General features: G+C 45.5%; 3 protein-coding genes and 1 pseudogene across 4 annotated transcripts; 1 reads left to right on the top strand and 3 right to left on the bottom strand.

Annotated features, from left to right (window-relative positions):
• Positions 1-11,390: 11,390 nt before the first annotated feature.
• LOC124666703 (hydroxyphenylpyruvate reductase-like) lies at positions 11,391-21,229 on the bottom strand. Its single transcript, XM_047204035.1, has 2 exons — positions 20,783-21,229; positions 11,391-12,047 (listed from the first exon to the last, which is right to left on the bottom strand). Exons 1-2 carry the CDS (start codon positions 21,212-21,214, stop codon positions 11,529-11,531), a joined length of 951 nt encoding a protein of 316 aa, XP_047059991.1. The 5' UTR covers positions 21,215-21,229; the 3' UTR covers positions 11,391-11,528.
• Positions 21,230-31,484: 10,255 nt separating this feature from the next.
• On the top strand, positions 31,485-32,235 carry LOC124663905 (annotated as a pseudogene).
• A 163-nt stretch (positions 32,236-32,398) lies between these two features.
• Positions 32,399-35,225, bottom strand: LOC124666705 (glyoxylate/hydroxypyruvate/pyruvate reductase 2KGR-like). Its single transcript, XM_047204037.1, has 2 exons — positions 34,717-35,225; positions 32,399-33,086 (listed from the first exon to the last, which is right to left on the bottom strand). The coding sequence occupies exons 1-2, from the start codon at positions 35,152-35,154 to the stop codon at positions 32,568-32,570; spliced, it is 957 nt and encodes a 318-aa protein (XP_047059993.1). The 5' UTR covers positions 35,155-35,225; the 3' UTR covers positions 32,399-32,567.
• A 4,718-nt stretch (positions 35,226-39,943) lies between these two features.
• Positions 39,944-44,540, bottom strand: LOC124662809. Of its 2 annotated transcripts, XM_047200602.1 has the most exons (5): positions 44,371-44,540; positions 43,454-43,545; positions 41,921-43,335; positions 41,380-41,494; positions 39,944-40,851 (listed from the first exon to the last, which is right to left on the bottom strand). In XM_047200602.1, exons 3-5 carry the CDS (start codon positions 43,322-43,324, stop codon positions 40,199-40,201), a joined length of 2,172 nt encoding a protein of 723 aa, XP_047056558.1. In that variant the 5' UTR covers positions 43,325-43,335; positions 43,454-43,545; positions 44,371-44,540; the 3' UTR covers positions 39,944-40,198. The 2 variants fall into 2 exon arrangements, with proteins under 2 accessions (XP_047056558.1, XP_047056559.1); XM_047200603.1 differs by lacking the exon at positions 43,454-43,545.
• Between the last annotated feature and the right edge of the window lie 27,396 nt (positions 44,541-71,936).

Raw genomic sequence — 71,936 nt, forward strand, 5'->3', positions numbered from 1 at the left:
GGAGCACTGACGCGAGCGGGAGGGTGACGCGAGCTCACAGTACCGTGGCGGAAGTCGCCGATGGTGACGACGGCGACGGTCCTCTCCGGCGCGAATGGTCGTGTCTCGGAGGTTGCTGGGGTACGGGTGTGTGCGTGTGCGACAGGAGAGGTCAAGGGAAGGACGAGGCTGACGAGGCGCGTGCGTGCTCTGGCGCGCTCTGGCATGCACACATCGGCGTCTAGCGCGTTCTGGACATCACGGGCACGTCGTGTTCCCGTCGTTGCAGCGTTCCTCTTGGCCAACGGTTGGCACGAGCGTGACCAGGGAGGTGTCGTGCGTCTCCAGGACAAGGTGGTGCACGACAGAAGTGAGAGGAGAGGGGAGTTGGCATGGTGGTGACATGGCCACCACGGCCTGGCAATGTTTACTGGTTGCAAGAGTGAGCTTGTGATGACATAGGGGTGGACGGTTTAGGTCAAAATCTGCTGGATATAAGCATGTCTAGGGTTGGCAGGTTGGTGCACACCATGTGCTCGATGAAATGGTCACATGAAGATAATTTTTGAATTTTGCCAAACTTTTTGGTGGATGTGATTCAAATAATGTTTCGCACATTTGGATGGTCTTAGTTTGCAAAGTGGAGTTGATTTGGAAAAATCCAAATGTGACATATCTTGAATCTGTTTAATGTTGCCACTTGGCATCCTTATATTAAGCAATAGAAAAGGAACCAGTCAAAGTGGTCAACATCAAAAGTGTTCAACTTGATGAAGTCTTGGATGAGGTGCAAAGAGTTGAGAGAGTTTAGTTTAAAATTTTCTTAATACAGGGGCTCAAAGTGGGTACCCTGATATAAAAGTCAGATTTGACCATTATCTTATGTGAGTGAGTTTTGTCTTTTCTTTTGATTTGCTTGATACTTCTTTGATCCAAAAGTGATTAATAAGTGTTTAGTTATGTTTCCAAACCATTGGCACAAAGCATAATGGCCTAGGTTAGAGTTTTGCAAAAATAGCCATAGGCTCATATGTGGTGTTATTTTTATCTTTATTTTCTTTTTCTTTCTCTCTCTTTTGATCCAATGATCATGGTTTAGGTTTTAGCAACATTATCAAGCACTTCAAACACACCTCATGGTAATGTCACACAAACATGCATTAATACTATGCATTGTTGGTTCCAAAATTTGAAGAATGGAATTTGTCTCTTTATTGATTTGAAATTTTTGGGATGTTACATTACGCCAATACCTAGTTCTTTCTTGCACCGTACCAAGGTGGTTGGTACCACATAAAGGAATTTTGACATGGTTTTGTCGTCCACAAAACTACAAGGAATTCTCAAAAAGTGTTTCCCTATTCTCAAAGTTAGCACCTTCCACAAAATATAATGAACTTGATGTACACTTTATACTCTTGATGATGTATTTTTTATTCAGTTTGTGTGTTAATTACTTTACCTAAACTAGATATGCATTCGAAAGGGTCTTTCAGTTAGGCACAATGGGTAAGAAAGGTCGTCTCCTAGGCACACCAAAAATCATTCTCCGGAGATTCATAAATGGAGTTCTCTGAAAGGTATTCAAAATGTTTTGTAAGCACAATTCAAACATTTTCATTCATGACTTGCTGATGAATCATTTTGTGTATGCTTGTGCAAGTGCAAAACAAAGAGCACAATGAAACCCTATGCTTGGAAAGTCTCTTTTCAAGATCCTTCATGAGCATGAAAATCCTTATCACAAATGGCAGAATGGTTGGACTAGAGAGACATGGACTGCAATGGTGGAGATTTTCCATGAGAGAGCTTACATGTGAAGTTTGAAAGTTACAAGTACATGACAAGGAAATGATCTGGAAAGGGATTACGAAATGTTGAAATATGCTCGCTAGCAAAGACGAGATGGTGGATTGAAGTGAGTTCGAGTTGGAGGCTGAACCTCCTTTGTGAGACAAATTGGCAATTTTAAGTTATTTTCTTATCTACTTGTCTAGCCTAACAAATTCTATCTTGTTGAAAATCACATAGTACACTCTTGCAGTATTTTGGTACAAGAATCCTGAAACTCAAGAAGAAATTGTTTCCATTATATTAGACACTTGGATATCTATACCACAATATGATTGTTGGACAATACTCCCTCTAGTTCATCTATGCAAATACTCCCTCTAGTTCATCTATGCAACTATAGTGTTTGTTTGGCTACTAACATGCTTTATACAAGGCACACTGCTGAGGGAAACTTTGACTTCACCTCTATTTCTAAACAGAAACCCGATGTTATAGATATAAAAAGTGATGATGATGATGACGCAGGAGAGAAGGATGATGACTTGCAACTGATGGAGTAACCCGAGGTGGAGCAAGGAGTTGAAGAAGAAATCAATGAAAGGCTAAGGTGGAGCATGTAGAGGCCAATCAAAGAAATGTTGTTGGTCCTTCAACAGACAAGTCTAAAAAGCCTAAGAGAAGCCCTGATGTCTACGTTCCCCCTCCTTTCCTGTAGACAGTGTTGGGCCTCCAAGAGCAGAGGTTTGTAGAACAGCAGCAAGTTTCCCTTAAGTGGATACCCAAGGTTTATCGAACTCAGGGAGGAAGAGGTCAAAGATATCCCTCTCATGCAACCACTGCAACCACAAAGCAAGAAGTCTCTTGTGTCCCCAACACACCAAATAGGTGCACTAGTTCGGCGAAGAGATAGTGAAATACGGGTGGTATAAATAAGTATGAGCAGTAGCAACGGTGCCGAGAAAAGTGCTTGGCGTGTAGTTGATGGTGGTGGTATTGTAGCGATAGTAACGCAATGAAAACGAGTAAACAAGCAGTAGTAACTCAGCAGTATTTAGGAACAAGGCCTAGGGATTACACTTTCACTAGTGGACACTCTCAACATTGATCACATAACGAGAATAGATAAATGCATACTCTACACTTTTGTTGGATGATGAACACATTGCGTAGGATTACACGAACCCTCAATGCCGGAGTTAACAAGCTCCACAATAATGCTCATGTTTAAGTAACCTTTAGTGTAAGATAGATCAACGAGACTAAACCAAGTACTAGCATAGCATGCACACTTGTCACCTTCATGCATATGTAGGAGGAATAGATCACATCAATATTATCATAGCAATAGTTAACTCCATAATCTACAAGAGATCATGATCATAGCATAAACCAAGTACTAACACGGTGCACGCATCTGTCACCTTTGCACACATGCGGGAGGAATAAAACTACTTTAATAACACATCACTAGAGTAGCACATAGATAAATTGTGATACAACATGCTGCAATCATAAAGAGATATAAATAAGCACCTCACTATGCCATTCAACGAGTGAATAAGTATTACGTGAAATCTAGCCTAAGAGACCCACACGGTGCACACACCTGTCACCTTTACACACGTGGGACGAGGAGTCTCCGGAGATCACATAAGTAAAACTCACTTGACTAGCATAATGACATCTAGATTACAAGCATCATCATATGAATCTCAATCATGTAAGGCAGCTCATGAGATTATTGTATTGACACACATAGGAGAGAGATGAACCACATAGCTACCGGTACAGCCCCGAGCCTCGATGGAGAACTACTCCCTCCTCATGGGAGCAGCAGCGGTGATGAAGATGGCGGTGGAGATGGCAGCGGTGTCGATGGAGAAGCCTTCAGGGGCACTTCCCGCTCCGGCGGGGTGCCGGAACAGAGATCCTGTCCCCCGGATCTTGGCTTCGCGATGGCGGCGGCTCCGGAAGGTTTACGTGGGTTTCGTCAATTGTTATCGGGTTTTCTCGATCCGGGGGCTTTATATAGGCGAAGAGGCGGTGCCGGGGGGTCGAAGGGGGCCCACACCCTAGGGGCGCGCCCCCCTTGGCCGCGCGGGGGTAGGGTTTGGTGGCCCTGCCTCCCTTCTCCGAGTGGTTCTCGTGTGTTCGGATGCTTCGGGGATTCTAAGATCTTTGGCGTTGATTTCGTCCGATTCGAGAATATTTCGTTACTAGGATTTACGAAACCAAAAACAGCGAGAAAACGGGAGCTGGCACTTCGGCATCTTGTTAATAGGTTAGTTCCGAGAAAATGCACGAATATGACATAAAGTGTGCATAAAACATGTAGATAACATCAATAATGTGGCATGGAACACAAGAAATTATCGATACGTTGGAGACGTATCAGCATCCCCAAGCTTAGTTCTGCTCGTCCCGAGCAGGTAAAACGATAACAAAGATAACTTCTGGAGTGACATGCCATCATAAACTTGATCATACTATTTGTAAAGCATATGTAGTGAATGCAGCGATCAAAACAACGTGTATGACATGAGTAAACAAGTGAATCATAAAGCAAAGACTTTTCATGAATAGCACTTCAAGACAAGCATCAATAAGTCTTGCATAAGAGTTAACTCATAAAGCAATAATTCAAAGTAGAGGCATTGAAGCAACACAAAAGAAGATTAAGTTTCAGCGGTTGCTTTCAACTTATAACATGTATATCTCATGGATAATTGTCAATGCAAAGCAATATAACAAATGCAATATGCAAATATGTAAGAATCAATGCACAGTTCACACAAGTGTTTGCTTCTTGAGATGGAGAGAAATAGGTGAACTGACTCAACAATGAAAGTAAAAGAATGGTCCTTCAAAGAGGAAAGCATCGATTGCTATATTTGTGCTAGAGCTTTGATTTTGAAAACATAAAGAGAGCATAAAAGTAAAGTTTTGAGAGGTGTTTGTTGTTGTCAACGAATGGTAGCGGGTACTCTAACCCCCTTGCCGGACAAACCTTCAAAGAGCGGCTCCCATTTTATTTTATTTTTGGATGGCACTCCTTCCAACCTTTCTTTCACAAACCATGGCTAACCGAATCCTCGGGTGTACGCCAACAATCTCATACCATGAAGGAGTGCCTTTTTATTTTAGTTTTATTATGATGACACTCCTCCCAACCTTTGCTTACACAAGCCATGGCTAACCGAATCCTTCGGGTGCCGTCCAACAATCACATACCATGGAGGAGTGTCTATTTTTAGTTTGTTAATTTGGGACTCGGGAATCCCATTGCCAGCTCTTTTTGCAAAATTATTGGATAAGCGGATGAAGCCACTAGTCCATTGGTGAAAGTTGCCCAACAAGATTGAAAGATAAACACCACATACTTCCTCATGAGCTATAAAACATTGACACAAATAAGAGGTAATAAATTTTGAATTGTTTAAAGGTAGCACTCAAGCAATTTACTTTGGAATGGCAGAAAATACCATGTAGTAGGTAGGTATGGTGGACACAAATGGCATAGTGGTTGGCTCAAGTATTTTGGATGCATGAGAAGTATTCCCTCTCGATACAAGGCTTAGGCTAGCAAGGTTGTTTGAAGCAAACAAAAGTATGAACTAGTACAGCAAAACTCACATAAAAGACATATTACAAGCATTATAAAACTATACATTGTCTTCGTCGTTGTTCAAACACCTTACTAGAAATTATCTAGACCTTAGAGAAACCAATTATGCAAACCAAATTTTAGCATGCTCTATGTATTTCTTCATTAATGGGTGCAAAGCATATGATGCAAGAGCTTAAACATGAGCACAACAATTGCCAAGTATCACATTACCCAAGACATTATAGCAATTACTACATGTATCATTTTCCAATTCCAACCATATAACAATTTAACGAAGGAGAAACTTCGCCATGAATACTATGAGTAGAAACCAAGGACATACTTGTCCATATGCTACAGCGGAGCGTGTATCTCTCCCACAAAGTGAATGCTAGGATCCATTTTATTCAAACAAAACAAAAACAAAAACAAACCGACGCTCCAAGAAAAAGCACATAAGATGTGATGGAATAAAAATATAGTTTCAGGGGAGGAACCTGATAATTTGTTGATGAAGAAGGGGATGCCTTGGGCATCCCCAAGCTTAGACAGCTTGAGTCTTCTTGATATATGCAGGGGTGAACCACCGGGTGCATCCCCAAGCTTAGAGCTTTCACTCTCCTTGATCATGTTGCATCATACTCCTCTCTTGATCCTTGAAAACTTCCTCCACACCAAACTCGAAACAACTCATTAGAGGGTTAGTGCACAATATAAATTTACATATTCAGAGGTGACACAATCATTCTTAACACTTCTGGACATTGCATAATGCTACTGGACATTAGTGGATCAAAGAAATTCATCCAACATAGCGAAAGAGGCAATGCGAAATAAAAGGCAGAATCTGTCAAAACAGAACAGTTCGTATTGACGAATTTTAAAATGGCACCAGACTTGCTCAAATGAAAATGCTCAAATTGAATGAAAGTTGCGTACATATCTGAGGATCATGCACGTAAATTGGCATAATTTTCTGAGCTTCCTGCAGGGCAGTGGGCTCAGATTCGTGACAGCAAAGAAATCTGGAACTGCGCAGTAATCCAAATCTAGTACTTACTTTTCTATCAACGGCTTAACTTGGCACAACAAAACTCAAAACTAAGATAAGGAGAGGTTGCTACAGTAGTAAACAACTTCCAAGACACAAATATAAAACAAAGTACTGTAGCAAAATAGCACATGGGTTATCTCCCAAGAAGTTCTTTCTTTATAGCCATTAAGATGGGCTCAGCAGTTTTAATGATGCACTCGCAAGAAATAGTAGTTGAAGCAAAAGAGAGCATCAAGAGGCAAATTCAAAACACATTTAAGTCTAACATGCTTCCTATGCATAGGAATCTTGTAAATAAACAAGTTCATGAAGAGTAAAGTAACAAGCATAGGAAGATAAAACAAGTGTAGCTTGAAAAATTTCAGCACATAGAGAGGTGTTTTAGTAACATGAAAATTTCTACAACCATATTTTCCTCTCTCATAATAACTTTCAGTAGCAACATGAGCAAACTCAACAATATAACTATCACATAAAGCATTCTTATCATGAGTCTCATGCATAAAATTATTACTCTCCACATAAGCATAATCAATTTTATTAGTTGTGGTGGGAGCAAATTCAACAAAGTAGCTATCATTATTATTCTCATCAAGTGTAGGAGGCATAGTATAATCACAACAAAATTTACTCTCCATAGTAGGTTGTACCAAAAGACCACTATTATTATCATCACAAATAGGAGGCAAAGTATCATCAAAGAAAATTTTCTCCTCAATGCTTGGGGGACTAAAAATATCATGCAAACCAGCTTCCCCAAGCTTAGAACTTTTTATATCATTATCAACAATGGTGTTCAAAGCGTTCATACTAATATTACTACCAGCATGCAAAGAAGATTTCATAGGTTTTTTAATTTTCGCATCAAACAATCCATGTTTTAAATCAGGAAATAGAATAAGAAGCTCACTCTTGTACATTATGCCAAACTAGTGTAAACAAGAAACAAAAAGATGCAATTGCAGGATCTAAAGGAAATAGCTTCGAGCACACACACAACGGCGCCGGAAAAATACTTTACCTGAGACCGTAGTATGAGAGCCTTTTACCTTTCCTCCCCGGCAACGGCGCCGGAAAAGTGCTTGATGTCTACGTTCCCCCTCCTTTCACTGTAGACGAGTGTTGGGCCTCCAAGAGCGAGAGGTTTGTAGAACAGCGGCAAGTTTCCCTTAAGTGGATACCCAAGGTTTATCGAACTCGGGGAGGAAGAGGTCAAAGATATCCCTCTCATGCAACCCTGCAACCACAAAGCAAGAAGTCTCTTGTGTCCCCAACACACCAAATAGGTGCACTAGTTCGGCGAAGAGATAGTGAAATACAGGTGGTATAAATAAGTATGAGCGAGTAGCAACGGTGCCGAGAAAAGTGCTTGGCGTGTAGTTGATGGTGGTGGTATTGTAGCGATAGTAACGCGATAAAACGATAAACAAGCGAGTAGTAACTCAGCAGTATTTAGGAACAAGGCCTAGGGATTACACTTTCACTAGTGGACACTCTCAACATTGATCACATAACAGAATAGATAAATGCATACTCTACACTTTTGTTGGATGATGAACACATTGCGTAGGATTACACGAACCCTCAATGCCGGAGTTAACAAGCTCCACAATAATGCTCATGTTTAAGTAACCTTTAGTGTAAGATAGATCAACGAGACTAAACCAAGTACTAGCATAGCATGCACACTTGTCACCTTCATGCATATGTAGGAGGAATAGATCACATCAATATTATCATAGCAATAGTTAACTCCATAATCTACAAGAGATCATGATCATAGCATAAACCAAGTACTAACACGGTGCACGCACTTGTCACCTTTGCACACATGCAGGAGGAATAAAACTACTTTAATAACACATCACTAGAGTAGCACATAGATAAATTGTGATACAACATGCTGCAATCATAAAGAGATATAAATAAGCACCTCACTATGCCATTCAACGGTGAATAAGTATTCTGTGAAATCTAGCCTAAGAGACCCACACGGTGCACACACTTGTCACCTTTACACACGTGGGACGAGGAGTCTCCGGAGATCACATAAGTAAAACTCACTTGACTAGCATAATGACATCTAGATTACAAGCATCATCATATGAATCTCAATCATGTAAGGCAGCTCATGAGATTATTGTATTGACACACATAGGAGAGAGATGAACCACATAGCTACCGGTACAGCCCCGAGCCTCGATGGAGAACTACTCCCTCCTCATGGGAGCAGCAGCGGTGATGAAGATGGCGGTGGAGATGGCAGCGGTGTCGATGGAGAAGCCTTCCGGGGGCACTTCCCCGCTCCGGCAGGGTGCCGGAACAGAGATCCTGTCCCCCAGATCTTGGCTTCGCGATGGCGGCGGCTCTGGAAGGTTTCTGTGGGTTTCGTCAATTGTTATCGGGTTTTCTGATCCAGGGGCTTTATATAGGCGAAGAGGCGGTGCCAGGGGGTCGAAGGGGGGCCCACACCCTAGGGGGGCGCCCCCCCCCCTTGGCCGCGCCGGGGTAGGGTTTGGTGGCCCTGCCTCCCTTCTCTGGCGGTTCTCGTGTGTTCTGGATGCTTCCGGGGATTCTAAGATCTTTGGCGTTGATTTCGTCCGATTCCGAGAATATTTCGTTACTAGGATTTCTGAAACCAAAAACAGCGAGAAAACGAGAGCTGGCACTTCGGCATCTTGTTAATAGGTTAGTTCCAGAAAATGCACGAATATGACATAAAGTGTGCATAAAACATGTAGATAACATCAATAATGTGGCATGGAACACAAGAAATTATCGATACGTTGGAGACGTATCAAGCCCCAAGATCAACCTAAGGGTGGTGGATAGGCATTAGTTGGAGTGATGGACATGTTCATTAATATCAATGAAAAAGAAGCAAACAATGAAGCTGCACAACAATTCTCAATAACCAAATGCATTGCTTCACTCAGAACATTGGAAGGGTTTGATCCTAACAAAAAATCAAGAGCACTTGTGGTCTTTAGAAGTGTCGACAACCGTGAGATTTTCTTCAACACTATCGATGACAAAGATGGTAGTGAGCTTAATTGGTTTCGTAGTGAGATAGACAAGTTAGCATAAGGTAGGCTCCAACTTCTTGTATAGTCTATTTGTTTTGTATTCACATATTGCATTGGTATGTGGTCTGCCTGATACCTTTAACTAAATTAATTAGTTAGGTATGCATGGTAGCATTGCTTACTTGTTACTAGTACAATTTTGGTGTCGCTATGTTCTTGCTGAAAATGATAGTGGCATTTCCGTGTTGCTATGTCCTTGCTAAAAATGATATCCATGCAAAATCATTTTGGGCTTGTTCCTGTGCTTTTTTGTTGTTTGATTACTAATAAAAATAACAACTCCTCTCACCTCATTATTCTACATTTATTCCTAGATATAATGTCGATTTCTTGGTTCTGAATGTTATTCCTATTCTGCATTTAGCTCAAGTGTTTTGCACAATATTTGTCTAGAGCTAAAGAAAACTCTGGAGGGTACAATTGTTTTCTTCTTTAGGAGATTGTAACATGAGCCTTTACATTATTTTTGACGAGCTGGCGCGTCCCTAGATGTGTGGAGTGCATCTAATCAATTATGTGTGGTTTTCTTGGCGTGGGATGATTTGTATGAAGCACACACGTTGTTTAATTTTAATGCTGATTTGATGAAGATAATGGTGTCCTTTGGCATGGTTCAGAATTTGCGAATCTTTTTCTTTCCTTCAAATGAGATATTATCTTGAGTCATGTTTCTGGCACAATACGAAAGAACAGTTACGAGTAAATTTGGCCGATACCATTTTGAAAAATAAACAAAATTTTCTCGAGTTTAATGATAGTTCATCTACATCAAGTTGACGACATTCTAGATGTCCAAACCAAACTTGTTCCATTGCCATGTGGTGTGCATGTTTCAGTTTTCGGAAGGCATCCACCACTCTTGTCTATTGTGTCACCTGAGATGTGTGCTCGCTTGTGACGTTAGTCTAAGGACTTCTTGTGTTTGTTCAAGAAAGTCTTGGTGGTGTCCAGTTGGCTTTTTTTTTACCATGTTTCTAGTTGCATGTATGTTGGTAATGTGGTGCAAATCTGAGTTTGTTGGTTGATTGGTGCAACCTGTTCAAGTTTGTAATGTCGTGGTTGCTCGTAAGTCACAACGTTGGAATGTTCAGTGATGGGAACTATGACATCATGAGTTCCGAAATCATGATTTCCTTTTACAGGAGTCTCACTTTATTAGTCTTAGCAAAAACGCATGAGTTCCTTTTACAGGAGTCTTGCTGAACCTCGGTTATGTTCTACGGAGTAGTTAAGACTTCGATGTGACTGCCGTGTGGCCTGTGACATAAAACAAATGAATCTTTGCATGTTTGTTTGCCCTGTTGATTGCCATTGCCCTTGTACACCAATCCATGCCAATTGCCAACCAAAACAAATGACAGTTTTTGAAGTGGGGTTTAGATATTATAGGGGATGTGGTCATGTGGGGATTAGAGGGGATAGAGTGAAGGTAGGGGTCATACCCAATCTCTATGGAGATTATCCCACTAATTCTCGCAAAAACTCCACTACCAAACGAGACCTAAAGAGTGTAATGCTTTCAAGATCCCATTTTTGATTATGATTAGTCTAAACTAAAGAAGCGAGCCTAATGAACAATTCCATTCAAAGGAATGTTCTAGAAGGCCCCTTTTCTACTTTCACCATACTTAACAAAAAAAAAATGGAGAACAGTCACCTCCATGTTCGATGATATGCTGCAGATCTTGGTGCCGTTGTTGCCATCTCAAGGGTCAAGCACTTCTTTTTCTTTGGAGAAGGCCGTCTGAAGTAGGACTGGGAAAGTCCTGAGCTAGGCCTAATGCTGAGCAACCGTGTGCATAGCAACAATTCTTCAGATCACAAGATACCCAGTGGCCCGTTGACGATGCCCGAACTTGAGACAGTCCCAAAAATGAGAAACTTTATTAATTAACAGGTCTCACAAACTGTTTTCTGACAACAACATATCTCAAACACACGAGAACACGATACGGAGTCTTGTAAACATACACTGATATACAACGAATTGAGCCTACGACGCTCACAATCAGACAACGGGAGTCAGCAGCGGCTTCTTCAGGACATGCGCCTCCAGGTTACCGAGTACCAGGTCTGCCATCGCTTGACGAGTCTCATGTGTCCCGCTCCCCACGTGCGGCACCAGAACGACGTTGTCGAGCGTAAAGAGCGCTTCCGGGACGTTGGGCTCATCCTCAAACACGTCAAGGCCTGCCCCGCCGAGGCGCCCCTCGACGAGCGCAGAGACGAGCTCAGGCTCGTCGACATGAGGGCCACGCCCGATGTTTATGAGCACGCCCTTGGGACCCAGCGCATCGATCACCTCACGGTTGACAATGTGGCGGGTCTGTTCATTCAGTGGGCAAGCCACCACGAGGACGTCGCTGTTTGCTGCCAATTCAACCACACTAGGGTAATAGGTATAGTTGGGGTATTCTTTCTTTGTTCTCTGGTAGTAGTTCACTGGGCAATCAAAGGCCTCCACTCTTGTGGCAACAGTAAGCCCTATCCTGCCCAGCCCAATGATGCCCACTCTTTTCCCACTGAACTGCAAAAGTACATACAAATAACTATAAGAAATTAAGCAGAAGATGTTATTTTTATGTCAGAACATGGAAACCGTGTTAAAAGAAGACAAAAAAAAAAGCGTCCAAAACGAAATGGCAACACCGCAGACTTCAACCACATGAAAAAGTAGGAGCGGCAATAACAAAACTTAGAAAGATGCAAATATCTCTGCAAACATATGACTGCAAACTTTTGGAACTGACACGCTTATTTATTATGGTTGATTGCATAACAACTGTTACATGGTGTCTTATAGAAATAATAACATCCCGAGATGGTGCATCGTTGATAAACTAGACTAGCAAACTCAGAGCTTCGAGTACAGAATGTGGAGCATCAATCAGATGACTGGAGTGAGTAAAGGCTTGTTCAAAGCATGTGCCTCTAAATTCTGTAGAACTAGATCAGCCATTGCCTTGCATGTTTCTTCGGTATCACTTCCTGCATGAGGGACCAACACAACATTATCTAAACCAAGAAGTTGCTCTGGAGGAACGGGCTCATGTTCAAACACATCAAGGCTAGCTGCTTCCAAGCGTTTCTCAAGAAGAGCAGACACAAGCTCAGGTTCATCCAGGTTGCTCCATGGCCAATGTTTATTAGCACACCCTCTGGTCGTAATGCATCGATGACTTCACGACTAACAATGTGATGGGTTTCCGCATTAAGCAGTGGCGGGCACACATGTATTCATGGGTATTCACTTGAATACCCATTACTTTTTAGGCAGAAAAGAATCGTGTAGTATTTGGCATCTCCGCTTAATGTTCTAGCTAGCAGTAGTTTGGCTCCCGTATTAATTCCGTGAGGCGTCCACGAGTCCAGCTGCAGGCTCGATCAATTGCTCCAGCGACACATGACACATGACACAACAAGGGTGATGTGGTGAGTGATTGATTCAGTATCCGTCTTGTCGAGGCGAAACGGCCGGCACAGCAAAGCCATCAGCGGGGTCTAGCGAGAGGTGGGAGCACTAGACGCTAGAGCCAGCAGGAACCGGCAGGGATCCCGAATCCGGCAACCAGCGTTGAGCTGCAACAGACTGTTGACAACGTTTTATCTTCAATGAACTACATAAAAAATAAGGTTGGGAACAAAATGAAGAGGCCAATATTTGAACAATTGCATGGTTACATATCTTGACATTTAAAAAGGAATAAGGATTATGCAATCATATTACGCTTCAAAACCTTGGAGTTCAGTTGTTGTTATGGATTTTTTTGAACCTTCAGGTTTTGCATTGAAATTATATTTGACTTTGAATACCCATTGTTAATATCATGTGCCCACCAATGGCATTAAGCGAACATGCTACAATAAGCACGTCACAACTGGCTGCCAGGTCAACAACATTTGTAAAGAACCTGTAGTTTTGAAATGGCTTCTGTGATCTTGAATGATAACTGATTGAGCAATCAAATGCCTCAGCCCTTTTTGCTACAGCTAAACATATACTGTGAAGCCCAAGAATAGCAACTCTTTTACCACTGAAGTGCAGAAAAAAATTATATGAGTCGATTATTTTTTGTCTTTGGAAAAACCAAATCTAATATTAGGATCGCATGCACGATGCACCCCAGCCTTTATTCCACCATGGAATGCCAAACCATTACCCTCATCTACTTCATGCTTTTACGTGAGTCATTAAGCTGATACCTCACCATTATAATCAGTAGCAGATCAATCTTGCTAAATGCATTCTGTCCTTGAGATGGGTGCACCTGAACATTATTTTTCATTTTCAAAATGCATGTGCTACGAACAGGTCTCTGCATCAACTGATGCACGCAGCCAAAAGTGCAACTTAATATTTTGCATTATCAAGGGGACTGCACTCATATGGAAAATGTCCTCAATTGTTTTAATTTTTAAGGGAGCAGGAAAAGACTCAGTGACAGAAGCATAGTGCATCAAACAATTCACAAAAAAAACAGCAGTCTTTGGTTGCTGAGAAGCACAATCAGTTGCTTAGCCATAAAGATGGACATCATGACGAAATGTGCTGCAATCAGAATCCTATTTATACTACTACGAAGCAATGGTTAGGGAGGAACACATCGTAATTTCCATGGTTTGCTGATCATCCATCAGTCTTAGTATTAGCAAGGTGGATGGACCATCGGTCCAGTGGCTGGAGCGCAGTGGCACTTTCCTTCCAGCGCGCGTTCGAGAACAGGTGGACGCGATTTATTTCATGGGTTTCGACGCACAGCCTCACACTCTTCTCCTTAATCAAGAGCTGCAGAGTTTTTTTTTAGTATTAGCAAGTTTCCAAGTTACAGAGCAATGCGGAGCTAAGCAACAACAAACAACCTCCAGTGGCCTGTATATATCCAAAAAAGAACCGATGAATCCCTAACCTAGTAAGAGGTTGATATGGTAGGAGAGAAAGTAGGAAGACCCCTACAAATATCCCTGCGCCTACAGCACTATAATTATGTGATCCTCTAGATCTTATATTTCAGTTTTCGCACGCAAGCATGTAGCTCAAATCAGCCATGAAGAAGGTCAATATTTTCCGGGTAGTTAGTCTAAATTTTAGTCAAACAGGTTGCATTGCACTGTCGAAACAAATCCACGAGGACTGGGTTGTTTCAAGACACTGCTATAAATCACAAGTTCACAACCAAAGCTTGTGGAGATGACTTCCAGCAACCAGTGCTACATCAGTTATATGGTTCACATGGTATACAATAAAGACTTACAGTACTGGTTTTGCAGTATCTACAAGGATCTGTACAAGGCTCTCAAGATTAATCGGGTTGAGTGTCCTTTTGAAAAAGCTTTGGCTTATTAAAGTCCCGTTAAATTTTAAGGTTATTATGTGACTTTTTTTAAGAACACTATTTTGGCTAGAGATGTTAGCAGAGGTTGAGAAGATAAATTTCTGTGTAGTGAGAAGGAAAGTATAGATCTTTTATTTGTGCTTTGTTCGATGGCCAAGTTTTAATGGAGTGTGGTGAAAATGTGCTTTAGGCATTAGAACAGTGGCGCTTGGAGTCTTCAGCTCACGCTATGGTTGGATGGCCTCCATCTCGGAAGAGAATTGATGTGGGTTAAGATGTCAAAAAATGATGGTTGTGAGCTCCTGAAGAAAGATGACTTATGAAGTGATGATCGGACAGCTTCCAGGTTGAAGAGTAGATGTAGTTCTGCCCTTTGGCTCAAAGCTCTTTCCTGTGTTATGTGTTGAAAAATGGGTCTGTAATAATGAAGATAGATTTGGGGTGGCTGTCTTAGTTTGCTGCTGAGCTACGTAGTGTTTCGCTCGGAGCTGATGGTGTGAGTGTTTGGTTGTAACGAATTTCAGGTTTCTGTTTTATCGGTTTCATTTTTAATGAAATCAGGAGCTCTGGCTCCTCAATTTAAAAAAAAACAACCAAATTTCAGGAAGATAGCCAAATGATGCGAAAAAAGAGCTGTCTCGGGTCCGATAAAGTTCAACTATTTCTCCTTTGCACCTCTCCTAGATTTTGCTCTCCAATTTATCTTCTATATTTCATATTGTCCTTTCATGTTATCATTTCTCTGAAATGCCCACTGTTCTATTGTCTAACTAATCATCAATCAAAGTACTGTGGTAGAGTATTTCGTGTTGGCTGAACCGAAGTAGACACCCAAGTGTGCAAAAATTGCAATTGGCCTAGGTCAAGGATACCAAAGTGGTAGAGTATTTCGTGAGTTGTGGTAGTCAATTAATTAAGGACGAGCGGAAAAAAAAAATTCCCAGTTGCTAAAAAGTGCTCGGATGCTGGTTGTCCAACCGAGCATCCTTTTTCTGGCCGTCCGATGCGAACGAAACGTTCCAGATCGCGGCGTCCCGCGATGCTTAGAGAAGCCCTGTCCAGACCGACCAACACCTGGAACCCGACCGTTCACACCTAAGACCCAACCGTTCACACCTAGGCCCGCGTGACGTGTCGCCAAACTAGCTCTCCCTTCTTCTCTTCCCATTCCGTCCGCGATGTGCGGTGATATCTAGGGTCCCCGACAAGTTTCCGGCGATTCTCCGGTGATTTGCCTAGCGAATCTCTCGGCGGCGAGGTTGGTGTTTCTCGGGAGCTTCGCGGGCTAGTTGGCGTGGGCGTGGGGGAGGTCGTCGTCCTCCAGGATGGAGATCGAGACGCGCGGGAGGTCGTCCTCCTCCAGGTCGGAGATCGAGACGCGCGGGAGGTCATCGTCCTCTAGGCCGGAGATCGAGACGCGCGGGAGGACGTCTTCCTCCAGGCCTGAGAGCGAGCCGTGCGTCAGGGTTGCGTGATCGGCGGCGAGAGTTAGCGCGCGCTGGTGAACGGGATTTTGTCTCCAGAGAGCGTCGCACGCGAGAGAGCGGTGGAAGCTCGTCTGTGTTCATAGATTCCTGGGTGGAGGGTTTCCTGCGGGCAAGGGCTTCACAGATGGGCCGCACGTAGGCTGCTGGGCATCACAGATCTGAAATTCAGGTACGGCACACCCTGTTTTGTGTTCTTATAGATGCCATGTTTTTGGTGCTCTCAGTTGAAATTTATGCCATGGAATGGTCCGATTTGCTATGTATTTGAGCATTGCATGCAATTTCCTGTGTAGTGGATTTTTTGCTCTGCACAAGTGCTTCAGGGATTGACTGTGTGTGTGGAGGTTCGTGGGCGTCCGATATCTGCAGTTCAGGTATGAATATGCATGCCCTGTTCTGTGTTTCTCGTTGATGCCATGTTTGCTCGTGTAACATATCTGCTCTAGAGATATCTGCAATTCAGGGATTGACTGTTGACTTTCATCGCTTTTCAAGTTCATCAAACCTGTTTGTTTCTCGTTGATACCTGTAGCCATTATGCTTTTTGTTTCATCGACATGCATAAGTGGGGCTAATGGTTTAATTAAGTTGCTTTACTAATATGCTTAAGTTGGATAGTGGAATTAGTTAAGGTGCTTTTTGTGTAAATTTAATTCTAAGTTGCATACTGGTAGTTGTTTAAGTTATTTTAATAATTCGGACACAAATCAATCACACCCTAATTAGTAATTACACCACAGCGATTTACTCCTTTCTCTAGCAACATTGTCTCCATGGAGGAGCAACATCCTTCATTAGCTCATCGCGGCACCCGGGCTGTCCGTGCACGGGCGGTTAGAGAATTGGAAGGATGCACGGCGGCGGGTTCAGGAGTGCCAGGGATAAGAATGGCTACGGCTGACTGCTAAGTGCATCTCGCTGCCTTCTCTTCTGTTAAATCGCTTGAACTCTCTTTAGTAGAGTTGCTAGCCACTTCAGTTTAGTAGATTATCCTTGGTAATTAAATTGTCCATATCCTTAAGTAAGTTGTTTAGTACTCATTTTTATCAAGTTTTGTTTTGATGCAATATCCATGCTATGTTTCACTTTAGTAGAGTTTCTAGTCGCTTAATTAAGTTGCCCATACTAAGTTTTTTGCTGCTCATTTTTATCAAGCATCAATGCTACGTCTCGCCAAGTAGAGAGCAATTTTTCAGGTAAAATGTTGATGTCTATTACCTCTAGTAGTAACTGATTCTTGGCAAAAATGTTGGGTGAATTGTTGATGTCCACTACCTTTATTAGTACTGATTTTGGGGTACTCCCACCGATCCATAATAAGTGTCGTGGTTGTAGTTCAAGTTTAACTAAAAATGAACTAGAACCACGACAACTATTATGGATTGAAGGAAGTAAATGTTTTCTGCCTTATTAATGCCTTTCTTAAAGAATGGTTTGTTTGCATAATGCATACTGATTATGACCAAGTTGTTTTGCTAATATGATGATGTTTGTTATTAGTTTGTAACAAGTTACCTTTTCTCTGTATGCATCATCTTATAGTTTTTAGCTTAATGCTTAGCAACGTCATTTTTAAGTTGCATATTGATTTCGATTGAGTTGTTTACTCAACATGTGTAAGTTGGTTTTTGTTTTTAACTAAGTTAATTTTTGTCATCATGTTTCACTAAGTTACGTTTTCTCTGTATGTATCATGTTAATTTTTGAGTTACAAGCAAATTTCCTGAAGTAGTATGGTGAATTCAGCCAAGTTACCTTCTTGTTAGCTAGCTGTTCTTTGAACTAGGGGAGCTCCAGCCTCTGCATCAAAGCGATGTATACGGTTTTTATTTCCACAATATGCTAAGTTGTTTTTCGACAATATGCAATAACAGCTTACTTGGCATCATTATTAAGTTGCATCTGGAATACTTCTGTTTACTACAACTATATTCATGAAGGTGGGCATAAGGTCAAGTTACGTTGAATTGCCCTCATGATTTAAGTTGTTTTTTTCTAAATACCTAACTTGCCTATGGGCTACCTGTTTTTAGTAAAGCTAATTCATAAAGGTGGGCACAACGTTCATTTTAAGTTGATTGCCATCATAATTATGTTGCTTTTTGCTAAATACCTAAGTTGCATATGGGCCAGACTATGGGGATTTTAGCTTGCGGTGCATATTCCCTGCTCGTTTTTATGTGTGCTCAGCCCCGTTCCCGCTGATTTGGCTATGTAGGATGTAGATGTCCTGTAAAAATCATCATAATTCCCACGATTTAGCTAGATATTTGATCTTATACTGCTGCGGTCAAACAAAATCCTAGTGATAGTGAGCATTCATGTGCACGATGTTGCCATGTATGACAAAATTCACTTGTGAGTAAGGGATGCCCGCCACATTAATCGCATTCCCATCCAGCTAGCACTCTGTATCATTGAATCTCTAGACACGAAGTGCTTCAACTTATTCTGCATTGTTGCAAACACGTCTAGCTGCAAGTACCACTTTACATCCATGATAATTCATATATAGTATTGACCTGACTGCAGAGTGGGCATCCTGTATTTTTTAGCTGTCACATGTTTGTACTTTGTAGGAAAAGTAAGTATTTTCACTATATTTATAGATGATTTTTTTCTCAAGGGTATCTCTGTAGGAGAAGTGAGATGATTCTGCATAAAATACAAAAGATATGTAAACGGTGCCCATGCTACTACATGTTTAGACTCCTATAAAATTGTCAACCGCTGAATTGACCCATTCCGCAATGTCGAGTCTTCTTGTTCTTCGCTGGTGGTCACCTGCTCGAGCTGCTGTTTGACTAAATGGTTAAGTTGCTACTGCTTTCAGTAAATTTGATTGTTCATCATGCTTAAGTTGGTTACAAAAAGTAACTAAGTTCCTTTTTTGCATTTTATGGTTCAACATGCTTCAGTTGCATACTGTTTTTCATTGAGTTGTTTGTACAACATGGCTAAGTTATGTACTACATATAGCTAAGTTTGATTTTCATATCATGGGTTTAAGTTGCCACGTGTTTTTTTGCCTAGGAGGTATAAACCCACCTGTAGCTTTTCGAGCCTTTTCCTTTTAATCAACATGCATAAGTTGGTTCATGGTTTTAATTAAGTTGTTTTAATTGTTATGGTTAAGTTGGTACTGAATTTGGTTAAATTGATTCTTACAAATAAATGTTGTGCTTTACATTATATCTAGGTTTTTATTTCCCTCAGCTAACCTATACAAGTTGGCTCTTGTTTTTAAGTTAGTTTCCTTTGTTAGAATGCTCAAGTTCAAAGCTGAAAGTTATTAAGTTGGTTTTCCCGTTAGACACGTTTTTCCTTTTTTAGTTTGTGCTTCAACATTGTAGGTAGTTGGATACTATAGTTTACTGAGTTGCCTTGCCAACATGCTTAAGTTGAGTAGTGAAATTAATTAACTTGATTCCTCCAGCATGCTTAAGCTGTTGGGTATTAGTACAATCTATCTGGTTTTCGTTTTTGAGCGACATGCATAAGTTGGTTAGTAGTCTAATTAAGTTGCCTTGTCAAGATGTTTAAAGTTCTTATCTAGGGTCACACAACCAGTACCATCTCGAGCATGGTGGTGGAAGAGGCCATGGCGCCTAGCTACTTCGAGTAGGGGATGGCACCCACGAAGCCTAGCATGAGCGCAAGCCTGCCATGGCCCCTGACCAACGTAAGTATCTTATCCATTTAGTTAACTTACTCACTGATGATTTGTTAATTTGATTTCTGGTATTTTTAACTTGGGTAAGCATTGATGAAAGTTGCTTTCTAGGTAGCTGCTAAGTTGCTCACTTTTTCTGTTAAGTTGCTGTACCATGTAGCTGCTAAGTTCCTGGGTCTACCAAACGCTTGCTTAATCTTGATTGTTGTGTTTTAAGAATAGATTTATTCTAGAACCATAGAGACATGCAGATCCTAATCTAAGAGTAAAACAAGAAGATACATAAAGTGGGAATATGGGACGTTAGGTTATGTGTGGTCTGATTACCTCCATCCTTTTGTTTTACTAGATTTATTAAGCCTTGAATCATGACAAATCTAGTGAATTGCAGGTTCAATGGAGGTCTGCAAGAGAGAAAGAAGAGAAGGGTGCTGGGAGGAGCGTCACGTGATCCTTGGCCGTGGTTGGCGCTTGTGAGCTAGAGGTACACCATCACGTGAGGGATGGTCCAGGTGGCATTGGACTGTTGGAGAACCTGGTCAGCTACTGGAGCGAATATGTGTCTGTTTTTTTTTTTTGGCGAGTGCTGGGTGGGACAAAAGAGCACCCAGATGCTGGGTGGAACAAAAGAGCACCCGGATGCTCGGATAGACAAACCAGCACCGGATGCTAGCTAGCCACGTCCAAAAAAATTTAAGGACGAGCGATATGCAGCACTAGCCACTAGGTTGCTGAACTGAGGAGTAGTATGAACGGAAACAAAACAAACCCGAGTGGTCAATGTGTAGTCGCCCTTGGCCTTCCACAATCCGGCGCACACGTAGCGGTCGGCCTGCCGGATCTTGCGCAGCGCGGCGATCGCGAGGCCGACGGCGAGGTCGGCGACGTCGTCGGTGAGGACGTCGGGGGTGTTGGTGACGCGGATCCCCCGCTCGCGGCACTCGGAGAGGTCGACGTGGTCGATGCCGACGGAGAAGGACGAGAAGATCTCCAGAGATGGCAGGGCGTCCAGGAGCGCAGCATCGACCTTGTGGCCGGGGTATCCCACGACGGCGCGGATGGCGGACCCGTGGGCGCGGAAGAGGGAGTCCGGCGGGGAGTGCTCCCAGAGGCGGAGGAGGCTGAAGCGGCGGTCGAGCTCCTGCTCCAGGTAGGCGTTCACGGGGTACAGCAGCAGCACGCTGAGAGAGTCCATCGCCATCGCCGCCGCCGCCGCCGCGAGAACTGAGGGCGGCGGGTGGAGTTGTGGTGGGTGCTAGGAGGAAGCGGACCAATGCTGAGCAGTTTATTCTTCTCGAGTAGGATCTGAGCAAAAGTCTAGGCCCAATGCTGAGCAACCGTGTGTGTGCATTGCAAACAATTCTTCACAACACAAGACACAAGCCTAATGCAACCTCTAATTCACTTTGTGCAACTTGTTTTCTTGCGATGCAAAATTTTAGTATTTGCTTGCCTAAAACATCTATTCTTCAAGTGCCGATTCACTAAATCTATATAGTCAATCATTCAGATAGGTTCTACCTTATATCCTTCAAAAAGCATTGCAACAATTGGCTGAATGGGATGAATTCTAGGTTTAAGATTCTAATCAGGGTGGGAATGGTTGCCATAATTTAGTCGTTTTGGCTACGTAGAAATGACAAGATTTTTAATAATAAATATTCTTCTCTTATGCAGATCATTACCGATGTACGACTTTGCTCTGTTTATGGTCACCGCTCCAACGCCTATAGGACCGCGACCTCTTTACGAAGGAGTCTACACGATTGGAGGAAACGGCCAAGGAGTTTATTACCCAATATGGTTGGCTACATAGTCGTAGAATTTTGCCTCCTCTGGCTATTTCGGATGACTAGCTATGTTTTTTTTTCTACCACTCTTCATACTGAGTTCGTGTGAGTTTGACGTTTTGGACGGTTGTGTGCATCCTGGTTATGCAGAGGCTAAATGTATTGCTTGAAACTTTTGAGTAATAAAGCGCTCTTTATCGGAAAAAAGAATTCGAGTTTCAACAAATACCACATCTGTTTGATTGCATCATTTTTGCTGAATACCATCATCTCCTATCCTTCTTGGTGAGCTTACCCAATTCATCATATATACACACAAGGTGTTCGACTCAATCATAGATCACATAATCAGCAAAGCTAGCCTACGGATATTAGTTCAAGCAGCGGATCATACAGTTGCACCACGTTGTAATATCCCAGGTATTGGGTTACAAAAATAGAGGAAACAGATGTGTGCATTGCATTCATGCATAGAAAATCTGGGAAATTTTCGCGCTTTAAAGTAAAACAATCACATTAACTGAAGTTTCACTTGACCTTGGTGGAATTGAAGTAGCTCATCAAGTCAAGCGCTATAAACCTCAATGTGACTTTACTAAAACCTTGTTTTGGGTAGAGATGATTTGATCTAAGGGTTTAGATCAAATGGAATTAAAACCAACACAAAAACATATAAATCAACGAACAACTACTGGATCTTATTAAAGATCATAACATGGAATTCCTTGCCATAACATATGAACATACATCTATTTGGAAATCAAGTGACAATAAAATGGAGAAAACTATTATTACCTTATATTTTCCATGTCTTAAACTAATCCTTGATCCTACCATGAACCTCATGGTATTCATTATACTTCATTCTTGGAAACATGACAACGAGATCAACTCTAGAAGTATATATTCTCCTCTGTCCCAAATTATTAAACATCAAACCTAGAGAGGTGAGAGTTATATATGATTTATTAGAGAAGCAATGACAAACCTTGGATATGCATCCATGTAATCAAAACATCATCTTTAAGAGAATCCTAGGCAGTACAAGCTATGAATGAATATAATGCCTTACTTCATTTGGTGCACACAACACAACTCTCCCAGGATAAGGATAGCTGGAGTGTTACTGATAATGGCCCAGGTTATAAAGTTTCTTCAGCATACAGATCTTTAACCAAGCATGATCCTGTGATCTCTGCCATCAAATGGCTTTGGAAAAGTTCGTTGCCAAGATAAACATCGAGTGTTTTTCTCGGTTACTCGATCCATAATCGTTTAAACACAAGAGCACTCTTGCAAAGGAAGAATTTCTATATGACTGATTACACATGCATCATGTGTAATCAAGCGAGTCATCGAGACTAGAGATCATCTGTTTTTTACTTGCCCATTTGCACAACATTGCTTGGCAGTACATGTGCCCTCTCCGGAATCTTGCTCAAGTTGCTATGCCAAATGATATCCAGAATTATATACGGAGTATCAAAGCACATATTCGACAGCCTTTCTTCATGGAAATTATAATTCTCATTTGTTGGTCGATCTGGACGACACGTAATGATGCTATTTTCAAAGGATTGACTCCTAGTCTCTACAGAGCCAGGCGAAAATTAAAGGATGAACTGTCTCTCCTTATTCACAAGGCCAAAAGGAAGTCCTATGCGGGACTGCAGGTTTGGATAGAAAATTTTGTATAGCTCTGTAGGCGCTTTTTCTCTTTTCTTTCAGTGCTTTTCTCTAGCACTGTTTGTACAGACCTTTATTTTAATAAAATATAAAAATATGCAGTGAGGAAACTCACTGTTCAGCTTCAAAAAAAAAAAGAGAATCCTAGGATATTATTCAATAACATTCCCTAGAGTGAGAAACCATTTACGTTAAACATAGAAATGGATGATCATATCATTCTCTATGGAGCCTAACCTTAGGTTAGCATTGTAGTCCTTCCCAAATGAGAGAGACCATTCATACCACTCTTAGCTTTACCTATTTAAGAATAAATGACAACCACTGAACTAAAGTATTAGGTTGTAAACCATTTCCTCTTGGAGTGGTGAGATAACCTAATAGCAAGTGGAACAAGATTATATCCATGGATTGATAAAATAAGAATGAGACTAATCCAACCAAGATAGCCAAGTGGAGTATTAGCCTAGATACCTAAGGAGATATTAAGAGTACACCATAAACCCTAGAATAACTATTCTTAAATGAGAGAGCTCAACCTATGGTGTTATACTCAAGATAGTTGAGGCGACACTTAATCTAAGGAAGAGAACTATCCATATACCAGATGAGTATATCAACATTGTAAAGTAAAACCCTAACAGAATATCTCAGGTATTCTCCTGGGATATAATCTATTGGGACAATCCTAGCCATGTCCACCCAAGAAACTATAAGAGAGGTATTATATCCTAATTGATCAAGACAACACTTGATCATGGAAGTAAAAAACCTATTCCATTAGAAGTACTTTAGGAAGCCAAACCTTGATCATTATAAATTGAGTGATGATCATAAACCCTAAGAACTTGAGGTAGAGATACTAAGAACAAGTTGATTATGCCTAATCCATGATCATGTTCTTGAGGTATGTGAGGATAAGTTAAACCCTAATAGGATAAGTAGATATCATTCACCACATGAAATCATAGGGAGGTAACTAGTAAGCAACCCTAGACTTATATCCCAACCTTTACTTGTGAACCACTTGGTGATCATACGTAGAATCCAACCATATCTATACTTCAGAAATTAAAGAACCTAAGAAAACCTTAGAGTAAAACTCCATACTTAATATGGTGAGAAACCATCCATCCATATGACCAAAGTTAACTATAAAAAGAACTATAACAACTTTAGTTACTTTAACAATAGATTAAGGATAAAATAGAGATCTATTTGTATAATATAAAACCAACTCTCAAGTCCTTAGTAACTAAAGGAGAACATCAACTATTAAGCAAGTAACCATTTTATCATTGCATTGGGGAGAGTAAACCTAACCAATGCAATATGGTGGCATTTTATCTCCATAACCAGAATTGCATCCTTATTAATATCTTATGCTTCAATTCATGAACATAAGAAACTCTTGTGCTATATTTTATAATTAAAACCCATAAGTGGTGATCAACCACTTATCATTATAACCAAGACCAAACCCTGATGAGAGTAATACCTACTCTAAGTATTTCAAGTTGTTATTAAAATAATAGTACAAGTATTAAACTTGAAATAGAATTAAGATAAACCTCACAAGACCTTAATAAATAAGTGTTCACATAAATTCATGTGTAAGTGACCAACATTCTCAAATGAGAGATCAAGTCCTTAGAAATATTTTAGCACATGAAATCATGCCACTTAGTCACTTACTTAATAGAACTCCATAAACAAGTCTTACTTGGTGACTTATTCTTTACAAAGTAATACCCAATAAAACCCTACATATCATCAAATAAGAACAATATCACCTTGGAAACTACTTTGAGTCCTTCCAAGATGATATTCAAATTCATGTCATATGGGTACTTAATTCAAATCCCAATAGTAATTAATAAACCAATGATTTAGTATCATATTAAAATTTGCTAATATACAACAACAATCCTTTAAGTGCTTGGAGGGAATCTCTTTTGAATTCAAACAACAAAGTTGGTATAATCAGATTGAATTCAAAACAGTATTTAAATTAACAATATGGAAAAATAGAAAATGAAAACAGAAAATAAAAATAGAAAGGAGAAAAGGAGGAGAGGCTTACCAGACCTTACCTGCCGCAGCAGCCCAGCAACATAGCCCATTAAGCAGCCTGGCCCAGTTGAAAACACAGCCCAACCCAGCCTGTGTACCTCTTCGTGAGGATAAGACTGGAGACGAAGTCCTCGTCTTCGTCTTCGCCACCGTCGACGCGTGCGAGGGCGCCAGCACGACGGCGAGCTCCACGTCCCGCGATCGCCGCCGATTTTGACTGCCAGCGCACGCAGAGACCCTATAAAACGCGCAGGAGCCCTCCTATGCCCCTCTCTCTGCTCAATTTCCGCCCAAACCGAAACCCTAGCCCGTACAGTCTCCGGCTATCGCCGCCGTTAGGGACCTCCCCGAGCTTCGCTGTGGCCACCATCAGCATCGCCGTCCTCGACTTGCTCTACCTGCAAGAGGAATCGAGCCGGGGCGAGCCGTAGCCTCGCCGTCGAGCTCATCTTCTCCGCTCCCGGCCACCGTCTCCGTCGATGATGGCGTCGCCGTCCGGCCACCTCTGCCTCGCCTGAGCACTCCTACGAGTTCCTGGTGAGCTCCTGCACCTCGTGGACCACTCCACTCTCTCCCTAGCATCCTATACCGTGCCATCGCCGGAGAACTGCCAGCACCGCCGCTCGGGCTTGCCGTCGAGCAAGCGCCGGCGACCAATAGTGGGCGGCGCCACCACCATTAGACTCCCCGTGTCGCTTAGAGTCGCACAGACATCGGCGCGCACCCGTAGGTCGCCGGAATCTCGCCGCCGTTGCCAATTTCGCCGGCCACCGTGAGCTCCTGGACTTGGTCTCGATTTAGACCAGTCCACGCTCACGTGGCAGTCCACGTGGACCACTGGCCCACTGGTCAGTCTCTGCGTGTAGGTTAACCAGGGTGCATATAGATATTTCCTGTTTAAATTTAAATCCCTTTATTCCAGAAACTTTACATGAATTTATAAAATTCATATTAACTCAGAAAAATGAAAATAATATATCAAAATTCTTAGAAAAGAAAAATCTATCCAATAAAAATATAATGTGAAATTTTTATTTGTAATAAAAAATTTAAGTATTTAATACTTGTTATTTAAGCATTTTTCTTTAATTCTTAATTGAATTTAAAATTCAATAATAAGGAAAATTTCCCAAATTAAATAAAACCAGTAAATAAATAAAGAAAACAATAAAAATAATGTTCCTTATTTGTTATTTTGTTAAAACATTATTAGAGAGATTTAAACCCTGATTAATAATTACCCTAATTATTAATTGTTTAAAAATAATAAAATGCCAAATTCAATATTATTTTTATTTTCCAAGTTACTAATAACTTCAACTTTAAAATGAAGTTATTAATCATAGAACTATATGATAAGTAGCCAATCCTAATTCAATATTGAATGATACTACAACCCTATCATTTCATGTGATTCCTAAAACCCTAATTCCATTAGGAATCCTAGCTCCACTATTTTATGTGTAAACCCTAAATTGTTTCCAAACCTAAAACCCACGTTAACATGTGATCATGTTACTTGAACAGTAGTCATAGAACCATAGTAGCAACTAAACAACTACCATGCCTTCATAAGATAATCGAGACCCATCTCTAATACATTGGCATTACATGTGTTCATGCCTAGATGATCAAATAGGAACAACTCTAGTTCCTATCTTCTGAGACACCAACCTCTAATTATCCTTACTTAGCATCACACCATGGTGATGAACCCTAATAGCAACCATACCTATTATTTTGCACTACAAAACCCTGTTCCACTAAAACCTACTAGTATTAGATAATTATGAATCATCCTATTCAGGAACCAACCATTCTTTACTTAGTGAATTCAAAGGTAAACCCTAGGAAACCTCAACCTTAATTGTAATACTTCTTATTACTTAAGAAGTATGTTCTTCAAAAGTTATTCTTTTGAAGTAAATTAAGAATCACCCTCAATCCTGCCTAATAGGACCTATAACCAACAACCACATATCACTAACAAGGTATACCAACCATTATAGCACCCATGTGTAATTAATTGCTTAAGATGCTTAGGCTTAACTCAACCTTACAAGTTCTAGCTTTTGATGAATCCAACCATGTTGTGATCCATCTCATACTTACTCCAGAAACTACTTGGAACCAGAATAAACTATAGCAATCCACAAACCTAATTGTCATACTTGTTCTTTATTAAAGAACATGTTCTTCAAACGTTATTCTTTCGAAGAATATAACAAGTAATCATTAACCATGCCATATAGTAATAAAATTGACAACTGCTTTTTACTTACTATACAACTACTACTCCTTGGTGTGTATGATTGTTACTATGCATGTTACCACTTGCTTATGATTCTAATACAACAAGACCCTAATAAGAACTTTGTTTGGGAATCACTCTAAAAGTGCAACACACCCTGAACTGATCATTACCACTCACTAATCCTAAATCATCGGGGTTAGGTCACGCTTAGAACGATTGCATCGCATACTTCTGCATTATTGCATCCTTGCCAATCTTTTAAACATCGTCCTTACCGGACGATGATGCTATTTCAGAATTTGGAGTTATTGCGTATCGAAGACCTTGACTGCATAATCCTGCAGGCAAGAAAGGCAAGTTCATCGCTTGCTCATGTCATTTGAGTATTTTTACCAAATTACTTGCAAAGTACTATGTTTATTACTATTGCATAAAAAGCAAAACCACTATTTTTATAACTATGAATATGACTAAGTGGTGGCCAATGGAACCATGGATTGTGTTGATATGGTGGAGGTTCCATTGCAAGGGTTTATATCCATCTAGGATTAAACAACCAATGTCGTCCAGTGATTCTTGTGCCGTAATACCCGTGTTAACCATAAGATCTGGAGTGGGATGGAATAGTCAATCGTATTTCCACCTCTTGTACATCAACGGACGCGCTTTACCGTAGACACTTGTAATCTGTCGGGGGCAAGCGGTAGGCTGGGGAAGCCAAAAGTTTCCCACGGCATTGTCCGTAGACACTTGTCGCCCGAGGAGCAAGCGGTAGGCTGGGGAAGCCAAAAGTTCCCCACGGTTATTGCGGTCTATGATGGGTTGCAGCTACCGGCGAAGGAGTTTATGGTACGAGCCCGGAATCGTTGTCGTGGCCGGGGTCCATCCTTAATTGGTATAACGGGACCGGCGAGGACCCAGGGTTGGGGTATGCAACAAAGGGTGGGTGTGCGAGGTAGCGGAGGAATATGATTGGCTATGACCTTATACCGGGCCTCACACCAAAGGAAGTGTGGACGAGCACGCGGCTCGGTTGGCACCAAGGTTAAGATCTCTTATGGGTAAAGCAACACACCTCTGCAGAGTGTAATGAACCGTGACATGTCACTCCCTGTTCCGGGATATGGAACTGCGAACGCTGCCGGAAAGGAACTCCATGAAGTTCTAGTAAACCGGTGAAGGCTGACGGACATAGTTCTTCTGAATAAAAGCAACCTTTTGAAGAAATGGTTATGAAAACCTGTATTGGTATTAGACTTTCTCGGTCTAATGCTGTAGCTAGTGCATTAAACACCTCTTTCCTATAATGAACTTGTTGAGTACGCTCGTACTCATCCCACTCTTAAATCCCCAGCTTAGATATGGAGGCATCGAATGAGGATCTACAGTGCAACTCGAAGACCGAGAAGTCAACAACTACTTCACGGGACAGGACCCTGTCAGAAGAGTCAGATACCACATCCAACAAGGAGAATACCTAGATTAGCAATAGAAAGGAACTAGTTTCCTAAACCTATCTCCTATTTAGCTAGAATCTATTCATAGCCTCTATAGCTAGTTAAATACTCTACAAATAGAGTTCTTGATAGAATTAGACTACGAGTCGTTCTTCTGGGGTTTATTTGCAGTTGTACCTCATTGTAAAGTAGGAGGCTGTGATTATCTTATGTAACAGAGTCAATGTTGTAATTCTATAGACATGCCTTGGACCCGCATATGTTTCTGTTGTACCACTCTGAGCGATATAATACTAGTGGAACGGTGTTTCATTAGTGTTATATCAGACTTGCATACTACACCATGCAGTGGTATGCCGGGTCACCACACACGTGTTCATGAATAGCAGCTCCTGATGCAACATAAGTTCATCAACCAAGAGGTTATCTAAATACCACGTCGCAAAATATACAGACTTGCCATCACTTTAGATCAAACCTAGCCACTCCCAAAATATACATTATGGATGTGATGTTCATCATCATCAGCAGAGCAAGGACGACAACATGGGTCATTGCAAAATACTTGTTCGCCTGTGCCTTGTGATCCATGAGGTGGCTTAGAGCATGGTGGACCACAGCGGAAGTGAGCGGAGCAACTAGAACACACCCGTCATAGATCATCTTCATCTGATCATAGTTCTATATGGGCTTATTGATGAGATCTGTGTTCCCTATGGTGACTTTGCAATGATGAGGGTAGTTAGTTCTTCGCCATCTGCAAGCTAACGACATGTAGGGGATGAAGTGAAATAAAAGGTGCACTGATCTAACCTTGATGTAGGCATAGTATGCATCATCGCCCATCATGATTGTTGATGTTTTCTCCACCCAACGCACCCCTCAAGCATTTTCAGCATGCAGACATGAACTCACCTTACTCTCCAATGCTTCAGATGGTTGTACAGCTGGTCGAAACCAACTTCACGACCGGTGAACTTGAGAACAGCTTCTAAAATTGCTTGAAGGTTCCTGAAGAACTGCGCTCTGGTCATCCCTTTCTTGACCAACCCGCACGTCTGGTTCAGCACGAAGGTGAATAGAGCAGCGAGCCATATCATGTTGTTTCTTCTTCCTAACCGAGCATCACCTATCAGACACCGGGATGTACCGGAGTGGCTGAGCCGGCAACACATAGTTTGCCGACAAATTAGAGGAGGTCGGGTCCTATATAGATAATCAAAGTACCAAAGTGCAGGAACAATGGTAAGCAAGATGCTTGTTTGACACTTACAAGCTAACATGAAAACATCATTGACAATGGTAAGCAAGCATGATAACAAGCTTAATGAACCTACCAAACACCTTGTTATCATGAATACTACAAAGTTTGGCATGCCACAAAGTTTCATGAAACAAGCAAACACCTTCTGTGCAAACACTATGAACATAAGACAATATTAATCTTCTATGTTTGCTGCTATGTATAAGTGCGAAGCTAGTACAAGGAGAAGTTGTACACATCGTACAACCAATCCTCGTACCAACTATTTCACTTATACGTGGCAAATGCGCCGACTCGAAACCATAGCAATCTACTCTAGGCTTACAGATCAGAGCAAGAACTAAGCAAAACTACTAGATTGAACTGTGAACTAATTTTAGCTACTCTAGCCTTAGAGATAGCAGCTACCGTAGTGTACATCTAAGCTAGGGTTGAAAGGTACTCACACTGAACTGGCAGTCGGTACCAGCAAAGGAAGATGACGATATGCCGGCGAGGCGGAGGAGGATGAACAACCGCGGCGGAGCTCCACCGGCCTGAGAAGAGACCGTACCTTGCCTGGTTGCCAGCGAAACCTATGGACGGAGATCTCGAGAGGGGGAAAATGGTGGCGCGAATTTGGGCGGTGAGGATGGGAGGTGTAAATAGGCAAGGAGTATTGGCGAGAGGTGAGCAAATTTCTCCCGCTGTATTTTCCCCTTCCCACGCAGGCTCCCTCCATCCTTCCCTCGCATCAGCTCGACACATTTTGGCCCCAGCGAGCGCGAGACGAGGGTGGCTTGCTAGGAACTTCTAAATCGAGCGTTCCTCCTCATACAGCTTTTTGGGTGCTTTAAAGTTCATACGATGCCGAGAATCTTTTTCCCGGCCATCCAAACGTGCATATTTTGTCTCCCGGGATGCCAGAAAACACATTGTTAGTAACCAATTATGTCCAAGATACCCTCATGACCTCATACCCAGTGAGCAGTGGCCCGTTGATGAAGCCAGAACTTGAGACAATCCAAAAATGATGAGCTTATTAATTAACAGATCTCACAGAATGTTTTCGGACAACAGCGTATCTCAAACACACGAGAACACGAGACGTAGTCTTGTAAACATACACTGATATACAACGAACTGTGCCCACCATGCTCACGATCAGACAACAGGAGTCAGCAGCGGCTTCTTCAGGACATGCGCCTCCAGGTTACCGAGTACCAGGTCCGCCATCGCTTGGCGAGTCTCGTGCGTCCCACTCCCCACGTGGGGCACCAGGACGACGTTGTCGAGCGTAAAGAGCGCCTCCGGGACGTTGGGCTCATCCTCAAACACGTCGAGGCCTGCCCCGCCGAGGCGCCCCTCGACGAGCGCAGAGACGAGCTCGGGCTCGTCGACATGAGGGCCACGCCCGATGTTTATGAGCACGCCCTTGGGACCCAGCGCATCGATCACCTCACGGTTGACAATGTGGCGGGTCTGTTCATTCAGTGGGCAAGCCACAACGAGGACATCACTGTTTGATGCCAATTCAACCACACTAGGGTAATAGGTGTAATTGGGGTATTCTTTCTTTGTTCTCTGGTAGTAGTTGACTGGGCAATCAAAGGCCTCCACCCTTGTGGCAATAGCAAGCCCTATCCTGCCCAGCCCAATGATGCCCACTCTTTTCCCACTGAACTGCAAAAGTACATACAAATAAGTATGAGAAATTAAGCAGAAGACATTCTTTTTATGTCAGAATATGAAAACCGTGTTAAAGGAAGATTTAAAAAAGAACGTCCAAAACGAAATGCCAACACTGCATACTTCAACCACACAAAAGAGTAGCAGTAACCAACTTCGATAGATTCTGTTAATACATAACTGAAAACGTTTGGAACTGATACTCTTATTCATCATGGTTGATTGCATAACAACCATAGCATGATGTCTTACAGGAAGAATAACATGCCGAGATGGTGCTCCGTTCATAAACTAGACTAGCAAACTCAGAGTTTGGAGTACAGAATGAGGATGCTCCACACATTCGCGAGGACCAGCAGCAATCAGATGACTGGAGTGAGTAACAGCTTGTTCAAAGCATGTGCCTCTAAATTCTGTAGAACTAGGTCAGCCATTGCCTTGCATGTTTCTTCTGTATCACTTCCTACATGGGGGACCAAAACGACATTATCTAAACCAAGAACCTGCTCTGGAGGAAAAGGCTCATGTTCAAACACATCAAGGCCTGCTGCTCCCAAGCGTTTCTCAAGAAGAGCAGACACAAGCTCAGGTTCATCCACGTGTGCTCCACGGCCAATGTTTATTAGTACACCCTCTGGTCCTAATGCATGGATGACTTCACGACTAACAATGTGATGGGTTTCTGCATTAAGCGAACATGCCACAATAAGCACGTCACAATTGGCTGCCAGGTCAACAACATTTGTAAAGAACCTGTAGTTTGGAAATGGCTTCTGTGATCTTGAATGATAACTGATCGAGCAATCAAATGCCTCAGCTCTTTTTGCTACAGCTAAACCTATCCTGCCAAGCCCAAGAATAGCAACTCTTTTACCACTGAACTGCAGAAAAATAACAAGAGTCGATTATTTTTTGTCTTTGGGAAAACCGAATCTAATCTTAGGATCACATGCACGATGTACCCAGCTTTTATTCTACGATGGAATGCTAAACCATTACCCTCAACTATTTCATGCTTTTACGAGAGAGTTATTAATCTTACACCTCATTATTATAATCAGTAGCAGATCAATCTTGCTAACTGCATTCTGTCCTTGAGATGGGTGCACCTGATTTATTTTTTTCATTTTCAAAATGCAGGTGTTAGCCCCCGTCTCTGCATCAACTGATGCACTCAGCCAAAGGTGCAACTTGATATTTTGGCATTATCAAGGGGATTGCGCTCATGGAAAATGTCCTCAGTAGGTTTCAAGAGACCAGGAAAAGCCTCACAGACAGAAGCATAGTGCATCATACAGTTCACAAAAAAATTCCTAGTATTTGGCTGCTACGAAGCACAACCAGTTGCTTAGCCATAAAGATGGACAACATAACGAAAGGTGTTGCAATCGCAATCCTATTTGTACTACTAGGAAGCAATGATTAGGGAGGAACAAATCGTGATTTCCATCAGTCTTAGTATTAGCAAGGTGGATGGGCCATCGGTCAAGTAGCTGGAGCACAGAGGCACTTTCCTTCCAGCGTGCGTTCAAGACCAGGTGGACGCGATTTATTTCATGGGTTTCAATGCACAGCCTCAGACCCTTCTCCTTAATCAAAAGCCGCAGGGGCTTCTTCCCCTGCTGGTCTCGTTTTGTTAGTATTAGCGTCCAAGTTACAGCGCAATATGGAGCTAAGCAGCAACAAACAACCTCCAGAGCTCTGTGAATATATCCAAAAAAGAACCAACAATCCCTAACCTAGTAAAATATATCCGAAAAGGAACCAACAATCCCTAACCTAGTAAGACGTTGATATCATAGGAGAGAAAGTAGGAAGACCCCTAGAAAAATCCCTGCAACTACAGCACTACAATTATCTGATCCTCTAGATCTTATATTTCAGTTTTCTCGCACAAGCATATAGCTCGAATAATCCATGAAGGAGGTCAACATTTACCACGTAGGTAGCCTAAATTTTAGTCAAACAGGTTTCCTTGCACTGTCGAAACAAATCCACCAGCCAAGCTTGTGCAAATGCCTTCAGCCAACCGGCCCTACCTCAGTTATATGGTTCACAAATGGTATAAAAGGAAGAGTCAAACGTACTAACTATCAACCAAATTTCAGGAAGAAAACCAGGGCCCAACAAAGTTTAACTATTTCTCCTTTCAACCTCTCCTAGATTTCTCTCTCGAATTCATCCTCAGTATTGCATCTTCTCCTATCGCGTAGTTATTTTCTCTGAAATGGCCGCTGCTCTGTTTTCTAATTGATCCTCAATCAAGTTATTGTGGTATTTCGTTTTGACTGAAACTAAGTAGGCACCCAAGTGTACAAAAATTGCAATTGGGCTACGCCAGCGATACCAAAGTGCGCAGTGCTCTGTGAAGCGAAGTTTGAAGTAGCCAATTAATCAGGCGGTACTACTATTTACTAAGCAAGAGCAATATGCCGCATTAGCCAGTACTACTAGGTTACTGAACTTAAGAGTAGTACAAACGGAAGCAGAGGCATGGGAAACAAAACAAACCCGCGTGGTCAAAGTGTAGTCGCCCTTGGCCTTCCACAGCCCGGCGCGCACGTATCGGTCGGCCTGCGGGATCTTGCGCAGCGCTGCGATGGCGAGGCCGACGGCGAGGTCGGCGACGTCGTCGGTGAGGACGTCGGGGGTGTTGGTGACGCGGATCCCGCGGTCGCGGCACTTGGCGAGGTCGACGCGGTCGATGCCGACGGAGAAGGAGGCGACGATCTCGAGCGCCGGCAGCGCGTCGATGAGCGCCGCGTCGGCGTTGTAGCCGGCGTTGCCGACGACGGCGCGGATGGCGGCGGCGTTGGCGCGGAGGAAGGCGGCGCGCGCGTCGGCGCCGGGCGGGGAGTCCCAGAGGCGGATGAGGCGGAAGCGGCGGTCGAGTTCTTGCTCCAGGTACGCGTTCATCGGGTGCAGGAGAAGCACGCCGAGGGACTCCATCGCCGCCGCCGTCGCCGCCGCGGGCGGCAGGTGGGGTTGTGGTGGTGGGTGCGAGGCGGAAGCGGCTGGTCGTTGTGTGGTGGATGGGCTAGTGAGAGGAGTCCTCCACGTGGCTAAGTACTTGTGCGGAAATGGCTGACGATTCGCTGTGGGCCGCAAGCTGCCTATGATCCTTGGGCCAGGCTATCCTAGCTGCAAGCCTTCCTCCTCGCCACGTTCCATCTGAGACCAGTTGTAACATCTCACTATTTGTTGTTTGCAATATGATTGCAACAAATCTTCTTGTGATCCCATAAGAATCATCCAAACCCATCAAAACACTAATATACGCCAGCTAAAAATCGTGGGCAAGCGAAGCAAATCTCTATTTGCCGCAAAAAAAAACTTTAAAATTTCCCAAAAATCACTAACCTCCACCATTAACCATCAACATGCCACCCTTCACCCATCTAGGTTCGTCGTCCACGAACTCAGCTCGTCACAGCTAGATCACCCAATCTTTGGTCGTCGTTCCAACGTCTATCAAAGCTTGGTGAGGCGGATTTGAGCTACACCAAATATATCCATGCTGATTTGGAGGAGCTTGCATGCTTGAACGGAGGAAACACTATGGGAAATGGAGGATCTCCGGGGGAGGAGGAGCACAGGTGATGAGGCTGTTGAGAGCATGCATTCCAAGGAAAGGAGATGAGAGGAGAAGCAGAAGTAGCTCCATGGGAAACACGAGAAGAGGGGAGAAGACGTGAATGAGGGACGAAGCGCTTTCTCCCTTCAAGAGCTATTGATCTTCTCACGCAGTCGGCCGCCTCACATGAATCGTTTTCTATCGAATAAACACTCGGCCTTGCCTCCCTTTGCTAAGTCTTGGCCAACTGAGTTTTTAAGTCTCTATCGATCCATAGAAGCTTGACATCAATTAAGTAAATGCAGTTTGAACTAAAATGGAGGTAAACTTTTCTAAGACTCAAGATGGACTGGGACTAGGATGGAGCCTTTAAATGTAAAGGAGAATTACCTAAAAGGATCTTATGTTGGAAAGTTATCTCAGAAGATGTTGTTTTATGAAAATATCAAGAAGAGTGAACCTCCAACCTCTGCATTCATGGATGGACATGGCTAATGTAATTTAGAGATGAAAATAAAACATGTTATTATAGAAAGATAAGTTATCACAAGTCATCTCTATCAAATAATGCTCGAATGATTATTTTCTTAGATAAGAAAAATCACCATGGCATAATACATGTTAGCACCCATTTTTGTCCTCCCGTCAACCAAAACAAGTCGGAACCGTTGAAGCTGAAGAAGCCAGATGGAGTAGTCGGATTCATAAGCCACTCCAGTTATTAGGCGGATCCATGGTAACTTTGGTCACAAGGTGGATCCGTGGCCATCTTGGTTGCAGGGTGGATACATGGCTATTTTTCACTAGGTGGATCGATGGTCAACCCTGTTACTTGGTCGGATCCGTAGCTACCTCAATCCTTAGGCGGTTCCATCACCTTATGCTAACAAAGGATGAAGGCCAAATGACTTAAGTTAGCATTTGACCACTCTAGATCGAAGGTGGAATTTTTTTTCCTACTTGGCTTAGAGGGGGTTGGAAACATCATGATGATACCGTATGAAGAGGATAGCCTGAATGCCTTCAAAATAACCTCATATGAAAAAGTTCCTAACACGAGAGTTTTCCGTATCGTCAAAACGTACAACTTTGGATACAGAGTCATCTGGATCCGACTTACCATGCGAACCCTAGAGACTTGACAAGATACAGATAAACTTTCTGCCTGGCGACGTATCCGACCTTAAGTTGAAGATATGGTCGGAAATGCATTAAGACGGCTCTGGATGAGACAATGCTTAACACGGAACTTATTCGTATCATCATAATGTACAACTTTGATTTTGAGTCCATCCGGATCCGACCTACCGTGTGAGCCGCATAGTCTTGGAAAGATCCGGGTAACATGCTGCCTAACGGATCCGACCTGAAGTTGAAGATGGATCCGGAAACACCTCAAGACGACCTCGGATGGGAAAGTGATCAACGTAAGAGTTGTTCATCTCTTTGAGATGTACAAATTTTCCTTTTGGAGCATCTCCAATTGAGTTATGAAGAAATTTCCAGAGCAAGGACAAGAAGAAGGACAATGAACATAGTTGTATCCGGATTCTATCTGACTTAGGGTAGATGTAGGAGGAAATTAGAAGTCCTTTTCTTGTAGGAAATATGTAAAAAGTTATCCAAAACTTGCACGGGAAGTCCTTTGCGTGCGTGTGTGTAAGAGGTGATGGCCGATTGAAATTAAGCAAACAATTAACAAACATCAATGCATCTACATTTTTCCTCATAGCCTTGTTCTTGCTTCAGTTCTTCGGTGACTTCGCATAGATTCTACCGGAGATCGATAACCGAGCTTGGAGTGGCCATGTTCATCCCATAGTCGCTGGAACCTCCAACGGGGTCCCTCCCGAGGAACCACGGCTTCGGGTCTCAAAAGCGCCAGCCGGATTGTCTTGTGTATCGCACTTCCGACCAGTATCCTTTGACGTGAGTTGCGGCGTATCACCCACGGTGTCAAGGGTGAACGAGGACGTGCCAATGTAAGCTGGAATATTTTCACCCTAGCATCGAGGTAGTAGATTTTCGGCCTCGGTCGGAAATTCCAAAGTCTTGTATTTAGCCCGAAACTTTTGGGCGTAACAGTACAATTGCGCTTGCAATGACCCAAAGATGGGCTTCCTCTTTGATCATAGCGACCATGGCGATCAGCCCGGTGGAAGTGTTTTGAAAACCCCTTGCACTGATGACGATAAGAGAGGACCATCGTGTAATTTCTTCCTACACCCACTTGAGAGGGTCAAAAGCTCCCACCATTCTTTGATTGTGTCTACTTGACCCGTTCGGCGATCAACTTTCCGTCCGCAACCAACAACGTCAGACCGTTTTGGAGAAAGACATCTCAAAAAATTCGTTGTAATTTTCTTTTTTATTGAAGTGCTTTATACTCCTCCATTTTTCTCTTAATGTGAGGGTTCTATTAGAAAAAAAAGAATATTTTCGCTACAAATACCTAAGCTGGAATCCCGAATTCCCGATCGAGCATGTAGCTTAAATCCAAAAAGTTGTGGCGATGCTAATTCCAAAAAGAAGATGGGCGCAAGTTTGTCTTCCAGCGCGCGTCTCACGATTTATGCACTGGTCGACTAAAATATGAAGCACTTGTAGAAGATTATAGTGAGAAAAGAGACGAAGTGACAAACCGACCCGCGTGGTGAGCGTGTAGTCGCCCTTGGCCTTCCAGGAGCCGGCGCGCACGTACCGGTCGGCCTGCGGGATCCTCCGCAGCGCGGCGACGGCGAGGCCGACGGCGAGGTCGGCGACGTCGTCGGTGAGGACGTCGGGGGTGTGTGTGACGCGGACCCCCCGCTGGCGGCACTCGGCGAGGTCGACGTGGTCGATGCCGACAGAGAAGGACGAGAAGATCTCCAGGGACGGCAGGGCGTCCAGGAGCACGGCGTCGACCTTGTGGCCGGGGTATCCCACGACGGCGCGGATGGCGGGCCCGTGGGCGCGGAAGAGGGAGTCCGGCGGGGAATGCTCCCAGAGGCGGAGGAGGCTGAAGCGGCGGTCGAGCTCCTGCTCCAGGTAGGCGTTCACGGGGTACAGCAGTAGCACCACTAGGGAGCCCATCGCCGGCGTTGCTGCGGCGATCGCCGAGGGCCGGCGGCCAGGCGGGTGTGGTGGGCTGGTGGCGACGACTACGAGGCCGCGGCTGCCGCAGATTGTTGTGTGCGGTTGTGGCTAAGTCCTCGACGTGGGCAAGTACTAGGTAGTAGGTACTGGCGTCTGGCGGGGAAATGCTGACGCCGGCCGATGCGGGCCGGCCGTCTTCGCTAGCGTCTCTTTCTCCGTGGGCGCCGTAGGTTGCAGTCCAGGCGCACAAGCACGGCTGCACCGCCGGGCGGCCTAATAACTGATCTCGACGGTTCACCTGCTCGATTTACGATTTGTCTACAGATTTTTGCAGATCATGACAAAATTCAGAGATTTTTACAATCAAGTATGTGGTGTATGAGATTGTAAAAGGGAAATTCAATTCGGCTCCCGGGTGCGTATGCTCCCTATACGAAAAAATTATATTTTGAGTTGTCGAAAAAATTTGACAAAAAATTCTACATGTACACCTCCATAATATATGTGCATTCGCCAAGTTTCACGAAAAATCAATATTTTTTGTGGTCTATGTAAAAAAAAAGAAAATTTATCTTGTAAAAAGCATTAGTTTTAGGACTGAGTTTTCTCTTTTTTACACACGTCACATGGAAAGTCCATTTTTTATGAAACAACTTTGTGAGCGCATAGCACGTGAAGATGTACGTGCGAATTTTTCGTTTCAATTTTTTTAAAATTCAAAATATATGTAAGATGAAATTCAAAATAGAGGGAGCATATGCTCCCATGTTCCAAAACACCACTCCCATTGTAAAAGAACTTTTTTGTGGCGTCTAAATGAGTGGGAAATCATAAGTGCCTAGATACATCTAAATTTAAACAAATTTGGAACAACTTTTTATGAGCTGATGGAGTAATTTAGTTCAACTAATTCTCAGTTGTCTAAATTTTCCTAAATCTCATGCACCTGAAATAGCTTCTTTTTCTACGCCTAAAATTATAACCATCAAAGTGTGCAATTCTAATAAAATGTTTTACGGAGTATTATTATTCTTATCCCTTAGGTTATATATAAAAAGAGTGACATAGGGAATGACGATAGTTTAGATGTCGATGAAAATGCTCCTGGTGACTGCTATTCAAGAAAACTTTAGGCAACTAAGATATAGACAATACACTTTAGACTTACTCCATCCTGCTTAAGCTACAATTATTTCACATTGAAGGTAAACCTCCACTAGGCAACTCTAGCAGAACACGTAACTGAGAGCACGAGCCGTGCCAATGATGTACACACTACAGGCTAACACTAACCCTCCAAGGCAACGCAAGAACCACTCCTACTTCCATCTTTCTCTGGCCAGTTCACCATCCCAGCATCTCCAAAGCAACCTCCTCAATGAGCGTGGAAAGAACGATCTCCCCTGCGTCTCTTGCCCAGAACTCCGTTTCTTCCATGCACATCCAGTCATGCCACCCCATGTCCCACACACTGTTGATCGACGGCTCCAAGCACCCGAGATCCCTCTCCAGCTTAACAGAAAGGCTATCTTTCGAGCCACTGCCATAGCTTTCATCGTCGGTGTAGCTGTTTAGCTTCTGAGTCCCAGTGCTGATATCACCCATCAAGGCCACCAGGGAGAAGTATGTCGCTGTTCTGCATTTCTGGTTCCTGAATCCGGTGCCACACGGACTACTCTGCTGACGATGTTTTTGTTCTAGTTGCTCCGCTGCTATGTCTACGTAGAGCTGGCGGTCTTTCACTTCAGCCTTGGGGGTACCTTGGTATTGCTCAATCAGATGATCGTATGTGTGAATGCCTACGAGTTGTGCTGCTCGGGTAAGGAATGATTTGTCACTTAAGAGAAGCAAACTCATCTCGTCTTTGATTTCAGCCTCCTTTATCAGTGCTCTTTCTATTGGTGGGTGAAAAGGATTGTCATCGGTTGAAATAGTTCTTTCAACAGGGCTGGAAGATGAAGAAGCTTCATTTGATCCGCTAAAATCCTCCCGAATGTCTGCAACGAAACGGAATGTTAGTGCCAGAACTCATTTTTTATTTCGAGATAATCTAGGATTTGAAGTGATGAAATGCAGTCAGGTATTGTGACCAGATCTTAAGGTTAAATTTGTAACCCATAACAAAAATTAGTCAAATTGAGAGGAATATCATGTAAATCACGCACTCAAACATTCTCAAATTTGAGCCAATAAATTATAAAGATTGTACACATGAGTTTGGCATCACCATATTTGCTATATGAAGTTTATTTTCAAATCACATAATAACATAAAGCAGCAGTCAGCATAGCTATGTGTACTTTCTGAACCATGTCAATGCAAAAAAAAGAACCCATATCTAATGATTAAGAGGGATCAGAAAGTAACTGTATCTCCCCAACTGCCCAATGCATTCAGCATTTCAACATACTACGGAGTACGAAAAAATCAGTAGTTGAATGTAGACATTTAAAGCTGTTCTTTACTGACAAACAAGGGAGCTGATAAAAATCAGTTTAACGGTATAAAAACTCAGCACTTATTACCGTCGATGGAAGGATCCGTATCCCAACCAGCACTCTGGCATTCATCACTAGGCGTCGCACTGTGTTCTGTCGATGCACCATCAGTTTCAATGAACTCTCTATGCACCTCATATGCCTGCATTCAGAGCCAAAAAGATCTGAGGACATAAATTTGAAAACCCAGCAAATGTACCGTGCACGGGAGGTCCTGTGCACGTTTTAGCAGTCAATGCAGTGCTTTGAGATTCGTGCACTTTGTGTTTCGTTACGTATAATTAAATTTCAGCAAACTGCATTGGTCCAGACTAAATGAAACCTAAAAAAAACTGAGTGACCCCGTACGCGGGACAAAGACACTAACCATTCCAATTCAACATCTATTTTTATCTAAAGTTAAATCTCTTTTTAAAATATATTTATTTATTTATGAATCTTAGAATACAAGCACTGGTTTCAATTTACGGCCCTTGGTTTGTGGCCATTCTTTTACCATCTCAAAGTAGTGTAATTTCCCAGATTGCATGAAACATTTTCAGAGTATGATATAATGAAGGATGCTTACCACAATGTCATCAATAATTGAGTTCCTGACATTTCTACTTGACGCTGTGCTCGCTCTGGAATTACCAGGTGTTCTCCGTAAGACCGGCTTCATTGCGCGGCATGATGAAGGACTGCTGCTTGGTGAAATTAATTTCTTATCGTGGTTTTTCACTAGTTTAGAGTTAGTGCGAGACGCTGATGCTGCTTCAGCCTTTGTATCCTTCCTCCCTTCTCCCCTCCTATCAGTCAAATGATGCTTCTGCGTGTTGCTGCTTCTCCTGTTTGTCTCAACCTGTTTTATGTGCTGATTTCGAGTTACATGAGGTACAATCTTCACATGCTCAGGGGCTTTGGTTCGAGCTTGTACAGTCCTTTGCTCTCTCTTCATCGATTTCACTGAACCAAGCTCAGTTACTGCTGAGGTATCCTGCGAAGGAAGGCTGTCCCTTCGAGAATAAGGATAATTCATTCGAACATTCTGCTGCTTGACCTTATGCTCATCAGAAGTTGTGGTCTTTAAAACCCTTTTGATTTGTATTGTCTTCATGATCTCCTGTCCTGCTTTCCTGTTATGATCAGAGTCCTTTCCAAATAACTGTTTAGGTAGTTTTTCTGATGCTGGCGTTTTTGACTTGGGCATCTCAATATCAAACTGTGCCCTTGGTGAGCTTACTGTCTTCAGTGTCTCGTCTTTCTTGGCAGTAATGCCCTTGTGCAGGGGCAATCCTTCAAGGCCCATGAGTCTCGCTACCAAGCTTGGGGATTTAGACCTCTCAGGTTGCACGGGTGTGCAGGATAATGATCTTGGCGCCACCTTCTTCTGCTTAGTAGACTCGGATACAACAGGACTGTTTCGTGTGTACCGTGCTGACTGACTCAACGATGCCTGCTCATCATTGGTCCTGTAAAGGCTATCCTTGATCACTCTCTTTAGCTCATCAGTAGAATTCCTGAATTGCCCATCAAATCTATTGCTGACACTTCCAGGGAGTACCTTCTTGGCAATCGATGCTTCAAAGAGGGCTTCATGGATTCCGGTTACATCCAGTGATCTCTCACCAGTCTCTGGCCTTCTATTCTTATTTGATTGCCTAATGCTCCGTGACACGGTCTGGAACTTCTCAAGCATCACAAGAGACTCCTGGAGGTCCATGGCGCCTCTTAGGAGGTCCTCAGCAAAATGCCTAGAGAGCGAGGACGCCATCGCATAATCCCTTTGTGATAAGATGGACCTTTCCTCCCAGTTACTCTGTGCGGGGCTCCAGTCCTGGCTTTCACATCTTCGACAAACTGTAGGTTGCAGTGTGACAACATAAGGGGCAGCACATTCAGTTTTTCCAGGGTAGCTCTGTTCTTTGCTCCTGGAGGGAAGACTCTTCGAAAGGGATCGGCAAACCACTGATCTGAAACTGTCGTGATTCATATTCTAATTTTCTGAAACAAGCAGAACAGAAAGGAGCAGGCACACTAAAATGGTCAGACAACATATACTAAACAAATTCAAGTGAGCAAACATGATATTCTGGTTAAAATGAGAAACGGGGCTACTTACATTATATTGATTCTTTATAACTTATGAAAGTGATGGTAATTTAACCAATTATTTCCTTGAGGAAAAATTGATGTCTGTATGGACCCAAGAGCCTGAGTAGGAACAAAGAGGAATCTGGGAATTAGCACAACTTACAAGAAAAGCTATTCCTTCCACCTTCCTAGAGAAGGAAAAGAAGTCATAAACAATTAGGACGTTTCATGCTATACTATGATATCTTCCCAGTTTCTGTCTTTTTGCAAGAAACAGGGACTGCTGACTTATTAAATAGCCAAGGACAAGCAGCTGAAGAATTAGTTACACAAGAAAGCTATAGGGGCTTTTCTCTATCTGCCCACGGAGCATCTGCCCCTTGGCCAACCAACCACCTGGCCATTCGTTGACAAATCGGTGCTCAAATTTCACAGGGATCATGACGAAATCAAAGAATTCACAAGCAGTGCTCTGCTTTTCACCCACATGATGGCAAAAAGGAAGAAAAAGTGAAGCAAATGAAGATGGGCAGCACAAGTTGGTAGTTGGAACAGGCCACTGATCCTGAAGTAAAATTGAACAAATTGCAAAGTCTCAAAACAATCTTAACCCGAACCCACAGAGTTCCCCTATACATTTTTTTTTCTAAATTGCAGCACAGAAAAATTATCCTAACGAACCAGCCAGTAGCCACAGGAAAACAAGAACCACAACCAAACAACACATCTCTTCAACTCTCCCCTCGCATTCTTCCTGTCCTTACCCCAGCTGAACATGAACAGCCCCAAAGCTCGGAGCGGGCAGGCGGAAAGGATTTACCAGACCATTTTCGCGAGTACAAAAAGAAGCTCAGAATCCCTAGTGTTCTCAGGCCGCCGCCGCCCACCGGCATCCCCGAACAAAATGAGAAGCCAGAACGAGAGGGAGAAGAAGAAAAAATGCACCTTGAAGGCCGGAGCTCCCCTCTCCCTCCGAGGTTGCCGCGACTGCGAGTGGTGCGTGTGCGGGGATCCTCAAGATCTGTACTAGTCTCTATACATGAAGAAATAAAACTGCAGCGACCACGACTAGGGCGCCACTACAACTGCGCCAGCATGTGGGCACCTGCAGCGACGCATTTTACTAGTGGCCATGAAAGCTCAAGTCTTGTCTTTTGAGGTGGGAACGGTGGAGGCGCTGGAGGGGGGCAGGTAGCCGGCGTGGTGGGCTCATTTACTTTGACCAGGAACAGGAAACTGCTGCCGATGACGATGCCACCGCCGAGTGGGGCCGGGGTGTCAGAAGTGTAGTAGAGAGTACAAATAGGTCTCCACAAATTCGGACAAATTTTGACGCTGAATTTACACGGTTTGGGTTTTCGAACCTCCAAGTCAGTGCAGATTTGGTATCCGTGCTTTGAGCGAATAAAATGTTCATGCCATTGGGTTTGCATCGCCGAAGTAAATTGAATGTCGGATCAGACGGATAGTTGTCCACATTGCAGGACCATTTTTTTTGTCTTCATGTGGGTGATGTGAGCCAAGACAATGAGCAATCTATAATATCTAAATAGGAGCAACCCACTAAGGATAATTCTCTCAACATGCAAGCATGCCACATCACTTTTTCAGTTTTTGATGAGTTGTATGCCACATCACTTCTTCCTACCAGTTATGTTTGAGTGTTGAATTTATGTTTAGCTATGTCTTGATCGACGAGTAGACAACAACCATGCAGCATGCAGGCCACCATAATATCTTTTCACGTCTTCCCTAATGCGCATGTCATGTAAAGAGCCGGTCCATCTCCATTATTTTCCTTTACTGTGCGGCCACTGGACCAGCGGCCATTGAGGCTTCGTCTTCCCAATAAATCTCCATGATGGCGCTCTCCGTTCCTCTCCATAAATTCTGCAGGGGCATACGAGAAGGTATCACAGATTTTATTTTCCAGTTAAAACTCCATGCTCCTATTTTGTTTCATGCTTTCAGTGGTTCATTAAAATGGGGAAAAGATGAAGTAGAAACGGCTCGTGTCAGATCCCTTCGTCTCTTCCATTATGTCCACCAAGTATTGATGGATGCATCAAGAGTCATTAGCAGTCTCATTCGCTCTTCTGCTCCATTGATCTGCGCAACACACTTACTATATAATCTAACTCTACCACCACTCCTCGCCACATGTACTATATTATCGTAGATGGGTGATTTAGCTGATATTTGTTGTAAAAGGAACCCAAAATCTTGCTCGAGTATCCATCACATAGAACCTTCTCCAAGCTCAATCTGGACACGCTCAGCTGGAGGATCTTCCATAGCGTAAGTTCCTATCTGGATTCCCAGTTTGCAACTCCCCTTAATTTTTTATAATGTAGATTGATACAGAAACAGATGACCAGTTGTATTCTTTCAAGATTTTTTGAACAGTGGAGTATGGTCAGGCGGTGAGTACATCTATGCTTTGTGTGCTGGAATGATGCTACGAAAATTTTGGATTAGGTATCTCAAAATTCGTTACCCAACACATGTTATTTCACAGAGTACTACTGCTAATGATTGTTTATCTCTGATCTCAACTGAAGTTGGTGTTCTCTGATATATAATTGCAGGTTTCTGTACGAGAAACATTCTTCCTATGTGAAGCCGATGCTTCTACTAAGCCTATCCTCTGTAGTTGTGCTTTACGGCAACAAACAAAATACCGGGATGTAGCATTAGATGATTATTTGAAAATACATGTACATGATGCACTCTTTTATCATCAAAGATTGTAAAAGTCACTCAAAAAAAGTGAGTTGTTTATATATGATATTTCTTCGATTGTGAATTTGTGATGATTCATTCTCCTTTTCTATGTACCAACGTTTAGCAACATATTTTGTAACACAACAAGGTAATTATTCCCAAGAGCTACCCCGTGCACTTAGCCAAATTATTTCCTATTTTAATTGTTTATATCATTGTCCAAAGATTCTAAAAAATATCCTGCAGCAACGCGCAGGGCATCATCTAGTTAAACTAGTAAGAGCCGCGTCCTCAAATCGTCCCCCAAAGGGATTTGGGGTGCGCCGGACAAAAAAAACCGTTCCAGCCGCGTCCCCCAAAGCCCATTTTTGTCCGACGCGCCCCCATACGGTGTCCGGCGCCCCGAGCCCGTCCCCATCCCACAGGGGACGCACCGAGCACGCCGGACACAACGAAAAGTGAGGCGAACCGACGCGGGTCCGACGCGTCAGCGGCTCGGAAGCCTAAAACCCCGTCGCCTACCTTTGGTCAAGCGACGTTAATGGCGTCCCTGTTTTCCCAGGCGACGCAGGGACGCGTCTCGTCGTGCATGGCCGCGTGGCCGTTCGCGCCGGCGTTATTGCGTGCAACCACCCGCTGCCGCCGCTGTTTAAAGACGCCCTGCAGTTTCTCACCGCTCACAAACCTTCTCGTCGCCGCCGCCTCCCCCCTCCCAGATCTTCTCCTCGTCTCTCCAAAAATGTCGAGCTCGTCCTCCCGCAAGATCGCCGCGGCGAACGGCTCGGCCGCGGCAGCCTCACCGTGGCGGAGGCGTGGGCGCCGTACCACGCCCGGTATCCGGTCCCGCCGGACATGCGGCTGCCAGCGGCGGCGGCTGGAAGATGGCCGTGAACGGCATTGGCGTTCCGCCGCCGCCGAAGCCGCGCACGGACCAATGGTGGGACGCCGTCAAGGCCCGTCGGGCTCAACTCACCGCCCAGGACCGGTTGGATCCGACGTGGGCGGTCGACAACAACGACGCCTGGTGGACGACGTACTTCAAGGCGAAGTACGACATCGAGATGCACAACATGGAGGGGCTCGTCGGTGGCCCCAATAGCTGGAACAAGGACGGTCGCGCCCTGTTCTGGAGCGTTCCGGGGCGCACCCTCGACAACGTCATCCGCGGCATCCGCAACGGCGCTCCAAGGCTGGAGATGCCGTCATCGCCGCCGCCGTCTCCTCAATGGTAGCCGAGGAGTACTCGTCCTCCTCGCACTCTTCTTCCTCAGGACCGGCGCGATCGACGCCGTCCTCGTCTTACCGGTCGGCGCCGTACACCGTTCCCAAACGGCAGGTGAAGGAGGAGCCGGCGACGCCCGTCAACATGAGGCGTGGCGGCAGCGGCAGCCGGCGGCAGCGAGGGAGGCGCGGCGGCGCCCTCCTCATCCTGAAGCCGGAGGTGAAGGAGGAGCCGGAGGAAGCGTCGCAGGCGGCGCTGCTGGCGGAGTATGAGCGGCAGCAGCGGCTCATCGGCAGCAGCGACGACCCCGAGGACTGCCCAGGTCTGCGGGTGGCGTTCTTGGCGTCCATGAACGACAAGGACGCCTGGAGAGGCGACCTCGACGCGGCGATCGCCTTGTCCATCCGCGACTCCGGCAAGCCGCTGGTGGACCTCACCGACGATGGCGAGGCAGGACCAAGCGGCGCGGTGAAGGACGAGCCCGTTGACGAGCCCGTCGGCGAGCGCGTCAAGCAGGAGGTCATCACCGATGACATGTACAACTTCCAGCACGCCTCCGGCCGTCGCAAGTGGTTCTAGATTAGGTTTAGTTTAAATTTAGTCAAATTTCGTTCGAATATATGTAAGTTTGGACGAATCTTAGTCGAATCTCGTTAAGTTTAAAATTTCCGAATTTTTGTTAGGGGGACGCGACTTGGGAGCGACGTCCCCCAAAGGCGGCACGAACGAAACACGTCCCCCAAACGCTCAATCCAGCGCGGTTTGGGGGACGCTTTGGGGAACGCGGCTCTAACAGGGACACAAGCAAGGGTCTCTTCGTTCAAGGAGCTTTTAGAAGATTTTGTTACAGTACAAAATTTCTCTCCTAAGTCTACTTGGTTATTAGAAATAACAGAAATGTGTTCCATGATTTAATTTGCATGCAGTTCCAAAGGAATATATTCCTTTTTAGTCCAACCTCATATGATGCTTGTTTTTCATTTGACAATAACCTCATACGATGTTTTGTTTGTTGCAGAATAAAACATGTTCAAGTATAAAACCCCTTGGGATTTTCCTATGTGGGTTGCTTGATTTCTGTTATTGAATCCTATAATGTCTTTTTTGGCAAGCATTCCTTTCATTACAAATTCTTTCGTACAATCAAAGCTCTTGCAAATAATCACTCATTTTTCATGTAGTGTGATTGATGGCAATAAAACTATACACATTTACCAACTCATCGGGACTTCAAGTGCAGGGTGATGTAGCAAGCGTAATTTTCTCCTCAAGGGTGATTCGAGGGTTTATATTGAACTCTCGGGAAAATAAATAGTTCTATACTTTATCCTCTTCAAAGAACGTGCAAATGCAAAAGAAATGGTTTTTGTCTCTCCATCTCCACCGAGATGTTTGTCAACCACAATGTTGTGAAGTAATATAAAACAAAAGTAAATGAAGTAAATATGAAGTGTAAAGAATTTTTGAATTTTCGGAATTAATAAGTGTTGAAAGTAAAAGTTCAAGCAAAGAAAATTAAAGTTTGTTCCTTATGGTTTAAAATGGGCAGGGTTCATGGTTTCACTTGATCCTGGTTCATTTAGGTGAACATCGCAAGCTGGTCCATGGCGAGGACATCCAAACACTGCACAGAGCAGCTTTGTCTATTTGAGCATTGGCTACAAATTACTGGAGAGCTAGAAAAAATCCCATTCGGCGAAGAGAAGAGAAGTGGAGTAAGCCACTTGAGGGGGAGGTGAAAATCAATGTGGATGCATCATATAGTGATGACGACGGTCATTAGAGACTACCTAGGTAATCTTATTGCTACCCAAAACAAGGATCTTCCTTTTATTGCCGATGCTATGACGGCGGAAGCCTACGCTCTTCGGGAGGGTCTTTGTATATGTTAAGCTTCATGCACTAGCCACTTGAACCAAAAGTCCAAACTGATGGAAAAGGGCTAGGCAATCCACATATACACTTCACAACACCCCTACTCGCGTGTGACGGGAGAAGAGAAAGTCAACACGTGAAAGAAGAAGAGCACACCGAAACAGCGGTGGCTAAAGAGGGGGGCAACAACAATTTTTAGGCTTAATTGCGAAAACCATGTGAAAGCTTCATGCACTAGCCACTTGAACCAAAAGTCCAAACTGATGGAAAAGGCTAGGCAATCAACATATACAATTCACAACAGTATAGCTCAATAGATGGGATGCAACCGTTGCATTATTCGGTTGGATAACAAAACAGTGGTGGAGACGATGAAAGATGGAGGGTTCTCAACAAATGTTGCAGCTGTGATCTTTTTCTACTGCAATATTCTTGCATTAGTTTTTTCAAAAGTCGTATGAATATTGTCCACGGGAGACAAATTCGGTAGCGCATGAGCTAGCTACTTGGGAGGATTATCTCCTAACTTTATTTTAGCTTTGGTGATAAACGATTTAAGTGTGTTTGATATTTAATAAAGATAATTGGATGGCATTGTTAGATGTATATATCTGTATATTGTAGTTTCTTCCTATGTTAGGGGGCTTTCTGCATATGTGCACCTGTACATGTACTATATATTGTGGCCTTTGGCCCCCTGGTAATACAACAAGCATACCGCCTTAACATGGTATCAGAGCCAATTTTGGTCCTATTTTTCTAGTCCGTGCGTCGTGCGTCTCAGCTTGTTCCGCCGTCGCCCGTCCGTCCTCGATCTGGTCGTCGGCTCGCCAAAGCCCGTCCGTCCTCGATCTGGTCCTCGATCCCGTCCGCTCGGCCACCTCTAGCTCGATCTCCTTCCGAACTGTCACTTCATCTGTCAGTTCTCCTCCGGTTGTTGCCTCTGTCACCGGCTCTTTTCAGCAGTGGCATCATCGTCTTGGTCACCTTTGTGACTCTCGCCTGTCGTCTTTGGTTCATCGTGGCCTTCTGGGGTCTGTCTCTGGAGATGGGTCGTTACACTGTCAGGGTTGTAGGTTAGGCAAACAGATTCAGCTTCCCTATCCTACTAGTGTGTCTGTCTCTCAGCGACCGTTTGATTTAGTCCATTCAGATGTTTGGGGTCCGGCTCCCTTCGCTTCGAAAGGGGGCCATCGATACTATATCTTATTCATTGATGTTTTTTCACGGTACACCTGGGTGTTTTTCATGCGCTCTCGCAGTGAGGTGCTCTCTATTTATCAGCGTTTTGCGGCCATGGTCCGCACTGTCGTTGCCTATTCGACGGTACCCCGGAGGAGGGATCCTCACGAGGGGGAGAAGAAGTAGGGGCCATAGGGCGGAGTGCACACGGGACGGTGGTACGCGAGTTACCCAGCTTCGGAACACCTGCACGATGACAGGGGCCTACTGCTGCTTGTCCGGAATTATCCGGGCGCTTTCGCGTTGTTACAATGAGTTGTGGTTGTGCCTCTAGGGCTCCCGGGATCCGGCTTATAAAGGCGCACGGATCTAGGGTTTACATGGAGAGTCCTAGCCGGATTACGGATAGCCTAACTACGGTACAATATCTTGCCGTGCACGTCACGGATCCGCCTTCCATATACGTCGTACTCGGATCCGGGTCCCTCATGGGCCTCCATGGATCCGGGTTACTCCTATGTCGGTACGGATCCGGCTATACGATCCTCGGGCTGGACTTCTTCCTTCATGATCAACGACAATCGGGCCGCCCGATGGGCCACATGCCTCATCACCGTCTGTGGGCCACCCGGGCTTGCCGGATCTAGGCACTGTCGATGGTACACCCATGAAGTATACCCACAACAGTAGCCCCCAGAGTTCTCCGAGTTTCACCTGCAGTTTCCGCCATGCTTGTTCCTTAGGTTTCCGGCATCATCGGCAACGCGGAGAAACTTGAAGAGCTCCAACTTTGCATTTTCTTCCTTTTCCAACTTACAGCCGGAAAATGCTCTCATCCTGCGGGACTTCATCCATCGACATTCCAAAGAATATTTCCGGGTTACTCCCTGCTCGCGAACGAGAGCCAACTTATCACGCAATTACCCGGAATCTTAAAAGACTCAAACGGTTCCGCCAATTCTGGCGCCATTTTTGCGCGATTTGCGCGGTAACTTATCTCTAGCCATTTTTACTGCTAGGGTTTGGGACACGTGTCACGCATCCAACGGCGCGACGCTTGCGTTCCGACCACAGGATGCGGAACACGAATCTTATCCCCTCAGCCTATAAATATCAGCCGTCGACCCCTTTACCCCTCATTCACCCCCTTCTCACCTCTCTGCCGAGCGCCGCCCGAGAGCTCCTCCTCCGCCGTGCCGGAATCCCGCCGGAAAGTCACCGGAGCATCACCGGAGCGAACCCGCCACCGTGGTGTTCTTCGTGTTCATAACTCCGGCGAGCCACCGCAACTCCGACCACCGCACGCCATTACGGTAAACCTTCGAGCTTCACTTTCACGCCGTAGTTGGTAAGGATGAACTTGGGGAAGACGATGTGGGATCCGACTAAGAAAATTTCCGCCAAACTTTTTTTTTTCCAGATGTCTTCAACAACTCCGCCTCCGACCTCGGAACCGATCATGGCGACGCCAATTTCCTCCGCCCCTCCTCCCTTCGCCCCAGTCAGGCTGGATCCTTCAAAGGATTCCGGCAAGGAAGCTGAGGGGACCTCTGCTCACCCGAGAAAACCTCCGAGGCGGGCCGGACGGAGCGAGCGAGGCGGAAGAGGCTGCCAAGAAATCAAAAGCTCGGAAGCGCGACTGCGAAGCTAAGGGAAATTGGTGGCCCTGTACCACCACCGAAACGGAGCCGAAGAACCTCGAGGCGGAGGGTTTCCCGCAACCCGGAAGGCTGGAGGTCAGTTCCACTTGAACCAGCTCCGGCTCCAAAGGATGACGAGATGGTGCTGACGAAGGCACTAGTGGAGCGCGGATTCTCATTTCCGCCTTCAGACTTCTTCCGGGAGATTCTGAAGACATATGGGCTCCAACCTCACAATATATCTCCGAACAGTGTGCTCGCCATCACCAACCACGTCGCTCTCTGCGAAGGCCACCTCCGGGTAACTCCAGAGCTTCCTCTATTCCAATATTTCTTTACTGTCAAGAAGGAGAAGATCCGCCAAACTTCCGAGTTGGCAACTTGCGGATCCATCACTTTCATCCTCCGCCCGGGTCGCGTCTACCCCCACACCGACCGCCATGAATCCGCGAGGTATTGGTCCGGGGGTTTCTTCTATTTGAAGGACGTCTCGGATCCCGCGAGCGAGAAGAAGCTGCCACCTTTCAAGAATTGCCCCGCCACCGAGCTTCCGTCATGGACGCACTGCCCTCACTTCTCCGACTCGCCCCAGCTGACCCGCGCTGTTAGGCGGATCTGCAAGCTTACGGAGGAGGGGCTGACGGGGAAGGATCTAACTCTTTCCTGGTTCATGAAGCGGATCCAACCGCTGCAACACAGGGACCGTCTTATGTTTGAATACACAGGGCGCGACGACAAGATGCGCGCCACAAAAGATAATCTGTCCGCCGACGCTATTGATAAGAGGATCCGGCTCCTCCTCAAAATCCCACGTGAACTCCATGTTCACGTATGCAACAAAGACATCCACACGGAGGGATCCGGAACCGCGGTACGCCATCTGGACTTGGTTTATTGTTTTTCTTCAAACTTTGTCTAAGTGTTTATCTTTGCATTAGCTCGAGGCGCTTGAGGAGAATGAACTCGGAAATCTCCTCCGAGTCCCATCCACCGGTAACCCGGATCCAGAAGCCGCATCGGAGGCGGAAGCTCCTGAAGCCAGCCGCCCTGCGAAGAGGAAGAGGCCAGCCCCTTCCAGCCCCCAAGCGAAACGCCCCCGCGAAGCGCTCAGCATTGCGGCTACTCGGAAAGCGGAGGCGGAAAAGAAGCGCCTCTCGTTGATTAACACCAGCAACAAGGGGCAACCTGCCATCCAGCATTTCTTCAAGCCTTCCGGGTAAGCGTTTTCTTCCGAGATCCAAGTTTTGGTTTTTTCGCTCAAACTCGTACTTATGCTTTTATGTTTTTCCTGAAGTTCCGGAAGCCAGCCTCCCAAGGCCCCAAGGGTCATCAAGAAGAAAGCCAAACCATCTCCGGCTTCTTTCCCTATCACTCCTGAGGTGGAAGTTCCGCCCAAAGCTTCATCTGCCAGCAAGCCGGATCCGAAGGACATCATTGACCTTGATGATCTTCCTGAAGACCCTGCCCACCATGGCGACTCCGCCCAGGGGACCTCCACACCCATTCCTCCACCAGATCAACCAAGTTCCGCTTTTGCGGGACCTACTAATGAAGAGCAAGAGCAAAAGGTCAAGCTCCTCCAAGTTACCAATGCGACCCGAGTCAGCCTCGAGCCAACTCCGTCCCTCCAAAAACTTACCCTCGCACAGCGTCACGCGGAGGTTTCCGCGATGCTGAACAAGGTATGGGGGAAGCCGGACGAGGAGACGCGAGAGCTCGCGGAACTGGAGGACGACTTGAAGGATTTTTTCGCCAAGCACAGGGAAGTGCGGCAGGTAACACTAGCCCCCAAGCATTGGGTGATATAGTTCCGTGTAACGTGTATTATCCGATGCTTTCCCAGAATGTACTTTAGACGGAAATTTAAAATTTTTATATCTCAAACTGAATTCCTCGCTAGCCCCCAAGATTTTAAATATCCGGCTAACTCCTCGCTCGCTGACAGACCACACGGAAATTGCACGAAGATTTGCGCATCCATGTGCTTGAGCAGATCGCGGAGATCGAGGGGCTGCGCCAGAACGCGGAAAATAGCCAAAAGGCTATCCAGCTGCTGGAGACCCTCCTGAAAGGTATGAGATCCAGGTCTTTCTCTTTTTGTGTTGTCATAGTCCATGATGCATAATATGTGCAACTTGTCTGCTTTCAGAAGAATCTGCTAAGCGCTCCTCGCTTGATGAGCTTTCCGCCAAGGTCAAGGTGCTTGAGGCGGAGAACGAGTCCCTCAGAAACTTCATGAAAGAATCCTCAAGCAAAGAGACTGAGGCGAGGAGGGAGCTCTCCGAGAAGCATACCCGCGAGAAGGCGGAGCTGATTGACAAAGCTGGAGAAAAGCCAAGGCCGCGTGATCTCCACAATTGCTAAGAATAAAGCTCTGGAAGCGGAGGCGGAAACCATTGACAAACTTATCTTCCGTAAGCATTTTTCCGCGTCGTTGCTCCAACCACCTTGTATGTTTTCTGTGACGGAACTGAACCTCTTTCTTCCACAGCAAGCCTTGGCTTTGAGTGGACAAAAGATTCAAACCTGACGAGGACGGAAGCATACGAGGAAGCGCGGAACTCAATTGATGCGCTGTTTGGAGCCTGTCGCGGAATCGCCACGGCTTTGTCGCTAAAGAAGGCCAAAACCTCAGTCATCGATACGATGACCAATCTTATGCGACAGGTGCCGGAGTTCATCAAGGACTGGCAGAAGTCTTCAGCGCGCGGAGCCGCCTCCTTGGTCCTGGCCACCTGCAAGGCTTTCTTCCCCTCACTCAACCTGGCGCAAGTTGCACGCGGAGCCCCCGAGAGTTCCGACATGAGCACCCTCCTCGCGGAAGCCGAAGGCTATGAAGAGGCTGTTTGTCGGGCGAGTGGATCACTCGTTACGGTACAACAAGCACAACCTGCCCGAAGGTTTTTCCGATGCGAGAGGAGGAAGCAAGCGAGCCGAGTTTTATGGGGAAGGATCCGGGTCCAGCAGCGAGCATTCCGGAGGAAACTGCGGAAACGACTCGAAGCCGGATGCGGTGACAGCGACGACGGCTCCGGCTACCGGCAATGCGAAGAGGAGGACTCCGAGTAGAGTTCTGTTTGAAACAATGAAACAAGTTGCATCATTTTGGCCCCGGCGAGGGTTTGTAATAAGACTTTAAATTTTTAAGTAGCTAGGAACGAAACGATTATGCATGGGGCGGAAACACTTATCCCGCTATCCGTTAAATATTATGTGCATGTTTCGTTTTATGTCGGAAAAGCAAGTGCTGACTTCGTTATTTTCCGGCTTGCCCGCTTGACCTTCCACGAGCCGGAAAACCTTAGCCGGAAACGCTCGCCAGCGGCGACGAAGCCCAATGGCAGTCCGTCAATAACCGCGGAAACAAGCCCCCAGGCGTCGGTGCCGGAAATCGCTACTAGGAATCCACGAGTTCGCAACAGACAACAACTTAATCAGAAGACTTAAGCTTACGTCCTGAAGGACGATTTTTGAAAAAATCACAACTTTTATACACGCCTAGGCGGAAAACATCCAGCTCTGCGGTTTTAGTCGGAAAAAACATACACGATCTAAAATGAACAAGTAAAGGAGGTAAAAGACTCAAAGAGTGAACCATAAGCTTTATTTCATTGATCATGTATAACTATTACAGAGTTTGTAACTCGGAAAAATATGCTAAGTGTAGAAAGGACGTAGCTGTGCGATATTCCAAGGGCGATCTGTTTCATCGTAGATGTCATCCGGATCCTCACGCTTGCGTTTCCGGCGCCAATTAGCAGGTCTATCCCTCAGCTCGCGGAAATCGACAAGGTAGTACGATCCGTTATGAAGCACTTTGCTAACGACAAAGGGTCCTTCCCATGGAGATTGCAGCTTATGGTCTTTCACCTGTCGAAGGCGGAGGACCGGGTCTCCGGCCATGAAGGAGCGTTTCCGAACTCGACGACGCGTGATAGCGTCGGAGCTTCGCTGGTAGATGGTGGAGCGCCGATCGGCTAGATTCCGAGCTTCTTCGATCGGGTCCACGAGATAGCTGTCCGGCCTCGTCAGCTGTTTCTTCGTTATAGGCGGAAACTCGCGGTGAATCATGGATGATGTCGGAGGGAATCACGGCTTCGGATCCGTATACCAGGAAGAAAGGGGTAAACCCTGTTGACCTGTTAGGGGTAGTTCGCAAACTCCACAAGACAGCGTCTAGTTCGTCGGCCCAAGCTCCGGCTGCTCGTCGCAGCGGTTCTTCAAGGCGTGGCTTGATTCCTGATAATATTAGACCGTTAGCTCTTTCGACTTGACCATTGGATTGTGGGTGAGCCACAGATGCAAGGTCCAATCGAATCCCCATTGTTTCACAATAGTCCTTCAATTCTCCCTGAGCGAAGTTTGTGCCATTATCTGTGATTATGCTGTGTGGGATGCCGAATCTCATCACAAGGCTGCAGACAAATTTTAGTGCCGTAGCACCGTCGGCTTTTCTCACTGGCTTGGCCTCGATCCACTTGCTGAACTTGTCAACAGCGACCAGGAGGTATTCACAACCACCGGGAGATGATCGTTTTAACTTACCCACCATATCGAGCCCCCAGACCGCAAATGGCCAGGTGATAGGTATGGTCTTCAGCTCTTGGGCTGGAGCGTTTGGTTGAGTAGCGTAGTACTGACAACCTCGGCAGGTCTTGACTATCTTGTCAGCATCTTCTTTAGCTGTGAGCCAATAAAAACCTAGCCGAAAAGCTTTCGCAACGAGTGACCTGGGGGCGGCATGGTGCCCGCAGTCCCCTGCGTGGATCTCTCTGAGGATTTCAATGCCATCTTGATTGGAGACGCATTTGAGAAATACCCCTGTTGCGCTTCGTTTGTAGAGCTGTCCATCAACAATTGTGTAGGATCGTGCTCGTCGATGATCCGGCGCGCGAAGACCTCGTCCTCCGGCAACTTCGATCGATGAGGTAGTCCGGGAAAGGCTGTGTCCAAGCCGGAATGGTAGCCAATACCTCTTTAGCCGGAGACACTCGCCACTTCGGGTTTTCCGGGTTAGCGCCCTTCACCGAGGGTATCCGGAGATGCTCTAGGAAAATTCCGGGCGGAATTGGCTTTCTGCCGGATCCGAGCTTGGATAGCATATCTGCCGCTGTATTGTCGTCTCTTCGACGTACTTGACTTCGTATCCGAGGAAGCTCTTGGCGATCTCGTCAACTTCGTCTCCGTAGGCCGCCATGACGGAATTTACGGCGTTCCAGGTTCCGGCTACTTGTTGTGCCACCAAGTCGGAATCTCCACAGCATATGATGTGCTTGATCCCAATTTCCTTAGCGATGCGCAATCCGTGTAGTAGAGCCTCATATTCCGCCATGTTATTTGTAGCTTCGAAGTGAATCTGCAGAACGTACTGCAGTTCTTCTCCGGTAGGGGACTTCAGGGTGACTCCGGCTCCTGAGCCTTGATGCTGCTTGGATCCGTCGAAGTGCATGACCCATGTTTCTGGTTCCGGCTCCAGACTTGCATCCGGAGCTTCTGTCCAATCCGCAACGAAATCTGCCAAGACTTGGGATTTGACCGCGAGTCCTTGGCTTGTAAGCGATGTCGAAGGCGGATAATTCGATGCCCCATTTAGCTGTCCGTCCTGTTGCGTCGGCGTTGTTGAGAATTGTTGACAGCGGAGCTTTGCTCACAAGCTCATTCTTGGGTGCTCTTGGAAGTAGTGTCTCGGCTTCCGGCTGCCTAGGAAAACTCCATAAGCTAGCTTCGAAAGTGAGGGTATCTTTGCTTTGACTCCGTCAGCACCTCGCTTATGTAGTAGACAGGTCTTTGGACGTCATATTCATGACCTTCTTCCTTTCGCTCCACCACGATGACGAGGCTTATGACTTTGTTGGTAGCTGCCAGATAAAGGAGCATTGGCTCTGACTCTGCTGGGGCTGCCAGGATAGGTGGGGAGGTAAGTATTTCCTTCAACCCTCGAAGAGCTGCGTCAGCTGCGTCGTCCCAGACAAATTTGTCTGTTTTCTTCAACAACTTGTACGGAGGTAGCGCCTTCTCGCCAAGACGGCTAACAAACCTGCGATTGCTTGCGACACAACCGGTTAGTCGTTGCACATCTTTGAGACAAGTTGGCTGTTTGATACACGGGATTGCCTTGATCTTTTCCGGGTTAACCTCAATGCCTCTGTGAGAGACTATGAAGCCAAGGAGTTTTCCGGCTGGCACGCCAAAGACGCACTTCGGCGGATTCAACATCATCTTGTACCGACGGAGATTCTCAAAGGTTTACGTGAGGTCGCTGATCAAGTCGGATCCTTTCCGGGTCATGACCGCGATGTCGTCGACGTAGGCGTGCACGTTCCGGCCAATTTGGTCCTTCGAGGCATCGCTGCATCGTACGTTGGTAGGTGGCACCTGCGTTTTTCAAACCAAAAGGCATAGTAACATAGCAGTAAGTGCCAAACGGGGTAATGAATGAAGTCGCCTTTTGGTCGGATTCCTTCATCCGGATCCGATGGTACCGGAATACGCATCAAGAAAACACGAAGTTCCGCCCCCGCCGTCGAATCAATGACTTGGTCAATGCGCGGCGGGGAACGGATCCTTCGGGCAATGTTTGTTCAAGCCGAGTAATCGATGCACATTCTTAGTATTTCGAGTGTTCTTTTTGGGTACAAGGACGGGATTCGCGACCCAATCGGTGTGGATAACTTCTATTACAAAACCTGCTTCTAGTAACTTTGCTAGTTCCATTCCTATGGCGCGGCGCTTCTTATCTCCAAAGCGTCGCATAGCTTGCTTCACCTGGTTTAGCCCCGGATTTATGTTGAGGTAGTGCTCGGCGAGTTCCCTAGGTACTCCGGACATGTCGAGAAGGTTGCCATGCGAAGATATCCATGTTAGCGCGGAGGAACTCGACGAGCGCGCTTTCCTATTTGGGGTCCATGTTGGCTCCGATCGAGACTTGCTTGCTAGGGTCATCTTCCTTGAAGCTGACTTTCTTGGTCTCTATCGCGGCCCCGAAGGAGTTTTTACGTTCGGAGATCTGCTTCTTGGTGGTTTGCATCTCGGTCGGATCCACCGCGGCCCCGTAGCCTTTCGGCTCTTCTCCGGATATGACGGACTCTGCGAAGGCGGCTTCGCCCAACTCGCACTCGTGAGCCTTTTTGTAGTCTCCGGTTATGGTGATCATACCATTGGGACCCGGCATCTTGAGCTTGTTGTAGATATAGCATGCTCTTGCGTGGAACTTGTGGTAGGTGGGCCTGCCGAAGATGACGTGGTAGGAGCTCTTGAAGGGCACAACTTCAAACGTGATCTTTTCTTCGCGGAAATTATGAACATCGCCGAAAGCCACGGGAAGTGTGATGCTGCCGAGGGAGTTCGCCTTCTTACCGGAACCACGCCGTGAAACTCGGTGGTACTCGTGTTTGAGCTGTTCCTTGGTGAGGTTCATCCGCTCCAGAGTCTCCAGGTACATGATGTTCAGGCTGGCTCCGCCATCCATGAGGCACTTGGAGAAGTCATACCCATCTATGCGGGGACTCACAACCAAGGCGTAGTATTCTTTTGGCACAATGGCGGGATGATCTTCCCTGTCAAATGTGCACGGAACTTCCGACCACCCGACATCTTGCGGCACAGCCGGAAGCCGTGGCGTTCGGGATCCGGGTAGCTGATTTTGTAGCGCGGACTGTGGGGGTTCCGAGGAAGGTGTGGTAAGCCCCCACGCTCTTTTTCTCGAAGGGGTTGGATTTACTCGCGGATCCGGCTTTGGGATCCGGCGAGTTATCATCCTCGTCCATAGCCTCGGAGCTGTCCTCCTCCTTGTCCTTGTTCTTGCCCTTGCCTCCTTTGCCGCGTGGCCGGTGCTTCGGGCTCGCTTCTATCCTGCCTCCGGGTCGTTCTTTAGGTCGTTGACCCACTTGCGGTTGCGGTTGGTGTGAGTGGACTTCCCCGTAGCCGGATCCAAGTGGGCCGGGCAGGGCATGTCTCGTACTCCTCGTAGGTTTGCGGGGCGCGGGATCCGCCGGCGGTGACCTCGGTGCCATGCTGCCGACCCCTGCCGGCTCCGCCTCCACGGCCGCGTCCTCTTCCGCCTCCGAGCCTCCGCGTTGGAATGCCATGGCGACCATGTCGGATCCGCCACTCTTCGGTCATCGGGGTTTTTGCGTTTGTGGCCGGCTGTTGTTACCGTTATCACGGTTCTTCTTTTGTTGGTGCGGGGGATTGCTTGTAGCTGCGATATCACCGCCTGCGTCGTCATCGGCGGCAGTGTGATCACCGGCAATGGAGATCATCTCATTCAAAGTCGGTTTGTTGGCGTTAGCCAAACATGTAAGCTTATGCCTCGGCAGTCCTCCTCTCTGCAGTCCCCCAATGAAGGCGTACATGGCGGTGGTGTGGTCGACGTTCTCGCACTCGTTCTGCATGCCAACCATCGTGTGAGGAAGTTTCTTGAGGTTTCTCCCTTCTTCCGGATACAAGCTTGTAAGTCGCTTGCCGTGGCGGGTCTTTTGTAGGTGCCTCCGAAGTGTTTCTCAAAAGCGGTCTTCGGGTCGAACCAGCAAAAGATGGAGTTTTTCTCGAGGTCACCGAGCCGGATCCGGGCTGGTCCTACAAGGTACAAGCTGGAGCATGCGGCGGGCGATGTTAGGGGTTCCTCCGGCGAAGGTTACTGCATTGTAGTAATCCTCGATCCAGGTATCCGGCCTTTCGGTGCCATCATAATGCTTCAGGTTTCCGGGTAGCTTGAGGGAGCTCCTTGGCTTCGGTTCCTCTCGAATCATCCTGCCAAAGCACTTCGGTCCGATGTAGTCGGTTCTGTATTCGTTGAGGCGTTCCCGCGCGTCGCGCGAGTCGTGTCGGGGGGACTGTGAGCGAGAGCGAGATCTCCGGCCACCGCCTCCGCCTCCACCTCCGCCGCCACCGCTAGGTGGTGGTGAGGGAGACCTGCGAGGGGGCCGATCCGACCTTCTGCTTCCGCCTGCAGATTCTCCCCGGCCCTCCCGGTGCTGGCTCCGGCTCCTGTGGCTGCCTTCGCCATGACGCTGGCTGCCCTGGTCGTTCCGGCTCCGGCGGGGCTCCGGGTCGCGCTCCTCATTCCGGCTCCTCCTAGGCTCGGGCTCACGATCATTGTTCTGATTCCGGCGAGGTTCCGGCGTGCGCTCCCTGTTCCGGTTTCCGGAAGGCATCACGATGTCGCGGATAATAATTCCACCATGCCCTTGAGGCCTGGTGTTTCCGGCTGGACTACGGCGACGAGGGGACGCGGGTAACCATTAGGCGGAGGAGAGGCGTTGCGGTACTTGTCTCGTCCGAGTACATTGCATCCTTTCCCTTTCTTGGATCCGACGGTGGCGTCTTTGATGGTACGGGGATCGGATTTGGGTGTTCCCTGGCTTTCCTTCCGCGTTCCGAGGATCCGGTTCGCGACTCGTCATCTCGATGGCGATTGTTGTGGGCGTCCTTACGCGCGGTGGAGACGCAATGCTCCGGGTTAGATTCCAATTTGCGCGAAGTATCCGCCTTGCTCTGCTTGTTTAACCGCCGAAGCGACGAGCGTGCGCAAGTAGTTGATGTCAACCTCCTCGTCACTTTTCTTCGGAATTTCTGCAGCTCTTGCCAAGTTGTCCTTTGGGGTAGCGAGCGGCTGCTGTTCGGTAGGGGTTGTGAAGTTGATCCTGCGGGGAGGGATTGCTTCCCTGACGATTCTATCGGCCTCCGCCTGTGCGTAGGTCATTTTCACCTCCCACTCCGCTCTCATACTCTTGACTTGCTCGAGCGTTGCGGTGACTTCGCGATCATGTCTTTCAAAGCGATCCATGATCAGTGCAGCTTCTTCCCTCTCATCCAATATAGCAGCTGCGGTGTTAGCAAACTTTTTGGATGTGGCCAGCATCTCCTTTCTGGTGGCCTCTAAAGCCTCCGGATCTGCGGCATCGCCAGGAGTTATTGGCTTGTTGAGGACGTCTGACTTTGCGACCAAATCCATGCGTGCTTGTGCAACTATCTCTTCGAGCGACGAGGAGGCTCTCCGAGGAAGGATCCCTACGGGGCCGTTCCCGCGACATCGGAGATCCATGGCGAGATGGGCTGGGGGTCGGATTGGGTGTCCGCTGCCTCCGATCCGTCTTCTCCGAGCGCCGCTACGGTTGCAAGTACCGCTTTGGCTGGACGGAGTCGACTTCGAGCTGTTCACCGTATCCGAGTTCCGTCACCTTGCGATCAAACTCTGCGGTGTCCATGGACTGGGTGTCTCCGGAGATTGGGCTTAGATTTCCCAAGATCGACTCTTCAACCGGAGTTTCGCTTTCTCCGAGCAGCCTCCTGGCTGATCCGGAGCGGCGTTGTTTTCCGGGGCCTCGACACCGCACGGGACCAGCTCCGACTCCATGAGGGGCGGTTCCGGCGGTATGGGCCAAGAAGTGTACGAAGTGACACCTTTGCTTCTCTAACACCTGGGAGACCCAGGCGGATCTGCATTGGTCTTCCACCGTTACTTCCTGCTCAGGGGCGGATTGGGTGGGTTTTGATTTTTCCAGATCTAAGGCGGAATCTTCGTTAGGGAGTTCCAGCGTCTCAGATCGGATCTTCGCGACTGCGTCCCGCTCGGCGGCGGTCGCGTCGGCGCTACTTACCGGTGGGTTTCCGTCGGAATCGACGGTTTCCTCGATGAAGATGTGTATGCCGCCAACTGGGACGATGGAGAGCTTGACGGGGTCGGTTTTAGCCGGAATCCAACACTCATCCGGAGGGACGATCGACAGATTTCCGGCGTAGAGGACACGCCCCACAGCGATGGTGTCGTCGTAGCTTCCCATGGCGGAACCCTCCCGGTTCCGGCCTCCAGACGCCGCAGGCCCCACGGTGGGCGCCAACTGTCGTTGCCTATTCGACGGTACCCCGGAGGAGGGATCCTCACGAGGGGGAGAAGAAGTAGGGGCCATAGGGGCGGAGTGCACACGGGACGGTGGTACGCGAGTTACCTAGCTTCGGAACACCCGCACGATGACGGGGCCTACTGCTGCTTGTCCGGAATTATCCGGGCGCTTTCGCGTTGTTACAATGAGTTGTGGTTGTGCCTCTAGGGCTCCCGGGATCCGGCTTATAAAGGCGCACGGATCTAGGGTTTACATGGAGAGTCCTAGCCGGATTACGGATAGCCTAACTACGGTACAATATCTTGCCGTGCACGTCACGGATCCGCCTTCCATATACGTCGTACTTGGATCCGGGTCCCTCATGGGCCTCCATGGATCCGGGTTACTCCTATGTCGGTACGGATCCGGCTTATCGATCTCGGGCTGGACTTCTTCCTTCATGATCAACAGCAACTGGGCCGCCCGATGGGCCACATGCCTCATCACCGTCTGTGGGCCACCCGGGCTTGCCGGATCTAGGCACTGTCGATGGTACACCCATGAAGTATACCCACAACACGCACTCAGTATTCCTCACCCATTCGTGTGTTCCGTGCTAATTCTGCTGGTGAGTATATCTCCCAGCACCTTCGTGGTGTCCTTGCTGAGGAGGGCACCCTCGCTCAGTTTTCTTGTCCCGGCGCGCATGCTCAAAATGGCGTCGCCGAGCGTAAGCATCGTCATCTTCTTGAGACCACTCGTGCTATGATGATTGCTTCTTCTCATCCGCCACATTTCTGGGCTGAGGCTGTCGCTACGCCGGCCCACCTCATTAACATTCAGCCTTCCGCTGCTCTACAGGGTGGCATTCCTCTCGAGCGTCTCTCTGGTGTTTCTCCAGACTACTCGACTCTCCGTTCATTTGGTTGCGTCTGCTATGTCCTTCTGTCTCCTCGCGAACGCACCAAACTAACCGCTCAGTCTGTTGAGTGTGTTTTTCTCGGATACAGTGATGAGCATAAGGGCTATCGCTGTTGGGACCCCGTTGGTCGTCGGATGCGCATCTCTCGTGACGTCACGTTTGATGAGACGCGTCCCTTCTATCCTCGCCCCACCTCGGGTACTTACCCGGTGGATGATATCTCTTTTCTTCTTTTTCCGGATGCACCCCTGCTGTCCCTCCTCCCCTCCCTCCTACTTCTGATGCGCCCCCTTCGGCGCCATCCTCTCGTTCGTCTAGTCCACCTAGTACTCCTCGTTCTCCGGCTTCGGATCCTTCCGATGATGTCCCTTCTTCCTCTTCTTCTGATGAATTGTCTTCTGCAGATGAGCTTCCCCCTTCACGGCCTGTTCGTAAGCGTCGTGCTTTAGTTCGTTACTCTCCTAGTCAGTATGGTCTCTCTGTCGTTTCCGAGCCGACTTCTTATCGGGATGCCGAGCGTCATCCTGAATGGCAGCTTGCCATGGCTGAGGAGATCGCTGCGCTTAAGCGCACTGGCACTTGGGATCTTGTTTCTCCCCCTTCTGGTGTTCGTCCCATCACGTGTAAGTGGGTCTATAAAATTAAGACTCGCTCTGATGGATCTCTTGAGCGCTATAAAGTGCGTCTTGTGGCTCGTGGCTTTCAGCAGGAGCACGGCCGTGACTATGATGAGACTTTTGCCCCTGTGGCTCATATGACTACTGATGCGTGTAGTTGACACGTCCGTTGGGAACCCCAAGAGGAAGGTGTGATGCGCACAGTAGCAAGTTTTCCCTCCGAAAGAAACCAAGGTTTATCGAACCAGGAGGAGCCAAGAAGCACGTTGAAGGTTGATGGCGGAGGAGTGTAGTGCGGCGCAACACCGGGGATTCCGGCGCCAACGTGGAACCTGCACAACACAATCACAGTACTTTGCCCCAACGTAACAGCGAGGTTGTCAATCTCACCGGCTTGCTGTAAACAAAGGATTAGATGTATAGTGTGGATGATGATGGTTGTTTGCGAAGAATAGTAAAGAACAATTGCAGCAGTTTGTATTTCGGATGTAAAGAATAGGACCGGGGTCCACGGATCACTAGTGGTGTCTCTCCCATAAGATAGCAGATGTTGGGTGAACAAATTACGAGTTGGGCAATTGACAAATAAAGAAGGCATAACAATGCACATACATATATCATGATGAGTACTATGAGATTTAATCGGGGCATTACGACAAAGTACATAGACCGCTATCCAAGCATGCATCTATGCCTAAAAAGTCCACTTTCGAGGTTATCATCCGAACCCCCTCCGGTATTAAGTTGTAAACAACGAGACAATTGCATTAAGTATGGTGCGTAATGTAATCAACACAAATATCCTTAGACAAAGCATCGATGTTTTATCCTAGTGGCAACAGCACATCCACAACCTTAGAACTTTCGTCACTCGTCCCGCATTTAATGGAGGCATGAACCCACTATCGAGCATAAATACTCCCTCTTGGAGTCACAAGTATCAACTTGGCCAGAGCCTCTACTAGCAACGGAGAGCATGCAAGAACATAAATAACATATATGATAGATTGATAATCAACTTGACATAGTATTCAATATTCATCGGATCCCAACAAACACAACATGTAGGATTACAAATAGATGATCTTGATCATGATAGGCAGCTCACAAGATCTAACATGATAGCACAATGAGGAGAAGACAACCATCTAGCTACTGCTATGGACCCATAGTCCAGGGGTGGACTACTCACACATCGATACGGAGGCGATCATGGCGATGAAGAGACCTCCGGGAGATGATTCCCCTCTCCGGCAGGGTGCCGGAGGCGATCTCCTGAATCCCCCGAGATGGGATTGGCGGCGGCGGCGTCTCTGGAAGGTTTTCCGTATCGTGGCTCTCGATCCGGGGGTTTCGCGACGAAGACTATATGTAGGCGGAAGGGCAGGTCAGGAGGCCACACGAGGGGCCCACACAACAGGCCGGTGCGGCCAAGGCCCAGGCCGCGCCGCCCTGGTGTCTGTCCACCTCGTGGCCCCACTTCGTAAGTCCTCCGGTCTTCTGGAAGCTTTGTGGGAAAATAGGCCCCTGGGCGTTGATTTCGTCCAATTCCGAGAATATTTCCTTACTAGGATTTCTGAAACCAAAAACAGCAGAAAACAGCAACCGGCTCTTCGGCATCTCGTCAATAGGTTAGTGCCGGAAAATGCATAAATATGACATATAATGTGTATAAAACATGTGAGTATCATCATAAAAGTAGCATGGAACATAAGAAATTATAGATACGTTTGGGACGTATCAAGCATCCCCAAGCTTAGTTCCTACTCGCCCTCGAGTAGGTAAACGATAACAAAGATAATTTCTGAAGTGACATGCTATCATAATCTTGATCATACTATTGTAAAGCATATGAGATGAATGCGGCGATTCGAAGCAATGATGAAGATAATGAGTAAACAAATGAATCATATAGCAAAGACTTTTCATGAATAATACTTTCAAGACAAGCATCAATAAGACTTGCATAAGAGTTACTCATAAAGCAATAAATTCAACGTAAAGGCATTGAAGCAACATAAAGGAAGATATAGGTTTCAGCGGTTGCTTTCAACTTCAACATGTATATCTCATGGATAATTGTCAACATAAAGCAATATAACAAGTGCAATAAGTAAACATGTAAGAGTCAATGCACACAGTTGATACAAGTGTTTGCTTCTAAGATAGAAAGAATAGGCAAACTGACTCAACAATAAAGTAGAAGATAGGCCCTTCGCAGAGGGAAGCATTGATTACTATATTTATGCTAGAGCTTTTCATTTTGAAAACAAGAAACAATTTTGTCAACGGTAGTAATAAAGCATATGTTTTATGTATCAGACATCTTATAAGTTGCAAGCCTCATGCATAGTATACTAATAGTGCTCGCACCTTGTCCTAATTAGCTTGGGTTAACACGAATTATCATTGCATAGCATATGTTTCAACCAAGTGTCACAAATGGGTACCTCTATGCCGCTTTGTACAAAGGTCTAAGGAGAAAGCTCGCATTGGATTTCTCGCTTTTGATTATTCTCAACTTAGACATCCATACCGGGACAACATAGACAACGAGATAATGGACTCCTCTTTAATGCATAACCATTCAACAACAGTTAATATTCTCATAAGAGATTGAGGATTAGCTGTCCACACTGAAGCTTCCACCATGAATCATGGCTTTAGTTAGCGGCCCAATGTTCTTCTCTAACAGTATGCATACTCAAACCATTTGATTGTGAGAACCGCCCTTACTTCAAACAAGACGAACATGCATAGCAACTCACATGATATTCAACAAAGGTAAAAGAGTTGATGGCGTCCCCAGAAAGCATGTTTATCGCTCAACAAGCAACTTATTAAGAAATAAAACACATAAGTACATATTCTTCATCACGATAGTTTTTAAGCTATTTGTCCCATGATCTATATATTGTAAAGGTAAAGAATGGAAATTTTAAAGGTAGCACTCAAGTAATTTACTTTGGAATGGCGGAGAAATACCATGTAGTAGGTAGGTATGGTGGACACAAATGGCATGGTTATTGGCTCAAGGATTTGGATGCACGAGAAGAATTCCTCTCAATACAAGGCTAGGCTAGCAAGGTTGTTTGAAGCAAACTCAAGTATAAAAGGTGCAACAAAGCTCACATATGAACATATTGTAACTATTATAAGACTTTACATTGTCTCCTTGTTGTTCAAACACCTCAAACAGAAAATATCTAGACTCTAGAGATCAATCATGCAAACCAAATTTTAACAAGCTCTATGTAGTTATTCATTAATGGGTACAAGGTACATGATGCAAGAGCTTAAACAAGATCTATATGAGCACAATAATTGCCAAGTATCACATTATTCAAGACATTAAACCATTTACCACATGCGGCATTTTCCGTTTCCAACCATATAACAATGAATGAAATAGTTCAACCTTCGCAATGAACATTAAGAATAAAGCTAAGAACATATGTGTTCATACGAAACAGCGGAGCGTGTCTCTCTCCTAAACAAAGAATGCTAGGATCCGATTTATTCAAACGAAAACAAAAATAAAAACAAACAGACGCTCCAAGTAAAGCACATAAGATGTGACGGAATAAAAATATAGTTTCACTAGAGGAACCTGATAAGTTGTCGATGAAGAAGGGATGCCTTGGGCATCCCCAAGCTTAGACGCTTGAGTCTTCTTAAAATATGCAGGGATGAACCACGGGGGCATCCCCAAGCTTTGAGTTTTCACTCTTCTTGATCATATTGTATCATCCTCCTCTCTTGACCCTTGAAAACTTCCTCCACACCAAACTCGAAACAAACTCATTAGAGGGTCGAGTGCATAATTCATATATTCAGAGGTGACATAATCATTCTTAACACTTCTGGACATTGCACAAAGCTACTGAAAGTTAATGGAACAAAGAAATCCATCTAACATAGCAAAACGAGCAATGCGAAATAAAAGGCAGAATCTGTCAAAACGGAACAGTTCGTAAAGACGAATTTTAAAGTGGCACCAGACTTGCTCAGATGAAAATGCCCAAATTGAATGAAAGTTGCGTACATATCTGAGGATCACGCACGTAAATTGGCAGATTTTTTTGATTTTTCTACAGGGACTAATGCTCAAATTCGTGACAGCAAGAAATCTATTCCTGCGCAGCAATCCAAATCTAGTATTGGCTTTACTATCAAAGACTTTACTTGGCACAACAATGCAATAAAATAAAGATAAGGAGAGGTTGCTACAGTAGTAAACAACTTCCAAGACTCAAATATAAAATAAAGTGCAGAAGTAAAATAATGGGTTGTCTCCCATAAGCGCTTTTCTTTAACGCCTTTCAGCTAGGCGCAGAAAGTGTGTATCAAGTGTTATCAAGAGATGAAGCATTACCTCGGGCATTGCGCCCACCTTTCTTATTCTTTTTCTTACCCTTTGATTTAGGGAATACATGTCTACCTCCCGGTGTAGAGGTGAATTTTAGGGTGCCTTCTCCCACATTTATGACTGCTCCCAATAGTTTCAGCAGGGATCTTCCGAGTGTGATTTGTGCTGTTCCTACACATTCAATAACAAGATAATCAGTGGATACTGTTCTTCCAAGAATGGTTGTATGCACACCCTCGGCTATTCCCTTAGGAATTATAACAGAGTTATCAATAAGAGTTATTCCTTCTCCCCCTTCAACGAGCCCCCAAAGTGTCAAAGATTCATAAATACTCTTAGGCATAAGGCAAAATTCAGACATAATATCACAATTGGCATGAAAAGTTTCACCACCTATAACAACTTTAATAGTAGGGTCCCATGTTGAAGGTTCGAGTTCACTAAAACTTGATCAAGACGGTTACGAACATAACTATAATTCTCTTTCAACCAAGATGCACTTGTCTCAAGAGTGTTTAATCTATTATAGATGCTAATAAGAGCTGAATCAAAGTTATTAGCTGAACTATGTGATGCAACTAATTTTTTTATGGCATTAAAAGCGTGATCACCGTCGCAATGAAGGAAATCTCCTCCCACTACAACATCCAAGGCATATCTATAGCGAATCATAAGCCCAAAATAAAAATTACTAAGGAGCAAACTTAGAGTCATTTGAGGTTCAGCTTTATGATAAGAATCAAAAATTCTGGACCAAGCATCTTTAAAACTCTCCTCATCCCCTTGTTTAAAAGTGAAGAATAATTCCTCAGGTGAAGAAGTAACAGGTGCGGAGCTAGACATGATAACAGAAGTAAAAATGCAAGTAACTGATTTTTTTGTGTTTTTAATATAGAGAACAAGACAGTAAATAAAGTAAGACTAGCAACTAATTTTTTTTTGTGTTTTGATATAATGCAGCAAACAAAGTAGTAAATAAAGTAAAACAAAGCAAGACAAAAAAAAAAGTAAAGAGATTGGAAGTGGAAGACTCCCCTTGCAGCGTGTCTTGATCTCCTCGGCAACGGCGCCAGAAAAAATGCTTGATGCGTGTAGTTGACACGTCCGTTGGGAACCCCAAGAGGAAGGTGTGATGCGCACAGTAGCAAGTTTTCCCTCCGAAAGAAACCAAGGTTTATCGAACCAGGAGGAGCCAAGAAGCACGTTGAAGGTTGATGGCGGAGGAGTGTAGTGCGGCGCAACACCAGGGATTCCGGCGCCAACGTGGAACCTGCACAACACAATCACGGTACTTTGCCCCAACGTAACAACGAGGTTGTCAATCTCACCGGCTTGCTGTAAACAAAGGATTAGATGTATAGTGTGGATGATGATGGTTGTTTGCGAAGAATAGTAAAGAACAATTGCAGCAGTTTGTATTTCGGATGTAAAGAATAGGACCGGGGTCCACGGATCATTAGTGGTGTCTCTCCCATAAGATAGCGAGATGTTGGGTGAACAAATTACGATTGGGCAATTGACAAATAAAGAAGGCATAACAATGCACATACATATATCATGATGAGTACTATGAGATTTAATCGGGGCATTACGACAAAGTACATAGACCGCTATCCAGACATGCATCTATGCCTAAAAAGTCCACCTTCGAGGTTATCATCCGAACCCCCTCCAGTATTAAGTTGTAAACAACCGACAATTGCATTAAGTATGGTGCGTAATGTAATCAACACAAATATCCTTAGACAAAGCATCGATGTTTTATCCCTAGTGGCAACAACATATCCACAACCTTAGAACTTTCTGTCATTGTCCCAGATTTAATGGAGGCATGAACCCACTATCGAGCATAAATACTCCCTCTTGGAGTCACAAGTATCAACTTGGCCGAGCCTCTACTAGCAACGGAGAGCATGCAAGAACATAAATAACATATATGATAGATTGATAATCAACTTGACATAGTATTCAATATTCATCGGATCCCAACAAACACAACATGTAGGATTACAAATAGATGATCTTGATCATGATAGGCAGCTCACAAGATCTAACATGATAGCACAATGAGGAGAAGACAACCATCTAGCTATCGCTATGGACCCATAGTCCAGGGGTGGACTACTCACACATCGATCCGGAGGCGATCATGGCGATGAAGAGACCTCCGGGAGATGATTCCCCTATCCGGCAGGGTGCCGGAGGCGATCTCCTGAATCCCCCGAGATGGGATTGGCGGCGGCGGCGTCTCTGGAAGGTTTTCAGTATCGTGGCTCTCGGCACTGGGGGTTTCGCGACGAAGACTATATGTAGGCGGAAGGGCAGGTCAGGAGGCCACACGAGGGGCCCACACAACAGGCCGGCGCGGCCAAGGCCCAGGCTGCGCCGCCATGGTGTCTGGCCACCTCGTGGCCCCACTTCGTAAGTCCTCCGGTCTTCTGGAAGCTTCGTGGAAAAATAGGCTCCTGGGCGTTGATTTCGCCCAATTCCGGGAATATTTCCTTACTAGGATTTCTGAAACCAAGAACAGCAGAAAACAACAACTGGCTCTTCGGCATCTCGTCAATAGGTTAGTGCCGGAAAATGCATAAATATGACATATAATGTGTATAAAACATGTGAGTATCATCATAAAAGTAGCATGGAACATAAGAAATTATAGATACGTTTGGGACGTATCAACTACTGTGCGTACCCTTCTTGCTGTTGCTTCTGTTCGCCGTTGGTCTGTCTCCCAGCTTGATGTTCAGAATGCTTTTCTTAATGGCGAGTTGAGTGAGGAGGTTTACATGCAGCCTCCTCCTGGATATTCTGTTCTCGATGGGATGGTTTGTCGTCTTCGACGTTCTCTCTATGGCCTCAAACAGGCCCCTCGTGCCTGGTTTGAGCGCTTCGCCTCTGTGGTGACTGCTGCTGGTTTCTCTCCTAGTTTTCATGATCCGAGCACTTTTTGTTCACACTTCTCCTCGTGGACGTACTCTTCTTCTTCTCTATGTTGATGACATGATCATTACCGGTGATGATCCTGAGTATATTACCTTCGTCAAGGCTCGTCTTCGTGATCGGTTTCTTATGACCGATCTTGGTCCTCTTCGCTATTTTCTTGGCATTGAGGTTTCCTCCACTTCCGATGGCTT

This window comes from Lolium rigidum, chromosome 6 (genome assembly GCF_022539505.1).
Source record: "Lolium rigidum isolate FL_2022 chromosome 6, APGP_CSIRO_Lrig_0.1, whole genome shotgun sequence".
Classification (NCBI taxonomy): domain Eukaryota; kingdom Viridiplantae; phylum Streptophyta; class Magnoliopsida; order Poales; family Poaceae; genus Lolium; species Lolium rigidum.

Coding starts and splice junctions, on each gene's coding strand:
- LOC124666705 (XM_047204037.1), bottom strand. CDS start 35,154: ATGGAGTCCCTCGGCGTGCTTCTCCTGCACCCGATGAACGCGTACCTG. Junction 33,087..34,716: donor ACTACACTTTGACCACGCGG/GTTTGTTTTGTT, acceptor ATTTTTCTGCAG/TTCAGTGGTAAAAGAGTTGC.
- LOC124666703 (XM_047204035.1), bottom strand. CDS start 21,214: ATGGCGATGGACTCTCTCAGCGTGCTGCTGCTGTACCCCGTGAACGCC. Junction 12,048..20,782: donor ACTACACATTGACCACTCGG/GTTTGTTTTGTT, acceptor GTACTTTTGCAG/TTCAGTGGGAAAAGAGTGGG.
- LOC124662809 (XM_047200603.1), bottom strand. CDS start 43,324: ATGAATCACGACAGTTTCAGATCAGTGGTTTGCCGATCCCTTTCGAAG. Junction 41,495..41,920: donor CAATTATTGATGACATTGTG/GTAAGCATCCTT, acceptor CTCTGAATGCAG/GCATATGAGGTGCATAGAGA. Junction 40,852..41,379: donor TACGGATCCTTCCATCGACG/GTAATAAGTGCT, acceptor GTTTCGTTGCAG/ACATTCGGGAGGATTTTAGC.